Below are 72,089 nucleotides of genomic sequence, written 5' to 3'. Positions count from 1 at the left end.
TATATAAATATATAATATTATATATTAATATTATATATATATATATTATATATAATATTATATATTAATATTTTATATATATATATATATATATATGTCTGAGCTGTCCAGTAAAACTGAGGGCAGTCAGATTCAAACTAATTTTCCCTTTTAATGCATCTTTATTAAATAAGCAACCCTTAAATTGCAACACAACTTCCCATAACACTTTGCATTATTATTGTCAGGTTGTGTACATAAATGTTTTATTTTTAACAATTTTCACTCACTCCAGCATTACATAACTTGCTCAATTCCTGCCTTCTCTTAGACCTCACTCTTTCTCGTGAGGATTATTATGCATGTATTGCTCCCAAAAATTCACTTTATTTCTATGACATTTGCTTCTTCCCTTTTATACATTAGAGAGGTGACTGCAGATCAACATTTAGTAAGCTTACAGAAGTCGGTAGCTAGAGACTAGCACTTAATAAGCTTACATGAATAGTAACACTTATTATCAGTGAACTGGGTTTGGAAATTACATCACTCAAAGTGTATTAGTTATGTACTGAAGCAAGAGAAAGTTGTAAACCACTGCAGTTGGATATAACCTCCTTAAGATATACAATCCCATATTATACATTTTTGATGTTGACTGTGTTTTTGTATTTTATTATGTTGATAAGGATAGCCACATGATTTTTTTCTCAGAGCTGAAAATCCCTGTCATGACATTATGATAAACTGAACTCACAATGTCTCACTACATAAATTAATGTATTGGTTACATTATTTCCATGCTAAATGCAAGTGTTTTACTTCTTAAAAAAGATAAGCTGTTAATTAGTTCACTCAGATGTGTAAACTCGCACTGAAAATTAGCATGAGATGATATAGCGGAGAAACTATGATGTAAGTAAGGAGCTGCCATGCTTAAGGTGTAAGATAGTTTTGCTTACCCATAATGTTTTGCAGTTGTATGTAAATCACTGATCAATACATACCATGCTGTCAGTTTGCAAGTGAAGTTATAGAGAAAAACAAAGTAAGCAGTTAAATTAAACAGTCAAACAGCAGATTATAATCTTCGTTTTCTGCAATGCCACTTGGGACTTTCAGATTATGAGTATAATGGGAAGGAAATTAACTGTGAAGCAAAGCTGTTTCTGAAAGTGATCAATACACTTTAAAGAAACTGTATAAGGAAGAAAGACGACAGTCATACTTAACTTTGTGTCACACAAGACAAATGGAGCAAAACTCAATGGTAAAAATCCTTATTTTACAAATAACTGGAAATACTTTAAAGATACATATGGAGGGGGTTATAGATTACTTGGGACTATGATGAACTGGGCAAATATATATATTTTGACTGGAGTGGATGTTACTAGTAAAATATAAGCTGTTGAAATTTCATTGCTTGAATTTTAATGCTTGTAAAATGGTAACACCTCAAATTCTTGATCTAAAACATATTGTTAAACTCTAGCTTGGGTCTAACACTGATAGCAAATCAGAAATGGTGGAATTACATGTTTCATAGTTTCATAGTTTCATAGTTTAGTACTAGGCTATCTGCCCTGGGACATTTGTAAGCCTAGCCATAGTGATGTGGCTTTCGCCACCCCATAAAATGGTACAAAATGCACAGAACAGATTTAGAATACTGTGCCTCTGTCTAGTAGTGACACAGTGAAGGTCCCCTTATATAATAGAATTAGTTTACTGTGCCCCTGTCCAGTAGTGACACAGATGTGACCCCTGGGGTAAACTTACGATCTCCCATCCACTCATCAAGATTTCTCTTGAAGAGAGTCAGTGAGCGGCTCTGCCTAACATGAACTGGGATCTTGTTCCAGAGCATGGGAAGCCTCTGGGTTATGAATCTATCCCTCCAGCATGTCCTATTCATACTTGTGCCAAGGTTTAAGTCTTTAGCTCTCGTGGTTCTGATGGATTTGGATTTTTTGAGGTGGAGCATGTCCATCAGTTCCTGATTGGACATGGCCTTGTACGTCAGGCAGAGATCACCTCTGAGCAGGCAGTATGCTACTGAATAGAGCTGGAGTTTCTTTAGTCTGGCAGAATAAGACATATGTTGGAGACCCTTGATCCTCTTGGTGAGGTACTTTTGTGGTCTCTCCAGCTGTTGCAAATGCCGTGTGAGGCACATACCAAATGGGGCATTGTACTCAATCATGGGTCTGATGAGGGAGGAGTATAGGGGTACAATGACATCCTTGGATCTGGATGTGAATCCCTTCATGATAAGGTGTGCAAGGTAGAATGTTTTTCTAACCACTTTGGCAACATGGGTGTCAAATGAGAGGTCGCTGTCAACTTGGGTCCCTAAGGTCTCTGATTACTTTTTCCATACTCAGTGGGTTGCTGTCTATGTGATAATTTGTGGGTACTTTGTTTTTCCCAAAGGGGATGACTATACATTTTTTGGCATTTAGTTTAAGGCCATGACTCCGGCACCAGTTGTCCGTTTCTGTGAGGCCTTTTTGTAGGATGTATGTGTCCGCTGGTGTATCGACTATGGCACCTAGTTTGCAGTCATCTGCGAACTTTGTCAGCCACAACCCTCCCATGTTTGCTTTAACATCTGAGAAATAAATGCCGAACAAGAGAGGACCCAGGACAGATCCCTGTGGGACACCACTTGTAACTGGCTTTGAGTCTGACATTGCTCCAGCGATCTTAACTTTATGGGTTCTGTCCTTTAGCCAGTTTGCAACCCATCAAGTGACATAAGGGTTTACATTTAAGCTGTTGAGCTTATTTATGATGCCTGAGTGGGGTATTGTGTCGAAGGCCTTAGCCAAGTCCAGGTAGGCTGTATGGACTGCTTTGCCCTCATCAATGGCTCTAGTGACTGTTTCGAAAAAGTCAACCAGGTTCAAAAGGCAGGATCTGCCCTTTACAAAGCCAAACTGGGTGGGGTCAAGTGTCTGTAGGTCCCCAATGTATCTGTTTATGAGTTCCATAATGATTCTTTCCATAGCTTTGCAGACCAGGCTGGTTAAGCTTATGGGGTGGTAGTTCCCAGGGTCTGTAGAGGTACCCCTTTGTGGAGTGGTACCACTGTTGCTGTTCGCCAGTGTTCAGGTACATATCCTGTAGTAAGGCTAAGGTTAAATAGCATTTTTATGTGCGGATTTAGCTCCTCTTGGAGTTCACGTAGCACGCAACCCGGGATACCGTCAGGTCCCACTGATGCTGTGTTTTTAGCTTTGCTGAGGGCGGCTCTCACCTGGACATCTGAGATGACAGGGAGATTACATTCAGCTGGGATAAGTATTTCTTCTTTTGGGGGTGAGGGAGGGGAGAAATTTGCACTGAACCTGTCAGCCAGAATGTTGGCAATATCTGTGGGTTCAGTGTATTTTTTGTTGTTGTGAACTAACTCTGAGCATATCTGAGGGTTTCCTTGGGTTTCTAACATAGCTGAAGAAGGCTTTGTAGTTATCTTTAGTGTCCTTAGTGATTTTTCTCTCAAAGTTGGCCTTGGATGTTTTTATGAGAGAGCATAGTTTTCTGCTAGTGTTGATCAGAGATGTCTTCCCTTTATGGGATTTTGTTCTGTCGTGCAGTAGCTTCCTTCTTTTGTTATACAATTTGTTAATGGCTGAGGTCCACCAGACAGGACGCTTGCCTTTGGTGGAGAGGGACTTGGATTTATTTGGGATTGCATGATCCATGCATTCTTGGAGATGTCCATAGAAAGCATTTGTGAAGGATTCAGCATTGTGAGATGTGGTACCCACTGGCCCAGTGGGCTTAAAGGATACCATCTCAGTCTTAAGAAGAGTGAAGTCTGCTTTTGAGAAGTTTTTCACTGTGGTCTTTTGTGCTGGGGTGGAGGTGGGATATGTATATCCAGGGTGATTAGTTTGTGGTCAGATCTCACTAGTGAGGGGTATACCTCCGGTGTGGAGCATTTTGTCCCCATGTTTGTGATGATTAGGTCTAGTATATTATCTCCCCTAGTGGGAGAGGTGACTAGTTGTTCCAGTGCATTTGAATTTATGAATTCCAGGAACCTTTGGGCTAGGGTGTTAGTGCTAGAATAATGTACCCAATCTATGTTAGGGTAGTTGAAGTCTCCCAGTATGATGGTATTTTGTGATACATTCATATCCTCCAATGTCTTCAGGAAGTCTGAGTGGGGTTCCTGAGATTGGGAGGGTGGTCTGTAACATGCTACCAGTTGTATAGCAGTTTTGCCTATGGTTAGTTGCACCTGTATGGTCTCCGATGCTTCATGTGTTGCTACTAACCTGGAGGTGTGGGTGTCCTTGATGAATATGGACACTCCCTCCCTTTGTGGTTCGGCCTGGGTTTTGGGGCGAAAAGCATATAGCCTGGTAGTGCTGGGGTGCTCTCAGGAGCCTTGAACCAGGTTTCAGTTACTGCACAGACCTCCATGTTCTCCATCCTCACGAGTGCATCGAGTGCCTGCACCTTGAGATTTAGACTTCTGGCGTTGAGCAGCATTACCCTTAGTTTTTTCCATTTTGTTTTCTAAGGAGGTGGGTTTGTCTTTTGAGCCTTGCCTAAAAAAGGCACTATGGGGGTGGCAAGAGCCTTAGCCAATATTCCGAAGCCCAGTGGTAACAGGTGCAAGCCGTCCCTTGCGAAGCAGCATGGCTTGTCCAACATGTCATCCCAGGCAGACAGACATTGGATCCCCTTAGAATGACACCAGTACTTGAGCCAATTATTAAAGCTGATCATCTTGTCTTTGTATTGTGGCATCATTCTTGGTGAGGGCAAGATGCTGCTCAGGGTCAGAGTCATACCAGCCTGGGCTACATAATCAGAGAGCTCCTCTATGTCTCAACAGTTAAATTAAACAAACAAACAAACAAACAAACAAACAAACTTTCGATCAAATTCAACTAAAATATAACTTTAAGTGCAGATATTAAATAATGCAGCAAACAGTTAAAAAAACAGTTTAAGCTTGTTTAGGGTAAGCTAGAGAAGGTATTTCAAGTAAAAAAACAGCAAAGATATTTAAATCCAGAAAGTATTCGCTTTTCTGAGTTCTCTGTAGCTAGGACCACTCTGCAGGACCACGAGGAGCTTGTCTGAGTAGCATAGCCAGAAAAAAATGCCCAGAGGTGGATTTTAAACAGGGAACTTCAAAAGAGCTAGAAATGATCCAAAACAACCAATTACTACAGCTCTTGTGCTGAGGTCACTTCTTACAGGGACAGGTAGGCTGCTCAAGGCTCACCACTCCCACTGGTGAGCAAAGAAACTTCCTTCTATCCAAGTAAGGTAATGGACAACACAGGAACTACACCACAGCCCAGAATATAGCAAAGCCTGTAAACTGGTCTAAACTAGTCGAGGAGAGGTGGGAAAACAAGGATTATTTTTTTTGTTTGTTTGTTTTTAGATAGAAACACACAGAAAATGCAGAAACAGTAAAAAATCAGTTACACAGGCTAGCACACTTTAGTGGGCAGCCTCAACAGTTAAATTAAACAAACAAACAAACAAACAAACTTTCGATCAAATTCGACTAAAATGTAACTTTAAGTGCAGATATTAAATAATGCAGCAAACAGCTAAAAAAACAGTTTAAGCTTGTTTAGGGTAAGCTAGAGAAGGTATTTCAAGTAAAAAAACAGCAAAGATACTTAAATCCAGAAAGTAGTCGCTTTTCTGACTTCTCTGTAGCTAGGACCACTCTGCAGGACCACGAGGAGCTTGTCTGAGTAGTATAGCTTGTAGTAGTTGTCGATAGTTTTATTTTTATTTCATTTATTTATGTATTTATCCTTTGTTGACTGTGTTAGTCACTCTAAGCTTGTATTTTCTTTTCAGGGGGAATGTAAGGTGATATTTATACTATTAGGGGAAATTTGGCTAGAGCACTTGGGAATGTCCCCTGTTCTTTTTTTATAAGTACCATGGGATATTCTACAGCAAGGTGAGCTATCACCAGCTTAAGCATATGGGACTTTGGCTTAATGTATCATTCAAAAGATGGCAGACTCAGGAATGTAGCAACCCCCTACTGCTGCACTGCAGTGTTGGCAGTTTGAAAATGTATCCAATCACCTGGAGTGGGAATAAAACCCACAGCCTTCTGCACCAAAGGTGAGTGTGCTCCCTTTGAGCCATTGAAAATAACTGAGTCACTAACTGATTTAAAGAAGCATTGACTGTTTATGTAAGTCAGTAGGTATATCAACGTGATCCCAACTATTCAGACAAACATGCTGTAGCGATTTTGCTGTTTAAAACTGAAATGTATGTATCCAGACCTGAAATAGCAGTTGAGAAGTCAGCATTGTCTTTGAAACACAATGTGCTTATTATTAGATTAACTTGATGTATATCAGGAAAAAGCCACGTTGCCCATACTGTCAAAATTTGTATCAGTAAAGGAATAATGTTACTTATAGGAATGTGTAAATTAAGTGCACGCTGAAAATTAAATGTCCATGGAATGTGATATGCTACATGTTAAATCTATGGGATCTGCATTCTGTCACTATGAAATGACTAAATTAGTGAAATGCATGATATTTTGGAAGGCAAGAAACTTTAAAGTTTACTGGATTCAGGCAGTATGATTATTTTGTTAAAAGACCCCGTGCATTCAAGTATAAACTTACAAGCAGAAGGTAGCAGTAATTTGTGCTCATGGAGACTAAGAGAATATCTCTTTACATCTATAGAGTATCATACCATCTTAGGAAAAATAATAAATTTTGTAGCAATTGTACTTGACCTTATCTGTAATGCTATTATTGGGAAATATTTTGACTAGTATAAAGCTCTGAAAAGGTTATGGAGAGGATGGAAATATTTATTGATTTACATCAGTAAGATAGCCTTAGAATAAAACTGACCATACAACTGTACTATTATTGGGAAGGTGAGGCTGATAATGAACCGTGCTTCCGACATACACTTAGAGAGAGAAGAGTAGAACAAAAGAAAATAAATCTAAAAGACGATAAGGAACTGCCATAAAGGTATGGCTAAATGTTAAAATTAATCTTATGAGCTTCCAGAACCCTATAATAAGAACATAACAGAACTTTCCATGAATTAATATAGTTGAAGATATTAGTATCAACACTGAAGTGAACACAATGGAAGCTACTGAGCAAAGCATAACGTGGATATAGCACATAACTGATGTAAGAGCAATGCAAGTACAGACTGGAAAGAAGAAAATCGTTTAAATAAAACATCAGACAATGTGGCTGAGATAGCCATTGACGACAGAACTACAGAAGGAAAACTAGATATATGTTCTATAGCAGAATAACCTGCAGGAACAGAGCCAGCTGAAAGAAGGAAGTTACACAGCAAAAAACTGCAACCAGAAAAGAACAGGACAGACAAGAACTGAAGTGAAGGAACCTCTTTCTAAAGGCATACAAGCTAAAGAGATGAAGTTATAGTGTTTGAAAAATGCCCATCCTGAGCAGAATTTTAATCTTTCTGCCAGACTGAAAAAGACAGCTTTAGAACTAGGGAATTCTAAAGGGACCACCTATTGAAAAACTCAAATAAAGGGGGACTCTAAGCAATAAATATGTGTAAGTGATAAAATAAGTAAAAATGAAGACGTTTGTTCATAGTTACCATTTGCAGAATAAGGTAAGGTTTAACGTACCTGTATCAGTTAATGTAGTGAAATGTGAACATTCCATTTCAAAACAACAAACCCACTACTACTACCGCCTACTCCGAGGTGATCTCTGCCTAACATATAAAGCTATGCCAAACCCAGAGCTGTTGGACATGCTACACCTAAAGAAATCCCAATCCCTCCGAGCTACATGCTCTAGGGAACTAAACCTTTTCACCACAATAAACAGGACATGCTGGAGGGATAGATTCCTGTCCCAGAGACTTCCTATACTCTGGAACAAGCTACCCATCTATGTCAAGCAAAGTTCTTCATTAGCACTCTTCAAGAAAAATCTTGATGAGTGGATGGGAAATAGGAAATACACCCCGGGGATCACTTCTGTGTCTCTGCTGGACATTTAAAATGGGTGGCGAAAGCCAAATACATTCTGGCTAGGCTTATAAATGCCCTAGGGCAGATAGCCTAGTATGAACCTATGAACCTATAAAGACAATCATAAGGCTTTCTTCACATATGTCTGGAGTCTCAAGGGAAGCACCCAGATCTGCTCAGAACTGATGATCAAGGACACCACATATGCAAACCCTGTTGATGTAGCCAACCTGCCGGCAGACAGGCTCAGTGAAAGCTTCACTCCTCTGTCCCCCCATCAGTAAAACAGGACATCCCCAGTGCCCCCCCCCCACCTTATTTATCATCACTGCCCTCTCAAAGGCAAAAAAATGGAGCTCATAAACAAAGACATTGGGGACCTACAGACACTAGATCCTACCCAGTTCGGCTTTGTCAAGGGCAGATCCTGCCTTTTGAACCTGGTTGACTTCTTCGAAACAGTCACCAAAGCCATGGATGAAGGGAAGGTAGTCCACACAGCCTATCTGGACCTTGCAAAGGCATTTGACACAATACCCCACTCGGGCATAATAGATTTCTGTGTATTTCTGCAAAAAAAACAAAAAAACAAAAAAATAATCCTTGTTTTCCCGCCTTTCTTGACTAGTTTAGACCAGTATACAGGCATTGCTGTATTCTGGGCTGTGGTGTAGTTCCTGTGTTGTCCATTACCTTACTTGGATAGAAGGAAGTTTCTTTGCTCACCAGTGGGAGTGGGGAGCCTTGAGCAGCCTACCTGTCCTTGGGGGAAGTGACCTCAGCACAAGAAGCTGTTAGTAATTGGTTGTTTGGGACCATTCCTAGCTCTTTGTAGTTCACTGCTTAAACGCATTTATTTGGCTTTCGGCGTGGTCGTATGCATAGGGGTTAAACTTGGTTAAACAAGGTTAAACTTTTAAGTCTGCTCTTCAATTTTTCCTTAGAACTGTTCTACTTGCAATCTAAACAGCCTATACTCTATCTGAAAAGCTCAGCACTTGCTCCTAAACCATTTTGTATACAGGTAAAGCACTCCTAAATAAACGAAAGTACTTCATTCACCTAAATTCTGTTGAGTACCCATTTCCCTATAGGTCCTTTCTGACTCAGTTACACAGCAATCTTTTTCACTATTTCTAAAGGGTCAGTTTGCTGCGTCCTCTCCTGTTCAGCTGGTGAATAATCTTGAGGCAATGTTACAATTGCCTCATGTACACAGGCAACCCTCTCCTCCTCCCAACAAATACAAATATATGCGAGAGATGCAACTATATAGCCAAACTGGAGGCTGAGCTCTCTCAATTCAGTACTGGCAAGACCAGTCAGGAGGAGAAGGTAACCACGCACACCACAAACCCAGTCTCACATAGAACTATCACAACTGCAAACCAAACACATAAACACACAAAAACATACTGGAGGCACTGATTAAAATCTACCAAAACAACAGAGGCCTCCAAAGCAGACACCCAAGCAACCACCACCTCAAGACATAGCACATGCAACACATAGTTCACAAAGTCAGTGTGCTAAACAGTCACAGCCCTTAAGGCCAAACAACATGCCAGACACACTTGTAATAGGTGACTCCATAGTCAGGCACACACCAGACTGAACAAGGAGAGGGTCACAGTAAGTTGCCTGTCGGGAGCTAGAATCAGCCACATAACACAAGCACTCAGGTCACTCCACAGCAAGTACAAATATGACTCAGTCATTGTACATGCCGGTGTGAACGACCTGAGTCCCTGGACTACATGAAAAGAGACATAGAGGAGCTCTCTGATTATGTAGCCCAGGCCGGTATGACCCTGACCCTGAGCAGCATCTTACCCTCACCAAGAATGATGCCACAGTACAAAGACAAAATGATCAGTTTTAACAATTGGCTTAATTACTGGTGTCATTCTAAGGGGATCCAGTGTCTGTCTGCTTGGGATGACATGCTTGACAAGCCACGCTGCTTCAAGGGATGGCTTGCACCTGTCACCCTGGGCTTCCGGATATTGGCCAAGGCTCTTGCCACCCCCATAGTGCCTTTTTTAGGCAAGGCGCAAATGACAAACCTACCTCCCTAGAAAACACAAGTGGAAAAAACTAGGGGTAATGCTGCTCAAAGCCAGAAGTCTAAACCTCAAGATGCATGCCCTCGAAGCCCTCCTCAGTATGGAGAACATCGATGTCTGGCAGTGACTGAAACCTGGTTCAAGGCTCCTGAGAGCATCCCAGCACTATCAGGTTTTACCTCATATCATGCTTTCCGGCCCCAAAACTTGGACCGAACCACAAAAGGAGGGGAGTATCCATTTTCATCAAAGATACCCACACCTCCAGGTTAGTGGCAATGCACGAAGCATCGGAGACTATCCAGGTGCAACTAACCATAGGCAAAACTGCCTTACAGTTTGTAGCATGCTACAGACCACCCTCTCAAACTCAGGAACCCCACACAGCCTTCCTGAAGACACTGGAGAGTATGAATGTCTCTCCAAATACCATCATTTTGGGAGACTTCAACTACCCAAACATAGACTGGGAACATTACTCAAGCCCCAACACCCTAGCCCAAAGGTTCCTAGAATTCATAAACTCAAATGCAATGGAACAACTAGTCACCATTCCCACAAGAGGAGACAATATACTAGACCTGATCATCACAAACATGGGGACAAAATGCTCCACACGGAAGTACATCCCTCTTTGGTAAGATCAGACCATAAATTAATCTCACTGGAAATCCACATCCCGCCCCCACCCCCCGCACAAAAGACCACAGTGAAGAACTTCTCAAAAGCAAACTTCACACATCTTAAGACTGAAGTGGTATCTTTCAAGGCCCCTGGGCCAGTGGAAACCACAACCCACACTGCTGAATCCTTTGCAAATGCCTTCTATGGGCACCTTCAAGAATGCATGGATCATGCAATCCCAAATAAAACCAAGACCCATTCCCCAAAGGCATGCGCCCTGTCTGGTGGACCCCAGCCATAAACAAACTTTACAACAGGAGGAGGAAGCTACTACATGACAGAGCAAAATCCTAAAAGGGAAGGCATCTCTGATCAGTACTAGCAAAAAACTACGATCACTCATAAAATCATCCAAAGCCAACTTTGAGAGAAAAATGCAAAAGACACAAAAGACAATCACATAGCCTTCTTTAGCTATGTTAGAAACCTGGGTGGGAACTCCCAGATATGCTCAGAGTTAGTCCAAAATGACACAAAATACACTGAACCCACAGACACTGCCAACATTCTGGCAGACAGGTTCAGTGCAAATTTCTCCTCCCCCACCGCCCCAAAAGGAGAGATAACTATCCCAGCAGAGTGTAGCCTCCCTAACATCTCAGATGCCCAGGTGAGAGCCGCCCTCTCTAAAGCTAAAAACACAGCATCAATGGGACCGGATGGTGTCCCGGGCTGTGTGCTACATGAACTCCAAGAGGAACTAAACCCACACATAAGGCTGCTGTTTAATCTTAGCCTTACTACAGGATCGCACCCAAAGAGTGGCGTGGCAACAGTGGTCCCACTTCACAAAGGCAGTGCTTCTACGGACCCTGGAAATTACCGCCCATAAGCTTGACGAGCCTGGTCTGCAAAGCTATGGAGAGGATCATTATGGAACTCATAAACAAAGACATTGGGGACCTACAGACATTGGATCCTACCCAATTTGGCTTTGTCAAGGGCAGATCCTGCCTTTTGAACTTGGTCAACTTTTTGAAACAGTCACTAAGGCCATTGATGAGGGTAAGGCAGTTCACACAGCCTACCTTGACCTTGCAAAAGCCTTTGACACAATACCCCACTCGGGCATCATAGACAAACTCACCAGCTTAAATGTAAACCCATATGTCACAAGATGGGTTGCAAACTGGCTCAAGGACAGAACCCACAGGGTCAGAGTTGCTGGAGCTATGTCAGACTCTAAGCCAGTCACAAGCGGTGTCCCACAGGGCTCAGTCCTGGGACCCCTCTTGTTCGGCATTTATTTTTCCGAGGTACAGGCAAACACAGGAGGATTGTGGCTGACAAAGTTCGCAGATGACTGCAAACTGGGCGCCATAATTGATACTCCAGCGGACACAAACATCCTTCAGAGAGGCCTCATAGAAATGGATAATTGGTGCCAGAGCCATGGCCTTAAGCTGAACGCCAAAAATGTATAGTCATACCCTTTGGGAAAAACAAGGTACCGACAAATTACCACATAGGTGGTAATCCATTAAGTACGGAAGAGGTAATCAGGGACCTAGGGACCCAGGTTGACAGTAACCTCTCATTTGACACTCACATTGCCAAAGTGGTTAGGAAGACCTTCTATATTGCCCACCTTATCATGAAGGGTTTCACATCTAGATCAAGAGAGGTCATTGTGCCCCTGTACTCTTCTCTTATCAGGCCAATGATTGAGTACAATGCCCCATTTGGGATGTATCTCACCCGACACCTGCAGCAGTTGGAAAGACCCCAAAAGTTCCTCACCAAGAGGATAAAGGGTCTTAAACATATGTCATATGCTGCCCGACTGAAAAAACTCCAGCTCTATTCAGTCGCATACCGCCTACTCAGAGGTGATCTGTGCCTGACGTACAAGTCCATGTCCAATCCTGAATTAATGGACATGCTCCACCTCAGAAAATCCAAATCCATCAGAGCCACGAGAACAAGTGACTTAAACCTCAACACAGAAATAAATAGAACGTGCTGGTGGGACAGATTCATAACCCAGAGGCTCCCTACACTCTGGAACAGAATCCCAGTCCATGTTAGGCAGAGCCCCTCACTGACTCTATTCAAGAGAAATCTCGACGAGTGGATGGGAGATCGTATGTTTACCCCAGGGGTCATCTCTGTGTCACTACTAGACAGAGGCATAGTAAACTAAACCCTAAAAGGGCGTAGTATTCTCATCCTAAGGGGTGGTGTAAGCCACATACACTCTGGCTAGGCTTATAAATGCCCTAGGGCAGATAGCCTAGTACGAACCTATGAACCTATGAACCTATAAGCTATCCAGCTTAAATATAACCCCCTATGTCACAAGATGGGTTGCAAACTGGCTCAAAGACAGAACCCACAGAGTGAGAGTTGCTGGAGCCATGTCAGACTTGACACCTGTCACAAGTGGCGTCCCACAGGGTTCTGTCCTGGGACCACTCTTGTTCGGTATATACTTTTCCGAGGTACAGGCAAACGTGGGAGGACTATGGCTCACCAAGTTCGCAGACGACTGCAAACTGGGTGCCATAATTAGCTCTCCAGCTGACACAAACATCCTTCAAAAAGGTCTCACAGAGACAGATAACTGGTGCCAGCGCCATGGTTTAAAGCTAAATGCCAAAAAATGTATAGTCATACCCTTTGGCAAAAACAATGTGCCCACAAATTACCACATAGGCAGTAACCCATTAAGTACAGAGAAAGTTATTAGGGACCTGGGGACCCAAGTTGATAGCAATCTCTCCTTTGAAAACCACATTGCCAAAGTGGTTAGAAAGACCTTCTACATAGCCCACCTCATCACAAAGGGTTTCACATCTAGATCAAAAGAGGTAATTGTGCCCCTTTATTCATCCCTCATCAGCCCCATCATAGAATACAATGCCCCTTTTGGGATGTACCTTACCTGACACCTGCAGCAATTAGAAAGACCCCAAAAGTATCTCACCAAGAGGATCAAGGGTCTCAAACAAATGCCATATGCTGCTCGGTTAAAAAAACTCCAGCTCTACTCAGTTGCATACCGCCTACTTCGAGGCGATCTATGCCTGACATACAAAGCTATGTCAAATCCAGAATTAATGGACATGCTCCACCTCAGTAAATCTAAATCCCTTAGAGCCACACTGAGGGACTTGAACCTCAGCACAGAAATAAATAGAACTTGCTGGAGGGACAGGTTCATAACCCAGAGGCTCCCTTCACTCTGGAATAGAATTCCAGTTCATATGAGGCAGAGCACCTCACTGAATCTCTTCAAGAAGAATCTCGATAGTTGGATGGGGGATCATAGGTTTGTCCCAGGGATTACTCCCATGTCACTATTAGACAGAGGCACAGTAAACTAAACCTTAAAAAGGGCACAGTATACTCAAATCAAGGGGTGGTATAAGCCATACAGAATCGGGCTAGGCTTATAATTGCCCCAGGGCAGATAGCCTAGTATGAACCTATGAACCTATGAACCTCACAAAGTGCATACAGCAGCTGGAGAGACCACAGAGGTTCCACACCTGGAGAATCCAGGGCCTCAAACATCTACCCTACACAGATAGGCTAAAAGCCCTGTCCCTCTACTCAGTCTCCTCAGAGGTGACCTCTGTCTGGCATACAAAGCAATCTCAGACCCCACTCTGATGGGACTGCTGCATATCCACAAGTCAAGCTCCATTTGAGTAACCCATAGGCGTGACCTCAAGCTAGTCTGTGACATCAATAGGACTTGTTGCCGGGACAGATTTGTGTCCCAGAGACTCCCCCTTTTGTGGAATAGACTCACTCTTCATGTCAAGCAGAGTACCTCATTAAACCTTTTTAAGCACAACCTGGATAACTGGAATGGGAACATAAAATACACCCCTGGGATTCCACCTGTGTCCCTGCTGGACAGTGGCATAGGGTGCTGAGTTGTTGGAACATGGGCTAAATTCCTGGCTAGGTGTGTAAGGGACTCAGGGACAATAGCCTAGTAACTTCCTATGATCCTATGATCCTAAGTGAAGAGAATGATCCAGATTTATCAGTTTTAGAGGCGAGCCATATTAGAATCAAGAAATCTCAGTCTAAGAGAGTCTATAAAAGTGATAGTGCAGGATGAGAAAGAGGAAGTTGAACAGTCTACTTATCTTTACTTTGGACTGAACAATGATTTGTTATATAGGATGAGTAAAAATGATTGCACTAGTATGAAAGCCTTACAGGGTCATTAATTATGAACACTGTATATGGTCGTTTACTTGGAGATCACTTGGGAATAGATGAAACTAAGGCTCGAGAAATAGCCAGATTTTATTTGCCAAGAATTATAAAAAAATCAGACAAAATGTGTTCTTCCTGTTTAGAAAGTCAAAAAAGCTATGCAACTTGGATTTGCATATCCTTTGATTCCAATAGCTGTTACAGATGTGCTATTTGAATAAATCGGAAAGATGTAGCAGTGAGTATCAATATATTTGGCTATTTAAAACTATGCCACAAAATGTCTAGATGCTGTACTGTTGCACAAAGCTAAAGCAAAAGCTGTTGTCAGGTAAGTGGTGCTATAATTCTATAGCCTGGGTATTGTTGAAGAGATACTCACTCACTGGCCAAGGTGCATCCTTTTCGGCAACGATCATATAGCAGTAGGTTAAGGAGTCAAGAATGTCAGATTACTACATGTAGAATGATAGTTTTATAGAGAGGTTCAATAAAATACTGAAATTAATGTTAAGAAAGGTAATTGAAACAAACAATAAGAACTGGATCAATTGTTGCTGTCTTTGTTGTTTGCAACAAGAGAGATGTTACAATTAACAATGGGGTTTACACCCTTTGACCTCTGGTGTGATGGGTATCCATCTACCTATTTAGATATCTGCCTAATATTGCTAAAAGACATGGGAAAAAGACAAAAATATTCTTCAAAACTATAATAGACCATTGCACTCACTTGCAAAAAGGACTTAGGTGATGCTTGCTCATAGGTTAGTACTAGGCTAATTGTCCTTGTGGGGCATTTTAAGCCTAGCCAATTACCCCATGTGAGAATCAAACCCTGCACCTTAACCATTATATCAACCTTCCACCCTAACACTCTATTGCAATGAAATAGAACATGTTTTAAGTACAAGAAATACTGAAAAATATATAATAGGAATGCTAAAGGGAGCAAATTCAAATGACAAAGCAAACTTTTGGTACTTGTGCCATCAGCATAAAACAGATTTTTCAGTATGTGGCAAGGTCCATTTGAAATCTTGGAAAAAATGAAATGATGTAGATTATCAGAACAAATAGGCTGGTAAAGGAAAGACAGATTAAGCCTATCAAATCATGTGCTGAAAGAATGACAGCAAGCTGAACCTGCAATAATGAGTGGTAGCACTATGATGGGAAAATGCAGTCAGGTAAGGAGGAACCTCTTCCTACTGTTGAGACAGACATCTTTGTCTAATACACAGAAGCAACATGTGCTGAAATTTCTGGACAGAAATAAAGAAGCTTTTTCTGATCTGTCTGGAAGGGCACAGTATACAGATACATCTGATAGTTAATGTGTACTAACATTTTCATAGATTGCCTGAAGAATAAAATAATGTACAACAAGCTACTGAGTGTAGGCCTGTCAAGAAGGAAATTTGGCAGAAATATCAAACTAAGGAACCAAGGGTAGAAGCTGAAAACAACGCAGAAATGCAAAATGATAGTGCAGGCAAATACTGATGAAAAGTAAAACACTGAAAGTAAAATGAGGACAAATGTCATAGGATGCAATGATGCTAACAGTGAAGTTAGTGTTGCCATTGAAAACAACAGTGAACAGCTGATACACTAGGAGTATAACCAGTTACTGGTCTCTATACAGCAGGAACAATGTGAGGCAGGAAATGCTGTAAAAGCAAAGTTACATTTATAGCACTCATAATTAAGATAGACAGGGGGTCAGGTAACCTAGGTACAGACTTACAGAAAGAACTGAGTAATGTTTGTACTACTCCCATAAAATCTATCCTAACTGTTAATGCCTTTGACTCACAAGATGGGGATTCCATTGTCAGAGTTTGGGATGGCAGATGTAATGGCCATCTGTAGAACAGTAAGTGAGAAAATTGTGATTAATTTTCAGGACACAGTAACACTATACTGTACTATACTATGCTGTGCTATACTACACTATACTATACTATACTATACTATACTATACTATACTACACTGTAATGCCATTGCAAGTTTTACTTATTTTATTTATTTTTTAAACATTTTTTATTGATTTTTCATGAAATAAAATAATACAAGAAATATGATATATAAATATGCACAATATATGTCTTAAAACATCATAACATAGAACAATAACTATTTACAATGTCCATAACAGATATAATGTCATTGTTGTGATTACATTTTATCTAGTAGTTTTTCAAGCTTCAACCAAGTTAATTTCTTATGTGTTATCTTAGTAGTTCTTTCTGAAATAGTTTGCAACTCCCTGTTACATACAAGTTTAGCTAATAGTAAAAAATCTGTAAATGATAGGATTTTTTTACACTTCCAATTTGATGTAATGATTTTTCTTGCAATTGCAAGCAAAGACCAAAGAAGGTGCATCTGTATTTTGGGGATATGTGTTGGTAATCATGCATTGAACAGTAATAATGAGTCAGATACTTCACACTTGTCCAACCACAATGCTTTTATGAAATTTCTGAACTCTATCCAGAATGGAGTTACTGTTTTACATGTAAGAACCATGTGTACCCAATCTGCACAAATTTCCTCACATCTCCAACATTTATTAAGATTATTTTTTGATATCAAGTCCATCTTATGAGGGGTAATAAAGCTCCTATGGATGTATTTCCAAGTGAAGATTTTCCAAGAAGGGGATGACGTTGTGCTACTAATTGATTTAATTACTAATTCTTTATCACTATCTGAAAAAATGGATTTGTTTATTCTCTCTGTGAAATTCCATAAGGAGTCCTCTGGGATTTGCATATTGGTTCTTAAAGATTTATATATACTTGACAATGATAGAATATTATTAACGTGCAAAGTGTTTATTTCACAAAGAAGAGAAAGTATTTTAGGTCAAGGTGTTGTGCTGGTGATATGACATATTTTGAATTCATTAATTATGTATTCGCTAAATATTTGTATGTTCAACTGGTTGTTATGCTTTATGTTATACCTGGCCGTAAGAGAACATGGTTTGTGGATATTATTATTGCAGATAAACTGGTGCCAGAAACCTAGGCCATTTTCTTCCATTACTTTTATTTTTGATATGTTGAAAGAGTCCAGACATGTCTTCATGTATGCTATGGGAAATATTAAAAATATTAAGCTTTTTGTCATATGATTTTTATTTTCTTTTTAAAATTATCTAATATATAATTAGTAAAAAGATATTTTTTTATTCTTATTGGTATTGTAGAAATGTTTTTTGACAACAATGAAGATTTTTTTTATTTTCTGAGAACATATTATTGTCAATATTTGTGTCTATGTCAGATAATAAGATACTTACATGGAGATTTTTCCAATTAGAACTATATTTGGAGTTTAATCATTGGCTCATCACATAAGTATGGTCGATTCCATATAAAGTTCTAAATTTGGGAATGCTATTCCCCCATCTTTCCAGCTTCTGTAGTGCCAAGCATGGCTGATTCTTGGCTTTTGAGGAAACCATAGGAAATTTATTAACATAGAATTTAGTTGCTTCATTAACTTTTTGGATGGGGAGGCAATTAAAGTTTGGAAGTAGAACACAATGTTGGGTAATATGATCATTTTTATTAATGATAGTCTTTTGTCTATCGTGAAATACATTTTATTCCATCTATTTAAAAATTCCTTAACTGTGGATAATAGGTATTTGTAATTTGTTTTTAAAGCATTATTCCAGTTTGACTTTATGTATATTCCTTAGTACTTAATGGTGTCATTTGCCCAGTTAAAATTGTTGTGTTTTCTTAGTAAAGTGTTTACTTTTTTATTTATTAATAATGTTTCTGTTTTGGTGTGACTAAAGCTTAGGCCTGAAACCTCTTCAAAACTTGCAGGGATTTTGTTATATGATCTATAGAGGAATTTATATTTCTAATTGTTAGCATGACATCGTCCGCAAAAAGTTGTATTTTAGAAATGTAGCTTGGACTAACAGAAAATCCCCTTATATTAGAATTTGCTCTTATGAAGTTAGCTAGAGGTTCTACTGATAGGGCAAATAATAAGGGGGAGAGTGGGCAGCCTTGTTTAGTGCCTTTTAGAATGTTAAGCAGACCTGATAAAAAAAGTGCCAATGTTGATGTATAATATTGAGTTAGCATATAATCTGTTAATTATATAGATAAAGTCAGGGGAGAAGTTATATACTTCTAATACTTTAAATAAATAGGAACAATTTATAGAGTCAAAAGCTTTGTTTAAGTCTAGGCTAATAACTGATAGTTCTTTTTTCCTGTTAGCATGATCTACTATGGAAGGAGCCCAATAACATTGTCTTGTACTCTTCTATTTAGGATGAAGCCTGTTTGATCATCACCTATTATGTTAGGCATCAGTTGATTTAATCTGTTAGCTAATATTGATGTAAAAATTTTATAGTTCACATTTAACAGTGAAATGGGATGATTCAAAGTTACTATTTTGGGGGTCTTTGTCCTGTTTTAGGATAGGGGAAATCATGGCATATTTCCGGGAAGGGAATGAACTTGTCTTTATTCTGAATTCCTCAAAAGCTTGTAAAAGTATCTTTAATGTACTATCTGTGAGAACTTTATAAATTTCTCCTGTTAATCCATCTAATCCTGGGGCTTTATTGTTCTTAATGCTTTGAATCCTCAAGTTTAGTTCACTTAATGTTATTGGTTTGAAAAGCTTGGTATTCTGTTCTATTGATAGTTTGTTGCCTATGTTCTCATTTAAGAAGTTATCTTTTGGGACGTTGTTATTAATATTTGGATTTGTGTTATTTATTATTTCATGATGTTTTCTGAAAGTCTCAAGAATATCTTCTAAATCTGTTACAATTTTTGTTTTATTTTTAGTTTCATCAACAGTTTCCCTTATATGTTTAACATTGGTTAAGTTTTTTTGATTTCACAGCTAATCTATGCATGTTTTTGGGTTAACAGAGTAAGACTGTAATTTGATTATTTCTAAATGTATTGCCACTTTGTGATTAAGAATTTCCATGTAATCAAGGTTTAATTGTTTCAGTTCTGTATTTGTGTTTATGTCTTTATTATTTAGATTTCTTTTTAGTTCATCAAGTTTTGATTGTATTCTTGAAAGCATACTATCCCATTCCTTTCATTTGTTTACGTACCAGGCTTTGATTTTACCAAAAATGTAAAATTTCAGCACATCCCAGACAACTTTAGAAGTACTATCATTGTAATTTATGTCTAGAAATATTTTGATTTCTTTCAGTAACCATTCCTTAAACCCGGTTATCTTAACAATGTATGCTGGTATTCTTTGTCAATATACTAGATGACTAGATTTCATGTGGATTTTAAAGAAAATAGCGTTGTGGTCAGACATTGGACAGGAGCTAATGAAAACTTCCTGAATTTTTGAGAATAAATAATCTGTAACCAATACCTTATCAATGGTAGTTTGTGTACCAAATCTGTATGAGTAATGTATGTATTTTAGGGATTTGGGTTCTATTTTTTTCATAACTATCTCTTATATTTGAATTATTGATGAAGTTGTTTAATCTTTTAGCAGGTGCAGATATCTTAAACTTATCACATTTAGTAGTGTCACTTCTGGAGAGAACAGAGTTAAAATCACCTGCATATATTATTTCTCCCTTAGATTTGATTTCAAGTAAGTCAAAATATTTATTCGCTGTTGCAGCACCGACACCGGGTATCCAGTAAGTATTGGCTAATGTGATTAGTTTTTTATTTATTTCTAGAATAATTAAGCAGAACATGCCATTTTTGTCTGAATATGTGTGGATTATTTTAGGTACTGGCAGTGTTTTCCTCCACAATAAGATGGTGCCTCTTCTTTTGGTCCAAAAATGAGATTCTGCAAGTATAGAGTAGCCATTAAAAGGCATCTTATTCAAATCTTCTTCTATTATATGAGTTTCTTGCAAGAATGCAATATCTACTTTCTTAGTTTTCAATATCTGGTTAAGCTTCCTCTCTTTATAGGATTGTTGAGTCCATTTACATTTAAGGACAAACATTTATATGAAAACATTCCTATAGATTTTGTTAGATAGTAAAGATTCTGTTATGAACATAGCATAAACACTGAGTATAACTGTAAAACATTTAAAGCTATTTACAAGTCTAAACATGGAATATTTAATTCCTGGTTTAATGAGAAGTTCCTCAAAACCACCTTCATCCATCCTAAGAACAGTAATCTATGTCCGTTCTGTGCTACTGCCATTACAATAACTGTATAGAATGTAATAAGAAGTGAGAAAAATAAAAGGCTACTCCTTAAAATTGTTACTGATTTGAGTAGTGAAATATCAAAGTGTGTGAAATTAAAGTTAATACGTTATTTGTGATAATTATGTATATTAGAAGTAATTATCTTTGTACAACCAAATCAGATAGTAATTTTAAAACAAAAGACCTAGTGTATTGTTACTGGGGTAGGGAAATAGTAATGCCTTTAGGTAGCTTATGTTTAGCTATGAGTCTAAAAAGTTTTCCAGATAGTTAATAAAAAACATGGAACTATCAACAATGTTAAGTAAAAGCTATTAAGATTTAAACTAGAGAGCACAACAGCTATCCAAAAACTAGTAAGTAACTCTCTCTTTAAAGTAATAAGAACAGGTATTGCAAGTCCAGGCAATAACAAATGAAGAAATTACTAATATCTGACTTCTGAACATATTATGCTAGGGTCAACTATAAACATGTACATGTATAAACAGAACAGGCAACACAGTAATATGCAACAGTTGAACAGCAAATGCTATAGATACACAAACAAAGTAGGTTTGAATACCTCAGATACCCTATATACTGTTATGCAAACATAATGTAATGGGTTGCAAAATTGCTGTCAGTACTAAAAATATCTCAATACATGTGCAAGGGTGATCACAACAAAATGGAAAGAGTTCACATATCTAGGTACATATTTTAAGGGTGGTTTTGTGTTAGTCATATAGAGCTATACCTATGTATACCTAGATAGAACAATGCATATGAACTACAAATGTATACCAAAGTTCGTGATTACTGACCTGTGCATATGTATCTTAGAATAAGCTATGTTCAAAAGGGTTAGTTATTAAAACTAGATAACAAAACAGGTATCTAGAAACTGGTAAGTAACTCTCTCTGTAAATTTATGAGAGCTGGTACTTTTTTGCAGATTATAGTTAAATAAGAACCTTGGTCTTTTAAAAGCATACATATCTTACTTTCATTAAACTGGGGATATAAATAAGTCAGTTAAACTGACGAAAGCACAATAATTATCATAAACAGAAAAGGAAAGAAACAAATAAAAAAAAAATCTTTCTGTTTGCTAAATATTTTCATTAACTGAACACATAGAAGCCTTTCTGCAAACCTACCTAATCTTGCTTAAATATCTGCATTGTTACCATTAAAAAAAGTTTCTATAACAATGTGCAGCATTTAGCACTTACTTAAAGCAAATCCTTTCATTTTTAACAGTCCTTTTGTTCTCAGCAATGCTGTGGCACTAACTTCCTTATTCTCCTCAGATAACATCATCTGAGCATGCTGAGAGGTCAATGGTCATGTTGCTTGTCTATTAGTGCTGTTACAGTGATGTAATCAGTTTACAAACAAGCAGGAAGCGTTTTAGGCTTGAGAAAAATTCTTTTGAAGCTTTTTGATTTTTCAGTGGCAAAATACAGCATGAAGGTAATTTAAACAAGTAGATTGTGCTCAAGAATGTTATATGGCTCTCGCGTATAGCAAAAAAAAAAAAAAAAAAAAACAAGCACCGAGAGTTAAGTAAATCATCCAGTAAAATGCTTAAAATACTTATTTTTGAACAGTAAATCTGTACATTGTAAAACCCTCTTTCCCCTTCCACTTCCCTCAGCTTTAATATACATTTTTAAATATAAAATTAGTACTATTTGCATATTAAATAAAAACTTTCTGCTATCTATCTCATATTAATTTATAGAGCCAAAAGTCTGTGTAGAATGTTTGTATGGTCACAGCATATGTATACATTGTGTAGAAATCTTTTTATAACTTTATATGATGGGTATAGTGTGTTAATTGTAATAAGTTTAAATGGAAGTAATGTGAATCATTTGCATACTGTGTGAAGCTGTTGTTTGAAGGCTATTGTCATTCGTTGACTGTGTCTGTGAGGTTAATAGAACAGTGTGAATGGATAGGAAAGAGAGGAGAAAAAAGAATCAATAAGTGCTGGGTAGCAATATTATGTTACCGTTGATGTAATGCATAGCCTGCATAATAAATGTTTGCTGTAAGGTGTTTATATGGGTCTATATTAGAACATTGAAGTTTCAAAACTTCGAATGTTCTAATATCTAACCCTATTCAGCGAAAGCTGAAAATATCGAAGCAACAGAAAACCACATTTTTTCCTAGGGAAAGAATTTGGTTGTCCGTTTCTGTTGCTTTGGTATTTTCAATGCTCTGGTGGAAAGTTACGGGTCAGGTTCAGGTAAGTGTGCGATTGAGTGAGGGTTAGGTTAGTTAGAGTTAGGGTGCGAGTTAGGTATATGTGCGATTGTGTGGATGTGAGGGTGAGGGCGGGTTAGGTGACTTAGGGTTAGGGCACGGGCCAGGCAACTGTGCGATTGTCTGGACATGAGGGTTAGGGTGGGGTAGGTGAGTTAGGGTTAGGGTGCGGGTGAGGTGAGTGTGTGATAGTGACGGACCTTAGGGTTAGGGTTTGGGTTAAGGTAAGTTGATAGTTAGTGGTGTATGTATAGTTTAGTGTAGGGTTAGGTGTAAGATTTTAGGTGTATGTGTGTGGATTGCTGTTTGTTTGGTGTGCTTGTGTTGTGTGTATGTGTTTTGGAACAATGAATTTTTTCCCTAGGAAAATATTTGCTGTTTTGTAGGTTTGATGTTTTCAGCTTTTGCTGAATAGGGTTCGATATTAGAACATTGAAGTTTTGAAACTTCGATGTTCTAATATAGACTCGCTTATATTACTGCAGTTTATTTTAAGTAAATATTTAAACATGTTTGTTTATATTGAAGTACTTTGCAACTGTATATATTATTATGCAAAATAAAAGGAAAGGAATGAGAAACAAAAGAAAGTAAGAAAAAAGAGAGCAGTATTGAGAAATAGAAAAAGGTAATATAGAAAAAAGCAGGCTTAAGTATGTATATATATATATATATATATATATATATATATATATATATATATATATATTTTTTACTAAATAAGTAGAAAGTTTGTATCTTATGATTCCATTTGTATCTAGATTTCTCAGCTGTAGTTATTTTACCATTAGCAGCTTGTCTTTTTAGACTGGGCAAAGAAAGGTCCATTTCTTCTACTTTCTCAAGTAAGTTGCTTTTCCTCACGAAGGCTGATGCTTCTTCAAGAGAACTGAATATTTTTTGACCATCCGAGAGGGTATTGGAAACAATATCTGGGCTTTAATGTTGGCTTTTTTAAGTCTTTAATAAGTGGGACACACGATTTTTTTCTTTGTGATCACTGTGGAAGTGTAATCATTGTCAAATCTTATATTTTTTCCATCGACTTGGACTGGATTTCCTGACCATGCAGCTCTTAGTATTAAGTCTTTGTCTTGTGTAGACAGGAATTTTGCAATGATGGATTTCACAGCTGTTGAATTTTTTGATGCAGATGTATATGACATGGACCTGTGGGCTCTCTGGATTCCGAAAGATAAAGCTTCAGGGAGGTTTAGTATTTTTGGAAGCCAATCATTTAGGAAGAGAATCATATTATTTCCTTCCATTTTCTCTGGAACTCCATAGATCCTAATGTTGTTTCTTCTGGATCTACATTCTAGGTCGTCCACCTTTTCTAATAACTGGTTATTTTGTTTTAGTAAAAAGTTTATCTGGTTGTCAATTTCCATTTGCCTGCCATCTATTTCACTTACTGATTCTTCTATAGCTGCTATTTGGTCAGAGTGAGTAGTAATAATTTCCTTTAAGTCATCAATTTGTTTTTTGCTTTCTTTCTTCATATTTTCCACACTCTTCTCTAAATTATCCATCTTTATAGAAAGGTCTTGAATGCTGATGATTATTGTTTGAAGTTCCTTTTTCATAGTGCTGTCTTGTAGAGATGTCTTCAAGTGACTCATAGCTGTTTCAGTCTGTAACTGATGATAGAACTTCTGACAGGTAATATGTTGGTAAATAATTGAAAGAAATTAAGATTTCTTCTGATAAAGTTGTTTACAATATCAAGATAAGTAGTTTTGGAAAAATTCTTCAATGTTTGTTGAGTTAAAATAGAAAAATCCTGTCAGAAAAAATCATTTCAGGCAGACCATCAAGAAAGTGCAGCTAACTCCTTGGCATTTTGGCCACACCTCTCTGCAAGTTTTACTTATGACTTTAGTATTGCTGCTTTTGTGTTCTTTAGGAATGCATTCTACTCTACCAGTTTGCTGTCAGGAATATGGATCCTTAGCATAGATGATTAAGGCTATGAATGTTTAACTAATGTGAAGAATGAATAAAAAGTCCCATCAAAAGACTGCAAAGAGCAAGGAAAGAATACAAAATAGTCAAACACAATACACCAACATACAACAAAAAATACCAAATAATTTGTGGTTCACCATTACTTAATTAATATTTTTCTGACCTTATACAATAAGATATCCATGGGAATAAGATATAAAATAGAACAAGTTTAAATACACAAACAAATATAAATATTGAAATTTATATTTAAATAATGAAACACTTATTAAAAAAATATTAAATTTTAATATAACATATTATTAAACATTATTACATTAAATATAATAATAAATATTATTATAAAATATAATATCAATAATATATATAATAAATATATATATGTAATAATTAATAATATGCAGTACTAAAATTAATTACATATCTTCAATATATTTAAATACATTATTATATATAATACAATTAATACAAGCCATTAATAAAAACTCAAACTATAAACATACAAAATATATGAAATATACACTAAAAATCTAAATATCAACAATATCATCAATTTATATAATTTCAATAATGGTCTTTTCAATAACTCAAACCAAAAATTAAAGATGTCATTAATATGTGGCATATGTGACTCCATCTTTTTGATTGTGTGTGTGTCCTCTCTGTTCTGTGAATCTTGGTGTGAATCCTCGCCTCTAATCCTGTGTGTACAAATCCTCCCTCTAAAAACATAAAAAGTGTAAGCTACCTATTGCATTTCATGTCTTGCTAATTGTAATCAATGCATTTTGCCTTTCCTAATGTCTCAAACGCAAATTCGATTTATCTTCTCAGGCAACAATTCGTTTTTCGCTATATGCTAAATATGCCTACCACCGTTACATATATACCATTAATCCCCTATACAATCCCCTCTTGAATTCAATCTTGAATAAGAAGTACATCCGTGATATATAGGAACAAAAATTGCACATATTGCAGGTCTAGAAAAAAGTTGTTATACATACTGATCGCTCCATTGTGACTTAGGGTAACATAGAGACTCCCCTAAGTTTTTATTCTTGTAAATTTACTTCTTGGTCTATCACCTGTAATTTCCTTTGATTTTTTCCTTTGTGATTTACATGCCATGATTTTTATTAAACTGATAGTAATAGGGCCTATTATTAAAGATGTTACATAAGGAAATATATCCTTTGTGTAATCTCATCCTGTACCTTCTGTTCTATACATCCTCAGTACTAATTTTATATACTTCCTCCTGTATTATACTGTATTAGAATATACTATTATGGTAAAATTAGGGTTTGGAAACTCATCTTGTCATCTGTCAATGTAGGTCATATCCAGATAGTCATATCTCTCTCTCTCATAACACATCTCTCTTCTCATATCCATTTCCATAGTTTTATCCACCATGGCATTAGTGGCACTGGAATGAGTTTGGATATATCTCACTGCTTTCCTTAGATATAGCCTATATTCTTATATGCTGTGTGGGTGTAATGTGGGTGTGGTGTAATAATGGGTGTTTTTATGACATGCTTTTACACATTCATTGGCCATTCTCTCAACATAAATATCTAAGAATGGAATATAACTGAATTGTAGTATTCATACACAATGTATTTAATGATGCACATGCATATATTTATTTGTACATATATTTTTAATATATGATAGATTGATGTTGCATATGTTCTTAGGCAATGGCTAATAATTATTAATAAATTTTAATAATGATTTTATATTTATTAAAATAAAAAAAAAAGAAAAGTATTTTTTTTTTTAAGCCTTTTTTTTTTAATTTAAACTTGTTTCCCATGGATATCTTGTTGTATAAGGTCTGAAGAAGCTAATCTAGCAAAAAGCGCTTAACCTGCAACAATTATATATTTTAAATACTAGTTTTTTACTGAGTTTGTTGTTGGATTTTGTTCCCAAGTAGTGTATTGGATGGGACTTTGTTATATTCACTCCTTCATTGCCTTGCTCTTTTGTGTTTTATTTATTTATGAATGTTTAACATTCTTTCTATCATTGTATGGGTTCTCCAGGTCCCATAAACTCCCCATTTAAGTTCAAGTTCAGAGGGTTTGAGCTGGAATGAGGTCATGTAGCATTTTAGGATATTGAATGTTATATGTAAGTATTGTCAAAAAATGCTATATTTTTGAAGGCTTTGGTTTTAAAGCATTGCTAATGTTACTCTGTAATGTAAATAGTATGGAAATAATATTGTTTCTTTAACAGCAGCACATTAATACTATATATTAAATAAAAACAAGGTAGCACTCAAGAACCAAACTACATTTTAATAGAAAGCAAAGAACACAGATATCAAAACAATGAGCTATCACAAACTTTCGCAAAATGTATCATCAGATTATAATTTGCCACACCATATCAAGCCAATACGTACTAAATCATCACATGATCAATTAATCAAATAAAAAAAAACATAAGTGAAAGTGATCTAAAATGTCACGCCTTTAAAATCGGTTTGATACTAATCTATACTTTTAATACTGGTGTTTCTCCAATCTTAAACAGGTTTATCCATTTATATTGTTTTTGCTCTGTGTCATTCTTAGTATCACCTCCTTGAATTCGTTCTTGCACTACACTTAAAACTGCAAACTTAAAATAATTTATTTATTTATTTCACATTTGTTAACTGGGTTAGTCCAACTGGGTAAGAAATTACCCATTTTCAGTGGAGACCCGAGGGGAAAAGCCCCAAACAAAACATAGAAATACATACAAATAGAGACAAGTTAACAATATAAAGAGCAAAACAAAATTATGGATACAATGGATAAGAAAAATAAATATAATCCAAAGAATAGTACATAGCGATATACAAGGTCAGAAGAAGGAAAGTGCAAAAGAAGATAGGAGTAAAGGAGGAATGAAGTGATCTAGAGGAAGGAGGAAAAAAATAGAGTAGTAGGATAAAGTAAATTATATAAAGAGGGAGGGTATAGAAAGAAGAGCAGATTGGATAAAGTAAGATAGGAAAGAGGAAAAAGGTCTCAATGATAAGTCTAGTGAAGAAATGGGAATATGGAAAGGGAGGAGTTAAGTAGGATGGTTACAGGTACATATAGGGTTGTTATGGAGGTACAAAATAAGGTCATGTTTGAAGTTAGGAAGAGATGTATGACTTCTAATATGGAGTGGAAGATTATTCCAAATAAAGGAGATGGAGTGGAACCTCATTCTCTTGAATATGTTTATGTAAGGGATTTGCACTAACATTTCTTCTTATATCTAAAAGGTAGTTACTAATTCTTTCTTCTAGCATTTGATTTGTTTTACCTATATGGAATCAGGTACAGTTTTCACAATTGGCTATATAAACAACATTGTTAGTATCATAGTCAGCATATACCTTAAGGTTTTAATTCCTATGTGAAGTTGGAAGTTTTATTACTCCTGTTTGATTCATATATTTACAGAAGGTGCATTTATAATGTGGGAAGATCCCCCACTCTATTACTAGTAATAAGACTTTTTTTCAGGAGGGTTTTTGGATGATATTTTGGGTGAAATGCTGTTACAGAGTGAGTCAAAGACTGTAAATTGTGTTTCATGGGGCAATATAATGGACAAAATTCAGTCAGATGAATATGAAGCTATTTTGAAGGAAGAATGCCTGAAAAAGAAATCTTATGCTGTGACTTTTAAGGAAAGTACAGGGGAAGCAGTCAAAGAAGAACAGAAGAAGGGCAATGTCAGCAATCCAAGGAAATCCGTAGTAAGATTTCAGAATAAAGAAAAAGAAATGGACAAGTATGACATATTGGATAACTTGATGATGCCACTGGGTGTAAAGGCTCAAGAGGTAAGATTTTTTTTATTTTTTTCACAAGGAGACATTTTGTGACATTATATTTGAGAATGCTTCTGTTATGGAAAGTTTTCTGGGTGAGTATGAAATGAAAAAGTACTGTAATCTATGGAAATAATATGTAGTCAAAGCATTTAATAGGGAAACAAAAAATACATGTTTAAATTCAAACAGAAGTTGTAAAAGTGACTTTGAAGAGACATTTAAGTAAACTATATAAGGAATTTATGAACATTACTAAAGTTCTTTATAACAGAGGATGGTGGACAGGACTATCATATTCTATTGAAAATGTGAAAATAAAAAAGATGCATATCTCTAGTATGATAAATGTAGAAGGAAACAAGGGTTTCATACATAGTGACTGAGCCTGCAGTCCAGTGGAAAATTAAGGAGCTTAGCCCATATTCCTAGTTGCCCCCAAGCACTGTTAGGTTAAGTGACTTGGTCAAGGTCACACAGTAGGCAAATTAGGTCTGAAGGAATCAAACCTTCTACCACAGGAAAGATTATATCACCCCAAATGGGACTCAAACCCATAGTCCCTGGCTTAGGAGGACAATGCCTTTTCCATTAGAGCACTGGGGTCTGGCAAAAAGCTCTACTTGTATTAAGATTAAATCACCCCAGATGGGGCTCAAACCCACAATCATTGTCTTAGGAAGAAACTGCCTTATCTATTAAGCCATTGATGGCTGGGTGTTGTGAAATATGAGGGACAACCAAAAACATGTTTTTTTTGTGGAAAGGATGATCACTTGATAAGTAATTATTTTTATACATGCATATCATAACATTTGATAGAGGAGAATTACATCTATAGATAAAAGATTGAAACAATACCAACCAAACAGAAAACTAACATAACCAACTATTTACAGGGTGTCTACAATTTAAAATAAAAGCAAAACAGTTATTTCACAAAATTATGTTTAGTTCTAGTTTAATGCCCTTTTATTCAGTGGTCTCTTGAGTTTCATCCAGGAATTAAGTGAAGAATTTTGTCTATTGGTTCTTTCTTTAAACATTCAATCTTGTAATATAGACCCCCTATATACTATATTCTTGAAGATGGAAATTATCATTGTGATATAGGTTACATTTTTTGTTATATTTTGATATCCTAGCATGTACTCTTTTAATAACCAGAGAAAAGTATTATTAATTATTCTATTATAAGAATTGTAGTTTGACTATTTTTCATGATTATATAATCTTGTGTATTTAGGGTGCTGTTGTTGTCTATTAACGTTAATAAAATATCATCTGCAAATAAAAGTATTTTTGAGTTTAGATTATGTTCCAGCTGCACTCCTTTAATTTCTGGATTTACTATTATATAATTTGCGAAAGGTTCTATAACCAAGGTGAATAGTAATGGGGAGAGGGACAACCTTGTTTTGTACCCCTAGTGATTGGTATTGATTGTGAGATATAAGAATCTATTTTTATGTAGGTCAAAGAATTATCATATAGATTATTTATAAGTTGTTGCAGACCAATTGGAAAGTTACATTCCTGCAACACTAATGATAAATAGTCCCAATTAACTGTATAAAAACACTATTAATATCTAAGCTTACAAGTGTCAGGTGATCTTTTATATTATTGGTGCAATCAATTATGGTTAAGATTCTTTTAATATAATCAAAAGTGTTTCTGTTTTTAATAAAACCAGTTTGATTTTTATTTATTAAATGTGGAATGAACTGTTGAAGTCTATTTGCTATAATGGACATGAATAGTTTATATTCAACATTTAATAATGATATAGGTCTATAGGATATACATTTGGTTGGGTCTTTGTCAGATTAAGAATAGGGAAAACTAGTGTATACTTCCATGAAGAGAGAATCAATATTAAATCTTTAGCTGATTGAAATGTATGTAATAAAATATTGAATGCATTTTTGGGCATCAGTTTATATAATTCAGATATTATCCCATCATTGCCTGGGGCTTTATTAGATTTTAATGTATGTATTTGATTAGTAATGCCAATCATAGTTATGAGTTTGTTTATTGTTTCTAGATGTAACTCTGTCAGTCTGTTTTTAGTGTACTTGATAAGTAATTCTGAAAAAGAAATGTTATATCTGTGGGGAAGCAGGTAATGGTGCAACAGTGTGAATGGAAATGCTATAATGCAATACAATTGGGCATTTATGGATGGATTGTAACACAGAAAGAAAAGATGATGAAGAAGAAGAAAATAAAAGTGAGGAAAATATACAAAAAGAAGAGATGGAAATAGAAGGTAAAGGGGATATGGGAAAGCAAAAACAAGATAAAAATAAAGATAAAGTTAAGGAGAAAAATGAAACAGAAAATGTTCTAGAGGAAGGCTCTGAAATAAGTAATGAGGAAGATGTAAACTCTTGGTAAAACAGTAAGATAATGAAAAGGAAAGTTCAAAGGTATAAGTATAGAAGAGAAAAAGAAAGGAAATGGATAATGTCAATGAGATAGATGTTGAATTTATGTAAAGAATCACACACCATCCAGTAAGTTACAACACAGATATAGTGATAATTTTATAGTTCTTTCAGTAAATGTAAATAGTATTAAAATGTAAGTTGAATAATAGAGAGTTTTACCTGGTGTAGTAAGTGTGACGTCAATGTAATAACATTGGAAAATGTATGATTTCTGACACAGGGAGAGAGGAAGAGACTACAAACAGAAAAGCTTTGGGTAGGAGGCATAATATGGAACTTAGGAAAAGAATGATGTTTAGGCATAGTGATACTTTGTAAGAAGTCAGTGAAATATTAAATATAACACTGATAATGATGGGAAGATTAAGTATTGTTAATCTAAGATGGAATAACTAGGTATATGGAATTATAATGTTATATGCCTATGTTGCAAGTAAAGAAAGGGAACATTTATTTCATAAAATGTTGGATTACATAGTAATAAATATGAATATTATATTGATGGAAAATTTCAATTGTGACTTTAGAGGAAAAAAAGAAAAAGAGAAGGAGTAACATAAAAATGTTTGAAGTTATAAAATGTGGTAAGTTAAAATTTGAAATAATAATTTGTAGACATACAGTCATTTCATTGTATCACAATATTTAAATATTGCTGAAGCAGAGACACTTGTAACAGGTTTTTCATATAATTTAGCCATATGGATAGAGATAAAGGAAATTAAGGAGTATATCAAAATGTGGAAAGAAATAAAAAGCATGAATGGGAGAATGTGGGATGAAAATTGGAAGAAAATAATTACACAATTATGGAAAGATCACATTTCCATGAGAGTTTTTTTATAAAAACTGATGTGAATGGTGGCTTTCTTTCAAAGAAAAATATATAAAAACATTTTTTTAGAACGGCAGACAGATGTAAGAAAAGCAGAAAAATCTAATCATAGAATAACGTATACAGATGCTTTAAAGGATTTGGAAAGAAATGATAGAGAATATTTTGCGACAGAATGGACAATTTACAAAATAAAAAAAAGAGAAAATTCAAAAAAAGTATTATTTATGCAAATATATTTCTTAAAAGGTAAAGGAGAAGAGGTATCATTTTATCTGAATAGTTCAGTAAAGGAGAATACTAGCATAATGAACGACAGGTGAAAGATGAGAGAAGAGAGGTAAGAAGGTCCCAGGAACAAATTATGAATATTGCAATAAATTATGTAAATGAAATGTTTAAAGATAGAAAGAAAGAAAGAAAGAACAAGGAAAAAACTATAAAATGTTAAAAGATTATTGGAGCAGGAAAATACAGAATTGGAAACAATATTTAGATGAAATAAGTAATATGTTACTTATATGAATAGCTAAAGAAAATAGGCATGACTTTAAATAAAGAAAAAGTAAAGGACTGGATGTTATAATAAAGACAGGAGGGAAATATTTTCAATGAATGAAATTTATGTGTTAGGAATAGGATTTGGAGGTAAAAATGTAAGTGGGGAGCAATGGAAAAGGATAATAGATGAAATAAAGGATTGTTGTGTTTTTTGGAAAACATACAAGTTATCTTTGCATAAAAAGGATCATTTTATAAATAAGTTATACTGGGAAAGATACCATGTTTAGAAAATGCTTATATGTTACCAATAATCTATGAAAATAATCTAAGAAAAATACTGCACATTATTGTTTTGTTTTATAGGGGGTTTGAAACAACCTGGTGAAAAGAGGAGGTTTATATAGGGACAAGGAAAATGGAGGTTTAGGACTAATAAACCTAATTGTATATGCTGCCTCAATGAATTTGTATAGAGTGTTGCAAAATCAGAAATTAGTGGCAAAACTATTAAAATATAAATATGAACAGTTCTGAAATATGTAAAAAAAATAAAAAGGAAAAGGATTTATAAACAGAGAAATTAAATATCATCAAGAAAAAAATTGATGAAACTGAAAATGAGAGAAAAGTATTTTATAAGAATATCATGATACAATATTATTAATTTAATCCATGGGTTGATTTAACAAATGAAAAAGTTAAGGCTATAAAAGTAAGAAAAGCAGTGTATTAAGCAAGTAGAATGTCAATATTTTTGTGGAGATTGGTAATTAATAAATTACTACTAAAAGAAAATATGCCATATAAAAATAAATGAAAGAATATGTGTATATTGTGGTAAAGAAGAAACTACAAAACATGTTTTTTAATGTATAAAGGTGGTAAAATTGTGGGAAATTATGTGAACAATTCTTTTGATGATATAAAGGAAGTGAATAAAATAAATATGGATATGATTATATATGAATATTACAGGAATAAAATATGAATAGGAATAAAATAAAATGGAATATGTTAGTAAAATAGACATTTTATTTCATTTGGATTATTGGAAAGAAAGGAAAAACAAATTCATGTTTAATGGAGAATGGCAATTAGCAGTAATTTTAAGGAAAATCAGAAGATGGTTGTGGAAGAAGGCATGGGGGTTTAATAAGAAAGACAGAGAATGATGTTAAATATTGAGAAGAATAAGACAAGTTTATGTCTGTCAATGCAGAACAAAACTGTGAACTTACATATGTATTATACCAATGTAAATGTGAAAATATGTACAAGTAATTGTATATAATGCTGTGAAAAGTTTTTTTTAAATAAAGGACCCCACTCTTTTCAATAGGTACCTGGGGATCTTTTACATTCGCCTGAGCTGTCACCATTTCAGGCAGATAGGGCCTTGGTTTTACATCTCATCTGAAGGATGACATACCCAGGAGTACAGCACTCCCTTTATGCTGCACAGCAGTGTCAGCAATCCGTCTCCCTGGCATATAATGTTATATTCCACTGGAACGTGCTTGGTGGGCTGATGGTGGTGAGCTGCTGTTGGGCCAGGTTTAGGTTGTACTTCACTTGAGAGTTTTATTATGTTACTAGAATTCTTATTTGTAGACAGCCACTTATTTCTGTGCTTTATTTTAATATGTAATAAATGTGCACGTTTGGGCGTAGTAACATATGCAAATTTAAAAAGGTGGAAGTGAGAGATGTTGAAAAGACTATGAAATATTGTAATGTTGGGGTATGCAAACTTAATTTTAGGGGTTGTATGTGTGTTGTTGTTGACAAAGTTATGATGCAGTGTTGTGTGGTATGATGTGTGGTGCATAGTAAGAGTAGGAATGGTATCTGAAGTAGGTATAGTAACATGGTATGTGGTAAATAAGGTGATGGGTAATGTGTAAAATGTTTTGGTGGAGGTAGTTGTTTAAGAGAGGAGAAATGGCAAAGGTGAATAGTATTTACTGGGTGAAATGTGATTGGTAGGTGAATATTGGTTGTGAAAGATGTTTGGAGGAATATATGGGTGAAGCTATGGGAGTATAAGTGTAGTGAAAGAGGAATGGGTGGGTGTAGGGGAACAGTAAGGGAGCAGAGTGAGGCTGAGTGTAGCACTGGTGAATGGAGATAGCTAGCAAGCCTTTGGGAGTATTGCCTTACAATGGCACTTAAAAAAAAATCAGTCAGCAAAATAAAAAAAAAGCCAACAAAAGGTAGGTCAACTTGACTGGGGATATATTAACATAACAAAGTACATAATCTACATGCCCTCCTACAAGTCTATTCCCCTGATATTCTATGCCTAACTGAAACCTGGCTGAAACCATCAACCTCAGATAATGAAATTCTACTACCTGGGTATAATATAATTAGACTTGATCACTCTACTAGGAAGGGCGGGGGGTGGTATCTGTACTCTTCAAATCTACACTAAATGTTACCACAGTCCCCATTCAACCACCCCAGGTCAATAAAGCAGAAATAATTGCTACCAAGTTCCAAATTAACAAAAACAAATGTATGAATATAATTTGTGTGTACATTCCCCAGGGAATAATGCTAATACCCTAGAAGACATCTTCCAGTGGTTAGCTAATAACTATCCACAGGAAACCATTGTATTTGGAGATCTTAACATTGATTGGAACACCTGTTCTCTCAATCTCCTACCACCCATGTAAACCTGTATAGATTCACACAGATCATATCCACCCCCACCAGGATAGGGAAACTTAACCAAAAAGATGATATACTGGATTGGATACTAATCAATAGCCACCCCCAAATGTATACATTGGGGGCCATCCCCAATGATCTCAGTGATCACTTTCTCACCTTTGTCTGTAAGGACAAATCAAATAACTCCCATCAGCCCATGTATAGAACAATAAGAAATAGTAAAAGCTTCAATCCTAGTAAGTCCAGGATGAACTTAACATATGCAACTGGTCTGCCCTAAAATACTTGCCCTTAGACGAAGCTGTTGCCTACTTTAACAATAAATTCCTCATCATCCTCGATTCTCATGCTCCCGCTTGTTCTACTAGGGTAAAAACAAATGCTGCCCCGTGGCTCTCTAAAGAAACCAATTCAAAAATCATAGTCAGAAACAAGGCATGGGCAACATGATGTGCTACAAAAGACCCTCTAAATGAAACCAAATTTAGACAACTAAGAAATGAGACTAAACGTTCCATTCTATTAGATAAAAAGACTACTACTTCCATCTCCAACAAGGAAACCAAAATAACCCTCAAAAATTCTGGGTAGGGATAAATAAATTACTGCACCCAGGTCAAACCACCACTCCACCTCCCTCAGCCTCTACTAATAAACTACCAGCGGATGTTGCTAACACCTTTAACAATTTCTTTACTGAAACTATTCAAGCTCTCGCTAACCAATTACCCCTTAGCTCCTCTAACCCACTGGATAACACTCCCAGTACCCAGCCCACATTTAGCTTCCAACCAGTCTCTACATCTTTCATTCGATCACTACTCAAAAGATTAAAACCTACTACCCTAGCTGCTGACCTTTTCACCGCTGAATATTTGCAAAAAGTTGCTGATACCATAGCATACCCCATTTCCATTCTAATTAACCGGTCCATATCAGAAGCCTCAGTTACCACTATCTGGAAAATATCTCATGTCATACCCCCCCCATAAATCTGGTAACTCTACTGAATTATCTAATTACAGACCCATAGTCCTCCTGTCACCTCTGGCAAAAATTACGGAAAAATGTGTCCATAAACAACTTCTGTACTTTCTAACCCAAAATAACCTTCTGGCTAACTCTCAGCATGGCTTCGGGCCAAATCATAGTACTACCACAGCTCCCCTCACCTTCCCAAATGCAATAAACTATAACAGGAACAACAACAAGCTATCCTCAGCCCTTTTCTTGGACCTGTCCAAGGCTTTTGATATGGTTAACCACTATCTTCTCATCAACACCCTGTCAGCAATGTCTCTAGGCAATCACTCTCTCCAATGGTTCGAATCCTACCTGCACAATAGACAACAATAATCCATCTTATGGCAGAACAACCTCTCAAACCTGTTACCCAACACCCTAGGTGTCCCCCAGGGGTCTATTTTGGGACCACTTCTGTTTTCCATTTTTATTAATGACCTCCACACTGTCATCCCTGAAGCCAACTATATTCAATACGCAGATGACTCAACATTGATCTGCACTGGCACTTCACAAACAAAGCTGCTAACAATAACTCAGAGTATGTTTAACCTAGTAGAGAATTGGCTTGCCTCTCACTGTCTGATTCTAAATCCTAACAAAACAAAGCTCCTACTTTTCTCCCCCACCCAAAGATCCATGGTGCTAACTCTCTCCATTAAGTCTAATAATGGTACCATAATCTCACCAGATGCCCATACAAAACTCCTAGGAGTTATTGTAGATAACAATCTTAAGTTTGATGTGCATGTTAACAAAACTATCAAAACCATTAATAGAAAACTGGGCTCACTATATAGGATAAAGCCATTCCTTACCCCACCTGCTATGACTGCCATTGCCCACTCCCATTTACTCTCTACCTTCTACTATGCTTCCCCTTTACTTGCCAACCTAAATAAAACTGATCTTAACAAACTCTCAAGCTGCTGTAACAACATTGCTAGATTTGCCACTGTTCTCCCCTATAGAATGCATCATTGTAAAAATTTAAAGTATCTCGGATAGCTAGAGCTACCCAGGCAGATTCAGTATAATCAACTTATTGTGGCTCACAAAGCACTCAACTAAGCAAAAAATGCACCTGCACTGAAAAACATCATCTATCCCCACTCCAACTCCAGACCACTCCTCTCATCTAATAGACTGGTAGTGCAAACCATCAAATCCAACAACTCAGCAGGTGACTCCCTGTTCGCCAACTCTGCTGGCAAAATTTGAAACTCACTTCCTGCTAACATTACCCTAGATACCACCCTATCTCATTTCAAAAAAGCTCTCAAGGAGTATTTCAAGTCTCACTGGATATGCCCCTGCTCCAAGCCTGACTAAATCTTTATTCATACTAGTGCACTCATACTTTGTTTGTAACTGGAACCCAAATATCTTTTTATTTGTTAAGCCAGATTAGAAGTTTGTTAGACTGTATAAATTTAACTGTGACTGTAAAGTGTGTTTTATTTGTACAATGTTATTATGACTCTTGTTTTATCTGTACATTGTGATGAATGCATATGTTACAACCATTGGAGCTTTTCTCCTCGGGCCTCTGCTGAAAATGGACATATATCCAGTCGGACTATCCCAGTCAACAAAAGCAAAATAAATTAATAAAAATAAACAAATAAACTGTAAACAACCAAAAAACAAACAAACTGCAAAGAACCAGACCCAAACCTCAGGAAACACTGCTGTGGGTCATGGTAGCAGACTGCAGGACCAAGTACAAAGTGAAAAACAACAAGGAGCCAACATCTTCTTGTAGCTTAATGCAGATTGTAGAACTAAGTACAAAATTAAAACACCACACAGCCAAAATCTTCTTGTAGCTTAATGCAGTAGGATAAAACACAAAGGCACTCTAATAAGTCCAATTCACCACTCCTTACATCAAACATGAACCAGGCAATGGGTGTAAAATGTAAGGACTTTATTAAAACTATGTAAAAATAACAAACTAAGTACATTCATCCCTCAGTGTTAATGGGACTTCATCAGAGTTAAGAGTACTAAGTGCTCCTATATATAACAAAGACTTCTCCCTTAATTTGTATCCACACCTGTTCCAAGTTGTTATGTGTTTAAAGTGATGCACACCTCCTAACCTCCAAATATAAGAGATTAACAAAATTCTCAACATGTAACAAAGGTAAACAATCAAAATTCATAGAAAACACTAGGTATAGCAATAAACAAGTAAAAAAGAATGTACGAGAATAGTGTCATTCTAGTTGTTTACTTGCATATATAAACCTGTCCACCCCTAAAGTACGGAAAACACCCCTCAAGGTAGTTATGTAAAATTAATAGATTTCATTTTATTTTCTTTTTAACAGTACTTCCTTGAGTCTTTTGCCATGGAAAAAAAGACATGTTTGAAATGAGCAGTATTTCCCACAAAAGGGACTTGCTGTGTTTTATAGGACAGACTACCTGTCTTCAGGTATTTACTCATTATTGTTCCGTTATGTAGTTATAAATGGCTATAGGGCTTTTAATTTCATTTTAGATGTCTTCTACATAGAAATGGGGTAATGGCGGCTGTTTAGCCTGGACAGGTATGCTCAGTGAGTTGTGCTCTAGCCATGTCTGCTGCTGTCTAACTAGCTACAAACTTTATATACTGTTACTGATAGCTGTTTCCTTAAGCATTCATTGTTATGGGGGTAGTAAATGGATAACAGTTTACATTTACGACAGATAGGCAAGCCTTACATTTAAAGTTTGACTTTCTGTGAGCAAGGGTAAAGAAATGCCTATTAGTACAGCAATAGTGTAGTGGGCAGAGCATTCACCTTACGAGCAGTCATTCTCGGTTCGAGTCCCACTCCAGTACAATCCATTTCCTAGTGCCTATCATGACACTTGACATTAACAGCACTTAGAAAGGTGCTTGACAGTTGTATATCAGAAATTAGGTGTGTAATTGCACTTAGTGGTACTGAACGGTTTACATCATTTTGCAAGTTAGATTATCCTGAGAACGAGCATTTTAAAGTAAAAACACTGCATAACTTGACTACTTTCATCTGTAGACAGAAAACACTGAGCAGACTTTGAAGTGCAGGGTAACTTTTCTGTTTTCTTTTGAAGATTTTGCATTACTTCTCAGAAATGCATTTTTTATGACTTGGTTAACAAAAACTTTTACAAGAACTCCTGTCTTTTAAGTTAAGCCACTCTGCCCTCCAGTAGTTTCATGACTATTTATCAGACAGACAACAAGCAGTAAAATGGTACAATGAATTCTCTCCTACATTACCTGTTACACTTGGTGTACCACATGGATCAGTTTTAGGCCCTCTTGTATTTAACATTTTTATAAGTAAGCTAGATTCCACTACTAACTCCGCTATAATTATACAATATGCAGATGACGCTACTCTTATAGGTTCATAGGTAGGTACTAGGCTATTGGCCCTAGGGCCTATATAAGCCTAGCCAAAAATGTACCCTGGCTTTCACAACCCAAGAAAATTATTTTCCTGTGGCCCTGTCGAGCAGAGCCACAGAAGTGATCCTGGGGTGAATTTCCTATTTCCCATCCAATCATCAAGATTTTTCTTGAAGAGTGCTAATGAGGAGCTCTGTTTGACATAGATAGGTAGTCTGTTCCAGAGTATGGGAAGTCTCTGGGACAGGAATCTTTCCCTCCAGCATGTTCTATTTATTGTGGTGACAAGGTTTAGGTCCCTAGAGTGTGTAGCTCAGAGGGATTGTGATTTCTTTAAGTGGAGCATGTCCAACAGCTCTGGGTTTGACATAGCTTTGTATGTTAGGCAGAGATCACCTCTGAGTAGGCGATATGTGATGGAGTAAAGCTGGAGTTTTTTGAGACGGTCTGCGTAAGGCATCTGTTTGAGGCTAGTAATCCTCTTTGTGAGGTATTTCTGTGGCCTTTCCAGTTGCTGTAGATGTCTTGTGAGGTGCATACCAAAAGGGGTGCTGTACTCTATAATGGGTCTAATGAGTGATGAGTAGAGGGGAACAATGACCTCTTTTTTTCTGGATGAGAAACCTTTTGTGATGAGGTGAGTCACATAGAAGGATTTTCTGACCAATGTGGTGATGTGATTATCAAAGGAGAGAGTACTGTCCACCTGTGTCCCAAGGTCTCTTTATCACATTTTTGGCATTAAGTAGACTACCAGCTATGTGGTAGTTCATGGGTACAGAGTTTTTACCAAAGGGGATGACAATACACTTTTTGGCATTGAGCTTCAGGCCATGGCTTTGACACCAGGCATCTGTCTCAGTGAGGCCCTTTTGTAGTATGTCCACATCGTTAGGAGTTTTGATTATGGCTCCTAGTTTGCAGTCATCTGTAAACTTTGTTAGCCAAAGACCTACTGTGTTAGCCTGCACTTCAGAGAAATAGATACCAAACAGGAGAGGACCCAGGACTGAACCCTGTGGTACTCCACTTGTCACTGGTCTGAAGTCGGATTTGGAGTCTGTTATTTTCACAGTGTGGGTTCTGTCCATGAGCCAGTTGGCAACCCATCTTGTGACATAAGGATTTATACCTAGTTTAGTGAGCTTATCTATAATTCCAGAGTGGGGGATGGTGTTGAAAGCCTTGTTGAGATCTAGATAAGCTGTGTGAACCACCTTACCCTCATCTATGGCTTTGGTGACTGCTTCAAAGAAGTCAATCAGGTTTAGGAGACATGATCTGCCTTTTACAAATCCGAACTGGGTAGGGTCCAGAGTTTGGAGATTACCAATGTCTTTGTTTATGAGTTCCATGATGATATGTTCCATGGCCTTGCAGACCAGGCTCATCAGGCTAATGGGGCCGTAGTTCCCGGGGTCCATCATGGCTCCCCCTTTGTGGAGTGGGATAACCGTCGCGGTGCACCATTCAGTGGGCACAAAGCCTGAGGTGAGGCTATGATTGAACATGGTACTTAGGTAGGGTGCCAGTTCATTCTGTAGTTTGTGTAGAATGCAGCCCGGGATACTGTCAGGTCCCATGGTTGCTGTGTTCTTGGCTTTGGAGAGTGTGTTTTTTACCTGTGCAGCCGTGATTACAGGAACTTTGCATTCTTCCGGTATAGAGATGGGCCCTCTAGGGAGTGAGAAGGGGGTAAAGTTAGCATTGAACCTATCTGCCAGGATGTTGGCAATATCAGTTGGTTCTGTATATTTAGTGCCATTGTGCTGTAACTCAGAGCAGATCTGAGTGTTGCCATTAAGATTCTTGACATAGCTATAGAATGCTTTGTGGTTGTCTTTAGAGTCAGTGACAATTTTGTTTTCGTAACTAGCTTTGGAGGATTTTATATGGGCAGCACCCTCCCTCTCTGAACTCTACTCTGTTTTACTGATGTAGAATCTTGGCCTGCCAGCTCACAGTTAATCCTTAACCCCAATAAAACAAAATGAATGCTATTTACAAGCAACAAACCCTCAAACCAACATACAGCTTTACAAATCTACTCCTCAAATAATGCTATAACTGAACCAGCATTTCATACCAAACTTCTTGGCATCACAGTAGATAACAACTTGAAGTTTGACAAACACCTGGCAACTGTCATTAAAAATGTTCACATTAAACCTGGCTCCCTCTCTAGAACCAAACCTTATCTCATTGATTTGTCCAGGCAATCTATCTCCAGGACACATTTACTGTCTCCCTTCCTATATGAATCTATTTCACTAACATGAAGAAATCTGAACTAGTTAAACTTGAAGTATGCTATAATAAAATTGCCAGATTTGCTAACAGTTCCCCATTTAGAACACCACTGTACTGCCTTGCAACAACTTAATTGGCTAGAATAACCCAATCTCCTTATATTTACCCAACTTTCAGTAACCCATAATATAATATATCAACCTGAGAAATGTCCAGCTCTATAAAGCCTACTTAAAACCCAATCCAACACAAGACAATTCAGATCCTCTGATAAGCTATTTCTTCAAGTCATTAGGTCTAATAACTTCCATGGTGACTCTCTGTATTCCAGTAGTATCTCCAGGTTATGGAATATGACCCCACAGCTAATACTATCCACTGCTAACCTTCATATATTTAAAACACTTCTCAAGTCTCACTTGTCTAAGTCATGGCTCTGCTCCTATCTTAAATCCATCTGAATGTTAATATTATCTGTTAATACTATTTATAGTTTTAATTTCTACCTGACTCCGCTAGTAATTACTATTCCTACTAAGATGCCCTCATGTTTACTCTCTCTCTACCATAATCATTTTAATCCTTTCTTTTACTCACTAACTCAGAGTTATAGCTTTTAATTGTCACTGTTTAATCAAGTACTACCTTTTAACACTCCCTTGGTCTACTTTTTAAACCAAATAAGCTATCATTAACTTTTTAATATATACTGACTTACACCTTTCTAGTATAGTTAATTCTCCTTATTACGGTATTGCTCTTTTATATTGTACTAACTGCGGATTTTTTGTGTGTACAACCTATGTGTGAATTAACCTATTTTTGCAGTCTGTCCTGTTTTTATATATTTTACTAATATTTTATTTCAAATATCTGTATGTTTTATATTTTATATAATACTGTTTGAATGTAAAGTATGATTGTAATGTGGGGCTTTTCCCCCGGGCCTCCGCCAAAAAAGGGTTAACAGTCCAGTCAAACTATCTATGTAAACAAATATAAAATAAATAAATACATAAATACATAAAATAAATAAATGTTGACCACTAATACTTCTTTTATCTTGGGGTAACATGGGACACTTTTAGATGATTGTAAATTATTTGCTTCAGTAGTTGCTTCAGTCTGTTATGTAGAGAAAGAAATAAAAGTAGGAAAGATACAGTGATGAGATTTTAAATTAACTAGTAAATTAATTGACTATAGCTGCAGTAGAAAATAGGAGGAATAGAATCAGTTAAATACAACTACTTGAGAAATACAATAAAAGCTCACTTTCCTAATTCCCATAGTGCTATCTTAGCAACATATGCTAATTCAGTGCGGCAGGATCAGCCTAAGGGGATAAGAATCAGGGCTGCACATACCATTTGCAACAATAACCTTGACATACCTTCATTTAGTAATCTTTATACATTTGTAGGGTTGACAGTTGTTACACATGGTTATATCATGTTGGCTATAACCTTATAATAACCAGGGTATCATGCTTCACACAACACACTAACAAGGTACACATAGTGCATTCAATACAACTAAAAAGAGCTAGAGTATGCTAAGTGGGTATAGTGCTGGTGCCCAAAACTAGCATATTTATCCTTTCTCATCCAGTTAAAACATAATATGACCAGCAGTTGCTTACTTGCAGCACTAGCAGGGTGCACGTGGTTTTGCCATGCTGTTAGTACTCCAAAACTAGCACCATCCCATATTTCAGGTAATCACACATGATTCAAACTTAAATAAGCTGATTTATGCAGGTTTAATACCATAAAGTGCTTACAGCTATTTATTTAATTTTCTTAACTGGGTAACTGAACTGTACAAAAACTGTATTCTGCAACAACCCAGGCCATGTGACAGGTACAACTTTGGCAAACATGTACAGTTGTTCGTATACAGTACAAAACATAATCAATTTTCCCATTAAAGTCATTACATATCATAAGTCAAATGATAGTAAAGTACTACAGATAGTATGATGAAAGTTATTTACAGACTGCATTGCACCACATTCAGGGAGCCTATAGTTATTAAATTTATACATTACTACATAGTGTTACTATGGATATTCATGGTTACACGTTGTTGAGATTACTATATGATTAAGGATAAGAAGAATGGAGCTGACACAATTCAGTGGGTCAAACATGGATCTCAAGACCATTTGCACTAATATTTGTTATTGAGATGAGTGGTAAGAAATGTTTGAAAAAGAATAATTTTTACTTACATTTTGTATGTCATCTGACAAGAAAGTCCATGCTACAGGGGCAGTTTTACTGAAGGCCTATTCAGTAGTTGCTAAGATAAAGCGTAATCCTTGAAAAGCAGACTGTCCTAGTTTGTCTCACTGTTTGACTTTGCTTGACTGTCCATCTGATTAATGAGGTGCTCCTTAGTGATGGCCAATAGCTTTCCTTTGAAACATTATACATTAGAGTTCTTGGTAAAAAATGCAGTTAATCCTCCGCTGGTATTCATTTGGTTTTCAGAATGGTGTCACAGTGGTGTTCCCTATTGAATGATAAGTGAATAAGTCTGAGTTACTTTCTTTTTTTTTTTTTTGCAAAGTAGCAATACTCTGATGTAATTTTAGATGGATTAATGGCATCTATACTGATTTGTGGGATAGGAAGGCTTTTGGCAGTTGGAAACATGAGTTTCAGTAGTATGCAGGTGGGCATTTCTGAAGGAGATTTAAGTGCTGCAGGACCTTGTCTACTTGTTGTTCCATAAGTCTACTAAAAGAGAACTTGTTATCTAACACAATTCCTAAGCATCTTTATTATTTTGAATGGCATAGTTATACTATATGTATCCTTAATGTTTAATACCTGAGCTTTAAGTGTTTTCTTTGCTGTTCCTAATGTCATGGCAGATTACTTTTTAATATTGACAATAAGATTATTAGCAGTGAGCCAAATTTCAGATTTATGCAAAATAATATTGTAATTGTTGATTTAATATGGAAGGTGACACCAGTCCTCTTTGTAAACACAGTATCATTTACAGAGTACAGCTGATATTTGGGAGATTTCAGGGTCGACTATAAATAAACAAGAATAACAGTGGCCCCAGCACTGAGCCTTATGACACTTCTTTTGTAATCCTGGTTTCTGAGTAAAAGTTACTAAGAGATTAAAAAGCAAAGCAACCCACCATGTATTACTCTTAATATTAGCATAAAATCTCAGGTGAAATCAAGAGTATTGTCTTTGTTTGCTTAAGGAGGGTCTAGATAAATCTTAAGTTGTGCAGTAATACATGTGGCACAACTTAAATATTGAAGTAGCCTGCTTTTACATATCTAAAACAAGTAGGGAGCTAGAAATTTTCAGAAAAGAACCTGGAACCCACAGTATGTGCTGTGAGCACGTCCAGTGCATATTAGTGTTTCATGTAAATAGTGTGACGCTCCAGCACTGGCCCAGTAATCAAAGAGCCTCAATCCTCACCACTGGCAACAGTGGGGGACATACACACTGGGAGAATGACAAGTACACACACACACATGCACACACTGACACTCACACACACACACACACACACACACACACACACACACACACACACACACACACACACACACACACACACAGAGTAAAGTGCAATTTCCCTTAAGAGCACACAGAGACCACAGTCAGTCTAGGGCTGTTTTTTCCCTCTTTCTCCAGATCCCCAATAAGACTCCCCAGTGGCACAGCGATCTCAGATGAGTGGCCAAAGGAAGACCTCTAGCACCCTGTCTGTCTAACCAGTGCTTCATGTCCCTGCCCAACTAGCTACCACACATACTCTTTGAGATTTGATTTATATACAAACACATGAACACACCCGGGAAAGACTGGGCACAGGTTTACTAGCTAGGCCACCATTTGTCCAGACTATAAGGTAGTTAGCACTGCCACCAGCCAACTCTTATCAACTACTTTAAGGCCCTTAGCAAAGGGTGTCCAATCCTACTGTGTAATGTTACTATTAATTCAAATGGTAGTTTGACCAAGAGCAAGGCTATTAGGAATGGTCTACAGTGTCATCATCTACATATGCAAGTACACTCAGAGCTTAAATATGTCTCACAGATATCAGCCACAAATATATGTTTATTTATATTTAATAATAAATAATAAAAAAACAAGACAATACTCAGAAAATCATCACAGTAACTTCAGAGTTCAAAATCACAGGAAATATTTAAAACAGCATTGCAGGACAGTCTCAAATAAATAAAGAAAACATCTAAGCTATACTTCTCTATATTCCTACCTATATCTAAGAGAAATTAATGTACCCTAGACTTACTTACAGAACAACAAGCAGGCAGAAGTGGTGAGTGGATGTTCTTGTCAGGTCAAAGACAAAACACACATAAAAAATGCTGAGCAGGGTTCAGGCTTATTGTATAGCACTGAGTTTTATTAACTATCACAGTATGTCTGTCAGCAGTATCTAAGTAATAGTCAATGCAATCAGAAAAGAAGCACATATGTAATTAAAGGAAACCATTTAAAATGTCTGGACTTGATAGAGCAAGTCCCAAAATTCTGAGACTGAATGGCCGAAAAATGGACTTACATACACTAAGTCTTAAAGGCTGGATATCTTTGTATTTTTCATAAATGAACTACTGTTTTTATTTCAGACTTCATCTGTAATGCCTCTTCTCTGTGAAGTGCACAGGGCATACTGTAGTGGGCCATCTCAGTAGCTAACACTTAAAATTACCAAATGTCATGCTCTAAGCAGAAAAAAGTCTGTTCATTCCTTAATAGGAAGAAGGGATCTCTGTTTTCATCATCACATAAACAGAACTTGATAACATTATAGGTGCCAAAAAATCCCTTAGATATGGAACAAACTTCATTTGCATATCAGCAATGCAACGCAAAGCCAGCTTTAAATCTAGCTTTAATTATTGGCTGGATAATTACAAATGTGCCCTGGGGTATGTAGTATGTCTGTCCCAGATCAGTGTAGCTAAAATACATTGACTAATTTATAAACTGCTAATACATTTACAGGTCTTTCGGGTTGCTTTAGTTTGGCTACTCAGATGTCATTTTGACAGCATGACTAGTAAATACCTATGAACCTATGAAACTGTAAGCAGAAATGACCCTCAAAAGAGTCATATATGTGTGTGAACAGTCTAACGTTCAATTCAGAAAGAATGACAGAAGAGTTAGAAGTATATACATTAAATTCAAGATCAGCAAAACAATCCATTGCAGATTCTGATGTTTAATTGCTGCCTTTATGTGTTAATTAGGCTCCATATTGAAATGTCACACTCAAAAAGTCAAGTGCCAACAAGCTGAAAAAAAGACCAAAAGTACAGGAGAAGAGTGAATCTTAAAGAGCACTCTTCTCCTTTAAATTTCTTTTTTTGCAGGAGGCAAGCCTCCTGAACCTCTTGATGTGAAGGGCAAGCCCAACACCCCCCTCAAACTTATATATACCAACTTAGAGATTACCACACCTCAGGCAAAAGAGAATATTCTGAGAAATGGCCATTTTAGACTTAATATATATAAGAACCTTTTCTCAGCCATTCACTCTTAGCATTTCAGGACTCACTCTAGCAGGTCCCACCATTTCAAATGGTTAACCTTTAAAAAAGTCCAGTGAGTAGACTGGTTTAGATTCTTAAAATCTTAAAGTAACAACTTAGTAAAGTCAGAAATTATATGGCCTACTATAAGTTGTCATAGTGTAAGGGAAAATAAAGGTTTCAAAATGTCTGTGTCATTCCAATCAGCCATTTTATTATGGGAGTCTAGGGCCTGCTTTGCTAATAAGGCATGCATTGACTTTCAGCTAGCAAGACATGAAGGCCTATCTCCAGAAATAGTGACATTTGCTGCTAACCTATGGTGGACCATCTCTGGGAAGCACATTCCACTTTTCTGGATGTATCTAATGTGATTTTGAAAGGATAACTGGATCAAAGAGGTACCAAAACAATGTTGCTTCTTTAGAAGTCTTACTTGATGTTTCATTAGTTTTTACCTGATATTGCATATGCTGTTTATATAACAGAATTGTTATTAATCTTAGCCTATGCAAAAATGGTATAAACTTGAGAATACACACAATCAACACTGATATTTCTGGTATGACAGAAACATAGTTTGGCCTACTGATTTTCTCTAATATAAAATATGTTTGCACTCCCAATTGTTTTGATTTTGTGAGTTGAAATTTATATTAGTACTGCTGTCCATTTTGTTTAGCTTAAAATGTAAAGCTAGAGGCAATGCATTTACTGAGCTGATTTTGAGATTAGAAATAAAAGTAAAGTGTTACATTTCCCCAAGCTTTATGTTTTAGTCTGTGTCATTTAGTAAACATAAAATATCAACAGTAAGTGTGTATGTGGTCCACAGGAACCCTTCAATACTAGAACATGATCTGATGAGATTTGCAAATTATCCAGTCAATTTGTAAGCCAAACATTTACTTTTGCTTCTGCATTTTATTTGTTAACAAAAAATCTAATGAGCCATGTTGCATTCAGGAATTTGCTATAGATAAACAGCAGAGCTCACCATAAGCTTCTGCTCCTGTTTTTAGATTACAAGAGTATGCTTCTCATAATGCAAATTTGCACTCTACATAGACACCAAATTGCTATATCAGAATATGTGTGAAAAGCTACAGTTGTAAGTCCTTCCTACAATGACAAACAAAACAAAAAATAATAAAATGAACTGTATGATGGAGAGTTTCCTTTCTTCTCTCTTTTGAGATGAGGAAAGTCCCAGATGCAAAATGTGCATCTGGAGGAATGTAACAATTGAAACTGGTAAATTTACAAATTATAAGGTAAAAATATTTGTTAGCAGAAGTGAAACTTTTGAATTGTCAAGGTCAAGACATCTTTATCTGCAATTTATATGTAGAAATGTAGACACCTGTTTAACTAGAATGTTCTCAGATTATCGTATGAATAAGAATCATGCTAAGCAAATAAAAATGCAGCAGTCCAGATTTTATTCCAGATAAAAAAATAAGAAAATTGTTCAAAGACATGTTCTATAAGACATCAATAAAACATTATGTACTTTAATAAGATACTTTCCTATCCTGCTCATTTGCTGGACCATGTAGTACACACAACACACACACACACACACACACACACACACACACACACATATATATATATATATATATATATATATATATATATATATATATATATATATATTGTTTGACTGTTTGACTAAATGGAAATGATGACTTTTGCCTTAAAATATATTTGATCATTGTGTAGTTTGGAAGCAGATGAGGATCTCTACTCTTTCTTGACTGGTCTTTCTTTTGCTAAGAGGATTTTGTTATTAAAACTTAAATTTGGAAATGTTGAAATTAAGTGTGGCCTAGTTTACAGAAATAAATATTAATACAAGTGAGGTCAAATTTATGATCTCTCAAAATGCAACAAATCCCTAACCTTTTGCTGGGAATATAAATAAATGAGGCCAAAATCTGAAGTCGATTTGGGCCCATTATAAAACAGTAACATCATTATTAAAGTCATTTATGCCATAAAGTCCCTCCAGTACTAGGTCTCTTTATACATTAGCATTCTTCAGAATTGTCAGATGTGTTAATTCTTTAAAGTATATTTTAAGTAGTTCTTAGAATTGTTCAGTTAGTACTCTGGGAAATATTTGCTAGCTAACTTCAAAATTCTTCTGAGGCTGTTTTAGATGAGGGTCTGCCCATTATCACACTATGTGTAACTCAGCAGCAGTAAAATACAGAGAGAAGATAGAAAGAAATGGTATTGTTTTAATTTTACAAGGTAAAAAGTGAAAAGGACAGTTTCAACCTTATTATGAGACCAAATAACATGGCATGACTAAATAGCATGGTCATCTACTTTCATAATTGAATTTGAAGACAAAAGGGGATAGTTTTAGAAGATAGAGAATATTGATAATAGTAATAATAATAATAATAATAATAATACCAGTAATACTACTACTCCTAATAATGATAGTAAAGTACAACTCATTTAAAAACCCCTAAGGAAAGGAAAATGAAGGAGCAAGCAAAAATCCCCCCAAAAAATAAAAAAAATACAAGATAAGATTGCTAATGCCATATCTTTACTTCAGCTGAGTATGATAAACCTTAATGATAATGAACAACTAAAGGTAGATGATTTGGACACAGATTACCTCTTAAGTATGCATTCAGAAATTAAAAAAAAAATACATAGTATCCAGTTCTTGGTTTCAACACAGCAGAATGCCAAACAACAGCAAACAGGTATCTTCTCTAAATTTATACCCAGAAGTAATAGTGTTAAGACTCACTGATATGCCTAGTATAGATAAAACAAAGAGCCGTGATCATATTGGGTGTACTGATATTAACAATTTACTGGAAAACCAAACAAGAACACCAAAAGGCTCACATAGTGTCTTGTACAAATAATGGGTATCTAAGTGAAAATTCAAACTCAGTTTCTAAACATACCAATCTGAAGTTTAATAGAGATAAACTAAAAGTAAAAATAGTTAAGTGCTTCTGTCCCTACAAATCAGTAGGACTTCATCAGAACCATATTTTATACATGTAAACCAGTTTAAAAAGCTTGTTAAACAAATCACCTGATGTAAAATATGCAATGGTAGTCAACCAAATTAATTTAACATGTATCAATACTATCTACCCAGTGTAGGAAAAAAAAAAATATATATATGTATATATATATATATATATATATATATATATATATATATATATATATAGTCTATGTTAAATATTCGAGCATCCAAAATGTCGAACATAACATGGTCGAGACCAAATGTTCGACATTTGGATGAAACATAAAAAAAAGTAAAAACAGAAGAAAACACTAACAGTATAGGCAGGGGGCAAGCCCCCCTGCACCCCCCACACCGCCCCTTACTTAAATATACCAACCCTGATACCGTATTTCAATGCAGAAAAGGGAAATTCCCCCTATCTGCACCGTATGGTACTGTTGAAAGTCTATCTTCGATTACTCAAAATTAGGAACGTTTGGTCTTGACCATGTAACGTTCGAAATTTTGATCGTTCGAAGATTTGACAAGTACCCTATATACATATATATATATCTGAGGAAAATCAAGGGGGTTGTTTTGTTAAAAGAATGTGTAAATAAATATATAAATGACAATGTCTGTTTTAAAATATTTAAAAATTCATCATAATCTGGCAGCTCTAGATGTGAGTATCAGGACAATGGAAACATGTTAATTTAAGCTCTGATTATTAGATGCATTCAGTCTGATTCAATCTCTTGGTTTGTGACTACCTTGTCTGCACCTATCAAGTGGTGCATATTTCTTATCCCACTTATTTATCTTCTCATTCCAGATTTTTAAAAAAATCTTGAGAGTAGTTTCTGTCTAAAAACATAATAAAAACATTATCTACCTCCTGGAGAAAAACAGTATAATCATAACACATTTTCACAATTCTACAACTTGTCCCATGAAAATATTTTTCTTAGAAACAATTGGGAGACAACTAGAAAAATTGAGATAACTATTTGAAAATGTGGGTTTCCTGTATATCTTGAAAACAAACTTGTTTTTCTTGATGTCTTTGTAAATAGTCACATCTCTCTTTAGAATGGTTAAAAATGAGCCAGTTTGGTTAATATATGACCCAAATTCATCACAAATGGGTTCAAATTCTTCCAACAAATAAAAATGCTGTCCAAGAAATGTAAAAAGAAAATGCCAGTGATGGTGGGGATCAGATCTGAAAATGTGCTACCTTTCTCAATTGTATATAACTAGATTAGCGTAGGTGGGGGCACAACTTGCTTCCATTGCTACACCTTTCACCTGACAAAAATAGTCAGACTCAAAATAAATAAAATTGAGTCAAAATCAAATCCATAACATCAACAATGAAGTTGATTAATCGGTCATTAAGTTTGGTAAGTTCAACTATCGCTGGATGAAATAATTCCAAACCTGTTGAATGAGGAATACGTGTAAACAAGATTACTACATCGATTGTTGAAAAACCATGTGTCACTAAAATATTGTCTTTTAGTTTTAGTTGAAAATTTCAATGATGTTTTCAAAATGTCTTCCAGAGTGCAAATAGCTCCCTTAAGGATATGGTCCACAAAACTGCCAGAGGGTAGGTTTTAGAATTCTGTGCAGCTACTATTAACTGGTAAGGTGGTGACATAATATCTTTGTGGAGTTTGGGGATGCCAAATATGGTAGGAATAAGTGGTTTGCTGTTCATTAAAAAGTGAAAAGTGTCAAAAGAAATTAACCTCTGAGATAGTGAGTCTTCCAAAAATAAGTCTATTTTCTTATAGGCCACATTAATCTTATTTATGGAAATAGTCTCATAATTGTTGGTGTTGTGAAGTAAATTCAGAATCTGGTTAGTGTAGTCAGTTTTATTCATGATAACAATCCCTACACTCTTGCTGGGTTTCATAACCCTAATAGATGTATTATTTCTAAGTTGGTTAAGAAACAACCATTCCTCTTTAGTGAGGTTGTAATATGGGTGTAAATACTTATGTTGAAGGCTATACAAATCCTTCTGACAAGCTTTTTCAAAAGTAGCAAACAATGGGTTGAGGGGGGTTGCATGTACTTTTTTCATAAAATTACCATAAATCACCTCAGTCTTCAATTCTACTTTTACAGAATCATGTGTACTTAACTGGAAATGTAATTTCCTTGTAAACAGTTTCAGTTCTATTATTACATCTGGCAAATTCATCAGAGAACAAGGTAAAAATTTAAACCCTTTGTTCAAAAGTCTAAAATGGGTGGTAGAAATTTGTAAATCAGAATAATTATAGATGGTAATTCTTGAAATATTGCAACAACCATATCGTGTGCTACAGAAATGCAACTGTCTGTGTCTCCAAGAAAAAGAGGTTGAGAATTTGTTACCAATTCTTTCTCCTTCTTCCCCTGCCTTGGGGTTTGTTTCATTGACCTGCTGGGGTTGGGAGTGGGATAAAAAAGCCCCTTCATTAGCATCATATCATGGTGGTTTGAAGCAGAAATGTTGTTAATTCTTTCTGATCTTCTTGGGGGGGGGGTTCAAATTCATCACCTGGGTTAATTGAAAAATTGTACAAATCCAATGGATGTTCCAGTGTATGGTTGTAGGCACAGGTTCTAAGTCAGTTTGCCCTTGGTCCCCATTGTCCAGGTTCTGAGTCTGGTATGTGGGTAAATGTCTTTTAGTAGTGGATAGGCTTTATTCTGTGTGTATTCTATGTAGTCTCTGTGATGTTATGAGGTAGTGCTATCTGTGTCAGGGAGAGTAGGGCAGTACATGTGTACATATTCCAGCATAGCTAGCTGGAGTTTTGTACAGAAGTTTGTCATTTGACTATCACACTAATTTGTACAGATATATTTGTAAAGTTACTTGTGTTAAAAATGCTTTAACAGTAGGTCTTGCTGGATGGAAAGAATGTATGCATGTATATTAGGTTGTATTGTTGTAACTGATCAAATGTGTGTGTTTATCAGAGAACCCTGGATGGGTGGAACATTTGAAATTGTGATATAGCTTTTAGATGCCACAGATCTTAGCAAAGTTCTGTGTGTTTTGTACCAGAGTCAGGTGACCAGAGGTGGTGTCATCCTCTAGCCAGCATTTGGTTTTTTTGAAACTCTCACAGCAGCACTTTGGAACCTAGCAGGAAAGATTTCTGACAGGATATATATCTCACACATCCACAGAGACAGAGATAGATGTAATCTGGCTTTTGCTGTGGTGAGACACTCAGCCACATCAGCTTGCCTTGCTTTAGTAAGTGGTCAGGGAAGAGTAATTCTTTAGTCATTCAGGGAGATTTAGTGAGAATAATTTAGTATTGTTTTCTGCATCTGTGAGAAACTATCCAACTGCATTATTTTAAATATCTGTGGTTGAAACTCTGTTCTTTATTGTATTCAGTATTCTCTTGTTCTCTGTTTTATTATTTATCATTAAATATTTTAGTACCTTTCAAAAATACTTTTAACATCTTGAGAGTACTTATGCTTGTTTTAGTGACACTGTGGCTGCTCCTGAAAGCCTTGCTACTTTGGTCACATCCTACCATTTATATTATTAATATTAAGTTTACAGTATAATTGTGTACCCTTTGTAAGAGCCTTAGGGTAGCTGACTTGTGACAGCATGATTACCTCAGAGTCTGAGCAGAAATGGGCACATCTAGTAAATCTGTGCCAGCTTTTCCTAGGTGTTTATGTGTGTGTGAAACTCAATTATCCAAGTGTGTGTGTGTGTGTGTGTGTGTGTGTGTGTGTGTGTGTGTGTGTGTGTGTGTGTCAGCTTCTGGGAACAGAGACACAGAGCTCCAAAGTGGTCAGTGTGGAGTTTTATGTGGGCCCAGAGAAAGAAAGAGAGTCCAGCTACAGGTCTGGAGTGTGCTCCCTGTGTGCTATTAATTGAAATTATGCTTGGTGCAGGGGCCTGCATCTGAAAATACTGTGTGAGTTAATCTTTGCTCTTAGTGACTTTCCTTCACTGGAGTCAGTGGTGAGGATTGAGTTTCCTTGATTGTTGGCCTGGAGTAGAGACCTGTCACAGTCTCTATCATTTTTTTCTGTTTTCCTTTAGGTTCGCGTTTAACTGTTGGTCATTCTTTTTAAAAAATAATGTCATATCTATAGCTGTTGTGTTCAAAAAGTAGGTTGTTCTTAATACTACTGTTTAATGTATTTAATTAATTAATCAGGCTGTTAATTTGACCATTGTTCCATTTAACAAGAAATTGTAATAGTTGAAGACCATGCCAGTCAAACATAACTATAAGTTCAGCATATTCATTGCTGTCTTGTGAAAGACCATTGGGAAACTTATACATGTGTAAACCCTTAAGCACCCTTTTAATTTTTAAACATTCTAGCAAGTAAAAACTATCTATTTGGAGGTTACACACCTTGTTTAATTTCTTTTCAAAGGAAGATAACATTGAGTTGAAATTGCCATTGTAAGTACTCAACTCAAAAGTTGTTAATGTAATTTCTTTGTGCAGCCAACCATTGAAATCCAGTGGATGTGACGATCTTCTGTGCTTTTCACTAACAGGAGGTGATCTGTTAGAAATGCTGGCATAGGAGCCGTTGTTGGTGTCTACACCTGTATTTATACCAGGAAGTACGCAGGAAGTGGAAGGTTCCACTCGAGAGACATGTCCAGTGGGTGGTAAACTTATTTTTTCAATAGCTGAATTTAAAGTGATCATTTGTTAGCTTAGTAAACCAATTAATTGAATTAAATCTCCTTGTGAAGAAAAAAGTCTTGATTGCAGTCCATATTTTGAGACCCATTTTGTTATGATAGTTGTCCATTTTTCAAATTCAAAAAATACCCAATGAAGAACAACTATTCGTTCTTCCCAAAGACACTGCCAAGCTACAAAAATACAACAAAGAAACACCAAACACTTGTAGCGTGTGACTTTGCAGTCACAGACCAGTAAACCAAATGCAGAAAAACAAAAGGCTCACGTAGTATTTTGTATAAAGAATGGGTATACAAGTAAAAATTCAAACTCAGTTTCCAAACATAGAAATTTGAAGTTTAATAGATATAAACTAAAAGTAAAAAATGGTTAAGCACTTTTGTCCCTAAAAATCAGTAGGACTTCATCAGAGCCATATTATATGAATTTGTAGCAGTTTAAATAGTTAGGGATTGTTTTGTTAAAATAATTTATAAATAAATATATAAATAACAATGTTTGTTTAAAAATATTTCAAAATTCTTCATAATCTGGCAGCCCTAGATTTGAGTATAAGGACAATAGAAATGTATTCATTTAAGCCATGATTATCAGATGCATTCAATCTGAGCTGCCAGATAGAAACTACTGATTTGTTTAATAAGCTATTTACACTGGTTGAAATATGGAGAATATGGTTCTGATGAAGTCCTACCAAAGAAAACACATAACCATTTTTTACTTTTAGATTATGTCTATTAAACTTCAAATTTGCATGTTTGGAAACTGAATTTGAATTTTTACTTGGATAACTGTTATTTATACAAGACACTACATGAGCCTTTTGGTTTTCTTGTTTGGTTTACTGGTCTGTGGCTGCAATATGAAATATGGATAATATGGTTCTGATGAAGTCCTACCAAAGAAAGCACATAACCATTTTTTACTTTTAGATTATGTCTATTAAACTTTAAATTTGCATGTTTGGAAACTGAATTTGAATTTTTACTTGGATAACTGTTATTTATACAAAACACTACATGAGCCTTTTGGTTTTCTTGTTTGGTTTACTGGTCTGTGGCTGCACGGTCCCACACTGTAAGTGTTTGGTGTTTCTTTAATTTATTGGAAAAGGCAACATTAGATCATCATTCTCTTTCGGCTTTTCCCGTTAGGGGTCGCCACAGCGGATCATCTCTTTCCATTTCTTCCTATCCTCTGCATCTTGCTCTGTCACACCAACCGCCTGCATGTCCTCTCTCACCACGTCCATAAACCTTATCTTAGGCCTTCCTCTATTCCTCTTACCTGGCAGCTCCATCCTTAGCATCTTTTTCCCAATATACCCATCATCCCTCCTCAGCACATGTCCAAACCAACGCAATCTCGTCTCTCTTGCTTTGTCTCCAAACTGTCCAACATGAGCTGACCCTCTAATATACCGATTCCTAATCCTATCCATCCTAGTCACACCGATTGCAAATCTTAACATCTTTAACTCTGCCACATCCAGCTCTGACTCCTGCCTTTTGTCAATGCCACTGTCTCCAACCCATATAACATAGCTGGTCTCACTACACTCTTGTAGACCTTCCTTTCACTCTTACGGATACCCATCTGTCACAAATCACTCCTGACACTCTTCTCCACCCATTCCACCCTGCCTGTACTCTCTTCTTCACCTCTCTTCCACATTCACCATTACTCTGAACTGTTGATCCCAAGTACTTAAACTCGTCCACCTTTACCAACTCTACTCCCTGCATCCTCACCATTCCTCTACCCTCCCTCTCATTTACACACATATATTCTGTCTTAGCCCTGCTGACCCTCATTCCTCTGCTCTCTAGAGCATATCTCCACCTCTCCAGAGTCTCCTCAACCTGATTCCTACTCTCACTACAGATCACAATGTCATCTGCAAACATCATAGTCCACGGGCCTCCTGTCTGATCTCATCTGTCAACCTGTCCATCACCACTGCAAATAAGAAAGGACTCAGAGCTGATCCTTGATGTAATCCCACCTCCACCTTAAACGGATCTGTCACTCCCACTGCAGTCCTCACCACTGTCACACTACCCTCGTACATATCCTGTACCACTCTTATACTTCTCTGCCACTCCCGACTTCCTCATACAATACCACAACTCTTCTCTAGGCACCCTGTCATATGCTTTCTCCAAGTCTACAAAGACGCAATGCAACTCCTTCTGACCTTCTCTGTATTTCTCCATCAACACTCTCAGAGCAAACATTGCATCTGTAGTGCTCTTTCCTGGCATGAAACCATACTGCTGATCACTAATCATCACCTCCCTTCTTAACCTTGCTTCCACTACTCTTTCCCATAACTTCAAGCTGTGACTAATCAGTTTTATCCCTCTGTAGTTACTGCAGCTCTGCACATCACCCTTATTCTTAAAGATAGGTACCAAAACACTTTTTCTCCACTCCTCAGGCATCCTCTGACTTTCCAAAATTTCATTAAACAATCTAGTTAGAAATTCCACTGCCATTTCTCCTAAGCACCTCCATGCTTCCATTGGTATGTCATCTGGGCCAACAGCCTTTCCATTCTTCATCCTCTTCATAGCTGCCCTTACTTCCTCCTTGCTAATCTGTTTCACTTCCTGATTCACTATCCCACATCATCCAACCTTCTCTCTCTCATTCTCTTCATTCATCAGCCTCTCAAAATACTCTTTCCATCTACTCAACACACTCTCCTCTCTTGTGAGTACCTTTCCCTCACTATCCTTTATCACCCTTACATGCTGCACATCTTTCCCAGCTCTGTCCCTCTGTCTAGCTAATCGGTACAGGTCCTTTTCTCCCTCTTTAGTGTCCAATCTCTCACAACTCTCCATATGCCCTATCCTTAGCTTTTGCCACCTCTCTCTTTGCCATGCCTCATCTCCTTATACTCATGTCTACTTTCTTCATCTCTTTGACAATCCCACTTCTTCTTCGCCAGCCTCTTCCTCTGTATACTCTCCTGTACTTCCTCATTCCACCACCAGGTCTCCTTGTCCTCCTTCCTCTGTCCAGATGTCACACCAAGCACCTTTCTAGCAGTCACCCTTACTAGTTCTGCTGTAGTTACCCAGCTATTCGGTAACTCTCCACTGCCTCCCAGTGCCTGTCTTAACTCTTCCCTAAACTCCACTTCACAATCACCCTTTTTAACTTCCACCATTTAATCCTTGGCACAGCTTTCACATTCCTCCTCCTCTTCTTGATCACCAACGTCATTCTACATACCACTAATCTATGCTGCTTAACTACACTTTCACCTGCCACCACTTTACAGTCTCCAATCTCCTTAAGACTGGCCCTCCTACATAGTATATAATCAACTTGTGAGCATCTTCCTCCACTCTTGTACGTCACCCTATGCTCCACCCTCTTCTTAAAATACGATTCACCACAGCCATGTCCATCCTTTTCAAAATCCACAATCATCTGACCTTCTGCATTCCTCTCCTTAACACCATACCTACCCATCACTTCCTCATCCCCTCTGTTCACTTCACCAACATGCCCATTAAAGTCCGCTCCAATCACTAGTCTCTCACCCTTGGGTACACTCACCACAACTTCATCCAACTCACTCCAAAATTTCTCTTTCAACATTAGAACATTAGATATGGTAACCAATTTGAGCATGTCATTACCACCTGACAATTCTCAAGGTGACAATATAATTACCATCCCTGTTATAACTGATTCACAGTCTGTGTATATTTGTAGATCTAGCAATCAAGGAATAACAAAGGAAAAAAAAACAGATTGCAAAAGAACTAACACTACTAATAATACAGAGGATGAGAGTGGCCGACTTATTTTACTTCACACAAAATAAAAAATATGTGTATGGGGAGAAGGTACCAGAGAAGAGAACACTATTATTTCTTGTGCTAAAGTTAATCCAACTACTTCAAAAGAACAAATAAAAGGCAATGAAGTTTTAGTTTTGAGTGACTCTGTATTCAAGCCTACAGGAAAAAATGTGTGTAGCCTAAACAAGAGCCAAGTTACTGAGAGTGCTTTAGCATGGTAAAATTAACAGATGTCACAAACATGATTCCAAAATTGCTTCAGAAAAAGGTTCCTCACAATCTTATCTTAATCTATGTACTGAATAATGATCTAAGGCACATACCTCTTCAGCAAATATTAGAAATTCATGAGGACTCTTCTCTTAATAGTAAGAAAAATAATACCTTCCCCATGTTGGAATAACTACTTATTCATGAATGTCCATATGTACAGTTGTTGGTTAAGGCAACTCTGTACTGTTCAGAATATCATACTTATTCATTTTTAGGAAGACTGCAGATAAATATTTGCATGTTCTCTCAGGATGAACTACATATTACTCGATATAGAGCTGTTTTAATATCAGTGAAAATCAAGGAATACTTAAAATATTATCTAGACAAACATTCAGATCAAAACATTGTAAACCAGCATGCAGAAAACCTGATTCAATGTTGACATCTTTCTATTGTAATGCTTGAAGTCTGAGCAACAAGCTTAATGAATTGGTTGGAATAGTTACTGAAAATAATGATAGCAATTATGGAATCTTGGAACACATCAGGTTTACATATTACAAACTATAATTGTGATATTAAATATTCTTTTGGCACTGTTCCTAGATCCAAGACCTGCTTTATAAACAAATATGCAAGCAGTTGTAAGATTGGTTGTATTATATAAAATGCATGAGACACCGAACAACCAGTCTTACATGAGACAGACTGGTGAATGTGTACATTATATTGGTGTACATTTTAGTTATGATAACTGCATTATAATGTATTTTGGTAAAGTAGCACCTTATAAACATGTATTAAAGAAGGTAATCCAATATAATTATTGTAGAACAATTTTCACTACTAATTTCTGCTTTGACAAACATACATACACAACTGATAAGTAACACAGTCATGCATCAAATATGATATATCTGTAAAAATCTTGCAGCAGAAATGAGAAGTGTCTTTTATTAGACCAGCCTTAGAGTATAATAATATTCTATGCATTTATAATGTAGGTCAGTTGAAAAATCTAGAAAGTGTTCAAAGAAAATTTACTAAAATAATTTTTCTAGATAAAAACTATAGGTATAACAGGAGATGTAAATAAATTATTTACAATTCATTATCATGACATCTGCTGTAAATTAATATTTGCCTACAAAGTATTTCATGGCTCTACTTTATAGTTACTCCTAGACTTAAACATTTAAAACTGCAATCTAACATGGTGACACAGTGATATAAAATTCAGTTTAAGGACGACCAAATTGCATCATCCATATTTAATTCAAAGACTGGTGATAATATGGAAGAAATTCCAGTAGAAATTAGAGGCATCAGGATATGGAATCCTTCAAGAGACAGATTTCTGGGCTGGGAAGAAAAGAGCTTGATCCTTATATCTTGGAGTCAGTATTCCTTGATGGTCACATGGCCTGAACACTGTTATATAAATTGCACACTTATAATAATCTTTACTTTGTATGTACATTTATAAATGATGCATTTGCAATAAGAGATATACCCTGATAAAACCTTAATGAATTAGCTTCTTCAGTATATTTTTTTAACATTTGTTGACTGGGAAAGTCTGACTAGGTTCCACAGATCCTGTTTTCAGCAGAGGTCCAGGGAGAAATGCTCCAGAAGCATGTCTTTGGAATGTGGGAGGAAACCCGCACGAACAACATGCAAACTCTGCACAGAAGGCACCCCAGCCAAGAATCGAACCAGCGAACCTCTTGCTGTGAGGTGACAGCATTAACCGCTGCACCACTGCGCTGCATATAAGCAAGTGCATGCTTGCACTATGCTGAGATTACTAGCTGTGGAGGTGACTTGTCTGCCATGCTTCCTCTATTGAGGTGTGCATAACTGGTAGATTGCATGACCTCCATTTAAACATGATCAGGTTGAGTGTATAACATTCAGTAAGATGGTGGTGCAGCTTATATTTCTGAAAAATATTGAGTACCTAGAGTAAACTTCTATTTTATCTACTCAATTAAATCAGCTTTTTGTACATTTAAGCAGCTTTTTTTGACAGAGTTCTTGATTACACTTACTCAACTGACAGCACTAAGACATTTTATTCAGACCCTAAAAATATCAAATGATATATGCAAAAGCCAGACAGAAAAGGTAAGGCTTCAAGACAGGCTTAAAAGAGCAGGCTAAGGTTGACTGATGGACAACATAGTAAACAGTACCACTGAAAAGGGGCATACAAGTATAAGTGGCAGCAACCTGCTGTCATCAAACAAATCATAGAAACATCCAGCAACTTCAGATTAGTACAGTGAAGTCTTTCTGAATAATTCAAGTTTTTCAATCCTATGATTTTTCTCATAAAGAATTATTATACCTTTTCAGGTTCTTTTGTGTGGCTTGTTCAAAGGCTACAAACTGGAGCATTATATTTAATAATGATCGTATCAGTGTGGTATAAAATGGTACAATGATTTCCATGAAGCGACAATACAAGATCTATACATTATGTTACTGGAAGAGTATATGAGTTCTCTTAATTTGCTAAATGCAGTACTGCTGAAATTGTCTACCTAGTGCCATTCATGGCATATTATGCCTTCTGTTAAGGAAAAATGAATAGAAAGTTAACAGACAAAATACCAGAGCACTATGTTTACATTCAGCATGGAGTACAGAGCAATGCATAAGCTAAGCATGCTACAGATAAGTTAGATAAACATGTATTTATATTAAGCTTCATATAGAAATGATTTATTAATGAGGTGGTACAAATATTATGTTAAAGAAATATGAGTATTGCTGGATTACTGAACTAAGGCTTGGCTTTCAGCCAAGATTAAATTCAATTTTGAGTTTGAAACCTGTTTTATTGAAAACAACTGTTTACTAAGAAATTGGTTACATTTTATTATTACTATTTATCAATTTTCTATTTTATATATATATATATATATATATATATATGTATTCTGTTATAAATATTGCTAAGTTTAGTATATATATATATATATATATGTGTGTGCGTATATATGTTTCTTTTCCAATATTAATACATTTATTGCTGTGATTTGTTAATGACTATCCGAGACTTTTATTTACATTTAATACACTTTCCAGAGATACCAAATTGCCAAGTAATATTATTTAGATTATTTTCATACTATGTTATGATCTCAATGGTTATTACACTTGACGTTGGTGGTGGTGGTGATGGGGTAACATAGTGGCCAGGTCCCAAGATTTTGATGTAGGTATGTGTAGGAGTTATGAGATAAATACACTGGAATAGTGGAGTGGTGCTACGGTAACGTTGTCGCCTCATAGCAAAACGTTGCCCCGTTCGATTCTTAGCTACAGCGTCTTCTGTGTAGAGGCATGCCTTCATTGAAAGTTGTGCGTCATGGCTGGTAACCCGGTACATAAAAATCCACTACAAATCATTAGCGGACCGGAGTTCCGCTGTGGCGACCCCTAACTGGGAAAAGCCGAAAGACACAATCAAGTATTGATTGGAAATCCTCTACCACAGATACAATCAGATATTAGTCTACAATCAGATATTAGTTTGTTGGTAGAATCAATTATACAGAATAAATGTATTTCATAAAATATGGGACTCAAGGTATTGATAAGTAATCTTAGGCTATCGGTTTTTCATGCTTTAACTAAACTACATAGAAGTCCTACTGCCCCCTGGGATATCTACTGCTTCATAAGTAGGGAGTCCTTTTGAGAAGTTAGGTAGAATTGTCGATCTTATATTGAAACTCTGCGTTATTAATTTAGGATCATATGTTAGCGATAGCAAACATTTTTTTATGGGAGATAATGAAAGATTGGCATAATTCTTTTTTCTTTGTCACATTTGGCAGATTGTATTCTAAAGACCATAACACAGGATTAGATTCTATACAGTTTTATAGTAGACATTTGGTATTTATTTCTACTGTTTTGCAAATCGTTAAGTTTAGTCACGATAATAATTGTTTTTATTTGGATCTTACTATAGGCAGATTCAGTGAACGACCAAGAGGGAAAGGTTTGCACTAAATTATGCAAATCTAGTTATGGGTAGTTTGAAGAGACTTGCATGTATTCTGATAAACTGAATACAGCATAATGCTTTTTTTTTTTATAAGACATACATTGACGATTTGTTATTTTGAGAATTTTGTATAATTTGTGGAAAGCATTGAAAGAATGTGTTTGGGTTTTTTTTTTGCATATAAATTGATTGGTATTACTATTGATTATTCAGATACTTCATAATATTTGTTTATTAGAACTCTGATTTGCATCTAAATGTATATGAAATTTTATTGAGGAAAAAGGCATGACTATTTTCCCTATGGCACCCTCCAAGCAGCTGGCTTGAATAATGAATTGTTAATAAAATATTTACTATAAGTATAATATCTATATATTATTTACTTATTGAAATAACTAGACATACATGCAAACATTTATATGTGCTTGTATGTGTATATATTGTATTTTCTGCATATTTAAAATTAATTGTAGTGGCACCTTTGTTAGTTAATGAAGTTTTTTTCTGTGATTGGTTGTTTCTAAAAAGGTATTTATTTAAAGTTAATTGTATTAAAGTTTTATTTAAACCATGAATGTGTAAGTTGAGGTGCTAGTTTATCTGTAAAAAAATAAATGGATTTGTATCCCTCATCTTGATGGCTAATGATGATTAACTGACTGCTTGACATTTTTATGTTTTGCTTTTGGCATATGATGAATTGTGTTTTACATAAAAGTTATGCATGCATTTTGAAGTTCTTCATAGTGAGGATTAATAAACTGCTCCCTAGTTTTGGATTCTCCATTTGTGTCTACTTTTTGAATATTTTTTTTTTATTTGGTTAATCTCGGCTATGACCCATGGAGCTACATTTTTGCTAGGTAGTGTTTTATGCTTGGAATTACATATAAATGGCATTTGATGCTTTTCTGTTTTTGATTATTTTCTTATGTGGAAATAACATTTAATAAGCAGTTAAACAGTAGACACTGTTAGACCTTCATCAAATGCTGGCATTACCTCTTCAAAGAATGCCACAAGGTTCAAAAGGCAAGCTCTACTACGGGGGCTCCACCCCCACATCACTCATAAATTAAATATACCAAATCCAAGGTCGCACTACAGTGGGGTTAGAAAATTACCTTTTCTCCCACTGTAGTGCGACCTTGCAGTTGGTCTATTTAATGTACGGGGGGGTCTGGGGGGAGTAGCCCCCTGCATGGGAGGTGCAGGGGGGCTTGTCCCCCTGCATAAACGTAGTAAAAACATTGTGGGATGTTATTTCTAGTTGCTTTATAGTTTTCAATGATTTGACATTCGATGTTATGAGTTTTCAACGATTTGACTTTTTGACGATTTGGTCTCGATGTTTTGAAATTCGATGAAATGATATTTCGACGATATGAAGTGGAAAATATATATATATATATATATATATATATATATATATATATATATATATACACACACACACACACACACACACACACACACACACACACACACACACACACACACACACACACACACTCACACACATATGTATGGAACAAAAAACAAAATGGGAACCAACTTACTTCAAACCAACTTGTAACTAAATGACTAGTGAGTTGAATGTAGTCTAGGAATGCCTAAAAATCAGGCACAGAATATCACAATATCACAAAGAAAGAGACGAAACACAAAATGTATTCAAACTAGTTAACCTCTTTCATCCATTTAACAAGGACTGTGACAGTAATCAAGGAGCCTCAATCCTCACCACTGGCACCAGTGGGGGATGTTCACTTAGAGGATAACAGATATACACACAGTATTTTCAGATGCAGCTCTCTGCATTAAGTTCAATTTCCCTTAAGAGCATACAGATACCACAGTCAGTCTGGGGCTGGTTTCTCCCACTTTCTCCAGATACCCAATAAGACTCCCCACTGGCACAGCTATAGAGTTAAGTTCTTAGCCAGGGTTCCAAGCCTCTCTTTGTCCAACCAGTGCTTCGTGTCCCTGTCCAAGTAGCTGACACACACACTCTTTGAGATTTGATTTGCACATACACACACACACACACACACACACACACACACACACACACACACACACACACACACACACACACACACGAGTGCGCGCACACACACACACACCTGGGAAAGGCTGGCACAGGTTTACTAGCTATGCTCACTTTGCCCAGACTCTAAGGTAGTTACCACACTCACCAGAACCCCTCACCAGCTAACGTAAGGCTCTTCCAAGAGTACCCAATATACTGAGCGAAATTAATATTAATACAAATGGTAGTTTGACAAAGAGCAAGGCTGAGTGGCCCACACAGTGTCACCAAATAAATATCCAAATACTCTCCAAATTTAAATATCTCTACAGAGATCAGCCACAATGAAATGTTTAAATATATTTAATAATAAATAATAAAAGAACAAGACAAGACCAAATATGTATTCACAGTGACATCAGAGTTCAGTTCACAGGAAACATTTTAAAATAACATTGCAGGACAGGCTCAGACAAATAAAGAAAAACAATATCTAAACTTAGCTTCACTATATTTCTGACTGTATTTAAAATAGTTACTATACCCTAATAACTAAGATAATAGAGCAAGGCAGATGATGTGGTGAATGGTCCTTCTTGTTGTTGTCAGGCACAAGACAGAATACAAAATGCTTTGTCTCACTAAGAGACTCTCAAAATAATATCTAAAATATTTACTTCTGGCATAGCTTGCAGAATGACAGCATTTCTGGTAATCTGACTTCCAGTTTCCATGCAAACATCCCGTTGCTGGAAGCTGGAAGGACTTAGCACCTACCTCTAAAAATACATGCACAAGGGCTTTTGCTCAGATCTTTGGCAGGTGCTGGAAGTCATAAAACAATTGCATTCTTCCACACTTCAAGACTAGTAATTAGTTCACCCCAAAGACAATACAGAAAGCTTTGGAGTACAGACTTTGTGGCTCTGGCTGCCTTGAAACCTGTGAGATAACATTTTATGGCCTAGCCTATAAAGTGATTTAATTTCAGATATTTTTTAAAGTTTGCTAGACTGAGGTTAACCGTCCAGTTTCCTCTGTTAAAACATATACATTTAAAAAGTTATAATAGTGCATGTACATTTCTGTTCTCTTCAGTATGGCACACTTGGCCATTTTGATTTAGTGAATAATATTTTTGAAAGTGTTCATTTTGGTGATAATGTAAGTGATGCAACAATGGTGAATAGTCCTAGTTCTATTATTAGTGAACACGATGGGTATAAGATATACCACTTCAGCAGTTTAAAGATTAATAAAAAGCACTTTGACCTCATCAGCAAAGGGTTTTCTTTTGCCCCTGCCAGACTGGATATCAGTGAAACTTTGATTGATCTTAAACTATTTGTTAGAAAATTAAAATTGATTTTTAGGAATTCTAATGAGAAGCAGAGGGCTTCTGAGGTTTTTAACAAGAAAAGCACATTCAGCCTACCCCTCCATCCAACATTACAGCTTTCTGAAAAATGTTGTGAACTTGATCTTTGGAAGCTAAGGCATGGAGTAAATTATAATTTGTCTCAAGACAAATTAGATCAAGATGTTATTGATTACAAAGGATCTAAAATTCTGTGGTATAATTAAGTTAATGGGGCCAGAATAACTCTTTCATGTGATCTCCACAGCTGTAATAACTGTAATTTGTTCCAATGAGTTTACATCACTTTCTTTGTCTGATTAATATCAACTCACTGCTCAGACTTATTGTACAGTTTTGCTAAGGCTCCTTTAGTTGGTATTACTTCATCTGTTTTACCAGTAAACCAGTAAATAACTTAACTACTGTGCATAATAAAGTTTGAATGCCAGTCCTTGACAAAAAAGAAACACATGTGACACATGCTCAAAATGGTACCGAATGGAGACAACTGGGTATTATATTTGACCAAAAACTCACTTTTTCAGCACATACAGAAATAATGGGAAAGCAGGTCCTATGCTAACATAGGACAAAATATAACTATTGTAATCAACTACCCACAGACTCAAGAAATACAAAACACATAAGCACTGCAGGTAACTGTAAATACAATATTTCCCCACCAAATCCTACTGAACATCACTGTTCCATAGTAAACAAAGCAAAATTGCTAGCAGTTACAGCAAGGGCAATGATATTGCAAAACTGCGTAGCATTCAAGCTCTTACACTGCTCATGCTGTTCAGCCTTACCAGAAAAGCAAAGACAAAGGTAGACTAACTATAGCCTCAGGTCAGATACAGATAATGTCAACACCCTCATGCAAACTTCATTCCTGAAAGTCACAGGAGAAAAAGCATACACTAAACTAGCACCTGCAGCCTGGAACTAATTACTTGACCACATCAGAAAACTTTAAAATACCATCTTCCTTTAAAATAAACAACTATTGCACCTTCAAGAGGAATACAAATGTTGTTGCTTTGACATGTGTTAACAAGATGACAGAAAGCAGCATACGCATAGTAAAGCTAAATAATCTAAGGCAATAACAGGTGCAAGCACAGACACAATTAGTCCAAACAACTTTAAAAAGAGGGATAATGCAAACACATAAATATAACTACATAGCATGCAGCTAGTCCTGCTCTATGTTACTTGCTTAGGACTTTGTGTGACTCATGGATGGTTAAAAAGGGTCTATATTACATACTCGAACAAGAAGAATGTCAACTAACCTTTAACTGACACATATGTGTCGAAGCTGCACGTCATTGAATGACCAAATCATCAATTTCTTTTAAGGGAAAGAAATCAATAGGCCAACCACGGACATCACATTAAAACAAACACTATAAAGTGGTGTCCCCCCCACACCCCCCTAACTAAATATTCTAACTCTGAGATCACACTACAGTTGGGAAAAGGGCAGATTTAACAGAACGGCCAACCAATTTCTTTCCCTTGGAAAGAATTTGATGATTTGGCCATTCAATGAAATGTAGCTTTGACACATATGTGTCGATTAAAAGTTAGTCGACATTCTGCTTGTTCGAGTATGTAATATAGACCCATTAAAAATGCAATATTTAAGATTTTATTTCTAAATTTTTTATTGCAATTTTACTGCTGGAAAACCAGCAGAATTATTTGCATTCCATCCAGTCTAAGATCTTGCACCATATTTTCATTGCAATGTATCTTTATATAACATTTATACTATTCTGCTGTTGATGTACACACTACTCTGTGGCTTGTTCTATATCCCCATTGACATGTGGGATGCATATAATAATTTATTCCCATTTTGAACTGTTGCTGGTGCTATAGAGGTCTAATTGCTTGGGTCATGGTTGAAAAGGGTCTATGAACCAGCATACCACTAACCCTTTCAATAAAGTAAAAATATAAAAAGTAAATAAATAAGTAAACAAAATAAAAACAATAAAGAGCGAGTCTGGTGCCCTCTGTCCAAGGTGACTTAGGAGCTATAAATTATGTATTGGTATTTGCTCCAGATTCCTACCTGTAGACTTATTTGAAATCTATCTGCTGACAAGTATCTCTTGTTAAGGGAAAGGCAAATTCCTATGAAGTTTTTTTTTTTTTTTTTTTACTTCTGATGAGTTGGCACACTGGAAAAAGCATAAGAAAAGCTGTAAGTATTTGGAGTAACATACTTTATAGTGAATAAGTTGAGATTAAACAGCTTAATCAGCTGTAGAGAGAGCTTCCAGGTCTTATAATTATTGCAGATCTATGAGAACTTGCATAATTCATGATCAGGAACCTGAAAGCTAGTATGTTTAAATAATGTACTAATAGTAGCCAAAGGATTTAAGCACAATTTGTTAAGCCAATTAAAAGCTGGAGGAAATATGGAATTCATTATGAAGTAAAGCCAGAAAAATATCAAATTAATTTTAAGAAATTGATTCTACCAACAAATGTGAGTGCAGGAAGATGCCAATGCTGAGATAAACCCTGAGCTTTTATGAGAGTATTTATTAGTTGCTTTTCAGTTTTGATGATTAATATCCCTATAATACGGCCAACCCAAAATGCAATACATTTGGAAAAATATTCTCATATGTAAGTTGTGCATAATGTGAAACCGCTGTTATTCTTGTTGATTTTGACAAATTAAAAAAAAAAATTAAAAGAATTTTCTATTTCTGAAACTATAAAGACTAAATAACCTTCAGAAAATAAATACTTATATCTGAATTTACAATGATAATGGTATGCATGTTGGAGTTGTCCCTTATTTCTTGCAGGAAAGGGTTTAGAGATAAAATAAAAAAAAGTGGGTAACAGAGGGCACCTCTGACAGACTCCAACATGGACTGTTGTATATGTACATATCTCTGTCTCTTTCTCCCTCTCTCTCTCTATATATATATATATATATGTGTGTGTGTGTGTGTGTGTGTGTGTGTGTGTGTGTGTGTGTGTGTGTGTGTGTGTGTGTGTGTGTGTGTGTGTGTGTGTGTGTGTGAGTGTGTGTGTATATATATATATATATATATATATATATATATATATATATATATATGTGTGTGTGTGTGTGTGTGTGTGTGTGGGTCTACTTCATATGATCGAAAGCTCATATGATCGACACTCACTACTCTGACACCAAAACACCTAAAGCTCAAAACACCGAAAACTCATCTGATTGAAACTCATAACATCGACACATAAATTCAAAGCAAATGCCCTTTCCCAACTGTAGCGCAACCCTGGAGTTAGAATAAATAGTTGGGGGGAGGGGGCACAGCCACCCATATTGTCGGTGGGTGGGGGCGGAGCCCCTCACATTATTTAGATAAATATTGTCATTTATGTTATAAGTATCCACGTGTATGTTTAAAATGTATTATGTATGTGGGGGGCTTCACCCCCCCCCCTATCAATTTATTCTAACTCCAGGGTCGCGCTACAGTGGGGAAAGGGCATAATGCTTTGAATTTCATGTGTTGATGTTGTGAGTTTCGATCAAATGAGTTTTCGGTGTTTTGAGCTTTAGGTGTTTTGGTCTCTCTGAAAAGTTTGTCGATCATATGAGCTTTTGATCATATGAAGTAGACCCATATATGTATATATATATATATATATATATATATATATATATATATATATATATTTTTTTTTACATTTGTTTACTGGGAAAGTCCGACTGGACATGGGTCCTTTTTCAGCAGAGGTCTGGGGGAAAAGGTCCACATTTACAACAAAACAATTGTCGCTTTCGTGTTGGTACATGAATAAACGAGTCTTCATGGGTTCTGTTTAAGCAGCTTTATTCTATACAAACACATTACTGTAAAGCTTATTTGACTATGACTAAGTAACTTATATACAAACTAACTGCTGTGATCATACATGCATACACACTGGCTGCTTCTTCAAAATGTCACTAGGGATTGCACGTGTCTGGAATATATATGTGCATGCACAACCTCCATGCTTCCTTAAAGACATAGCGCACACATGCTACACTCTGAGCTACATCCTCCCTCTTTGAGAAATAGATCAGGCAATTTGTCATGAGATATTTAGCTTGCAGAAATCACAAATAATCTAGAGACACGCATTATACAATACTAAGTACACATGTATCTACAATCAAGTCCAATTTCACACTATGCTTAGAAACTTGTCCATATCATGTGACATAAAATTGAGAAGCAGTTTTAGCAACTGGAACAATCTCTGCAAGATGGTTGACCTGTGGAATGTTCGAATTACTCTCTGGAACAGAATCAGACCTTTGAACACATTCTGCTCTGGAAACAATGTCTGACTCAGTCTTTGATTTAGAATCTGCATCACAGATACAATGTAGTGATTGCAATGGTGATGATTGTACAGGAAGAAGATGTCTGCAATTCCTCCTATACTATACACCCTTGAAGTTTACCCAATAAGATCTTGGCTTGGCACAGATGCCTGTTATCTGTACTATTTGATCAAAACCTTTCGTTGTCTGGATTTGTACCATCTCTCCTTTCCTCAGTGAAGGAAGTAATCTGTTCGATCTGTCGTAACTAGATTTCTGGATATTATGCTTCTTCAACAACTGAGCCTTTATGGTTTTTTTGTTCTTAGAGTTAGGCTTCAACAAACTTGATTAAATAGGTAGCATAGTTCTAGTTTGTCTGGAAAGTAGTCTGTGAGCAGGTGAGCCAAGAACATCGTCACAAGGTTATGTTTCTGAGATTAAGTAAATTCAAGAATACATCAGTATTGTCACGCTTTGACTTTTCAAGTAATTGCTTTGCACTCAGTACTGCATGTTCAGATAGACCATTTGATTGTGGATATTCAGGACCACTAGTGACATGTACAAAGTCCCATTCTTTTGCAAATTACTGAAACAACTGGCTAATGAATTGAGTACCATTGTCAGAATAAAGTTGGTGTGGACTACCATGAACTGAAAAATGACGTTTAAGCTTAGTGATAACAGCTGTTGAAGTTAAG

The sequence above is a fragment of the Protopterus annectens genome, chromosome 1.part1 (assembly GCF_019279795.1).
Source record: "Protopterus annectens isolate FY-2018-M chromosome 1.part1, PAN1.0, whole genome shotgun sequence".
NCBI classification, from domain to species: Eukaryota; Metazoa; Chordata; order Ceratodontiformes; family Protopteridae; genus Protopterus; species Protopterus annectens.
Note: the sequence above shows the minus strand (reverse complement) of the source record.